This window comes from Lissotriton vulgaris, chromosome 2_1 (assembly GCF_964263255.1).
Source record: "Lissotriton vulgaris chromosome 2_1, aLisVul1.2, whole genome shotgun sequence".
Classification (NCBI taxonomy): domain Eukaryota; kingdom Metazoa; phylum Chordata; class Amphibia; order Caudata; family Salamandridae; genus Lissotriton; species Lissotriton vulgaris.
The window spans coordinates 1,645,048,160-1,645,120,248 of record NC_141687.1 but is presented as its reverse complement, the minus strand read 5'-3'; positions in this window follow the sequence as shown (position 1 = coordinate 1,645,120,248).

Sequence of the window (72,089 nt, the reverse complement as noted above, 5' to 3'; positions counted from 1 at the left end):
GGAGCCCACGAGAGTTCTTGTAGCGCCTCCTGGCGCTACCGCAATGATGTGGTGTTCGGTGTCAGCTGGGTGCCGCTGGGAGTTGTGGTCCCCCTGCTGATGGCTGGCGTCCCACGGAAGTTATGAAGTTTGTTGCCGCCACTCCTCCGGGCTGTTTTACAGGCAGATAAACTGGGTATGACCAGTAGCAACAGGCAGAAGGTTTCACGGGCTTCGATATAATTAAGGGCATGGCTTAAAAACACCTACGCTAAAAATCTGTGCTTAGCATAGTGTGCCGCCCCACTGTCAGTCAGTCAGTCAAAGAAACTTTATTCGGTTATTTAAAACCATAAAAGCAGAACATCGTACATGATACCAAGTTAAAAAACAATTAACATGTATGAAAAAAGATTGCAACTCCTTCATAAGAACACAGAAAAGATTCTTAGTTAAAAATTTACCAAGTTTAAAAATGAAAGATAGGAGTGGTAAGTGTCCATTTCAGCAAATATCAATTTAGGTGATTCATAGTAGCAGCAGATCTTAATTTATTTTGTCTGGCAGCTGCTACCAGAAAACAGGCAACCCCATATGTGACCTGTACCGAGCTCAGCATCTGTAAGTATAGTAAAGCTGGCCGAACCTGGACAAAGTTCAGATCTTTCAGGATAGGGACCAGGAATTTTTTCCGAGCCACCAGGTAATGTTCGCAGAGCATAACTAAGTGAAGGGTGTCCTGTGTAGAAAAGCAATCACAGGAACAGGGGGGTAAGTTTTCTGGTGAGCCCCACTTTGACTGCGAGCCAAGCACAAGGTGTATTAGGTTGAACCTGAACCTTACAAGTAAAAAGCGATGATAAGGCTTGGTGACATATTTCAGATAAGGTTCCATGGCTGTAGTTGAAGAAAGTTGGAAGAGTGAACGTACCATCGGTTTGTCAAGTTCAACCATTTCCCTTTCACCCTCCAACAAATTTTGGAAATGCAGTTTGACCCATTTTATATCCTCTTTTTTTAAATTATGTGGCAGAGAGTACATTTCTGGACGTCCTAGCCTCGCGCATGCCGCTCTAACATACGCCAGCCACGGGATGTTATCGGCTTTGTCCAGAGACATACAGTCTTTCAGAATACAATGATTTAGACTGATTTCCTCATTTGTCCAGGTTTTAACCCAGCATAACACTGGGGACATTTTTAGGAGGTCAGAGACGTGACCCAGGCCTATTTCATTGTGAATTGTATGTATAGGGGATGATTTTGGGAGACATAGCAAGGCTCGTATGAAGTTGTTTTCTGCGATTTGAATACCTGGGCTTGCAATATAGCCCCATATGGCGGCTCCGTAGGAAACAATTGCCAGACATTTAGCTTTGTAGATACGCGTCATGGCTTCCATAGGTCTTGAGCCCAATCTTTTGGCGAAATGCAGAAGGGCTGTGGTGGATCTGATAACTCCGTTCTGTTTTAGCCTCATTTGTGCGCCCCACGTGCCTTTCTCGTCAAAGGTGACGCCCAAGTAGCAAAAGAAAGGGACCCTGGAGATTGGTGAGCTGTTACGGCTAAAGGGCCTGATCTTCGTGTGTTTCTTTCGCGAACCAGTAACCATGGCATGGGATTTGGCAGTGTTGATCTTAAGGTCCAGTGCTTCCATAAAGAGGCCAAAATGATCAAGTAGTTTTTGGAGGCCTGTGCCAGTCCGAGCTAAGAGGACAGCGTCGTCCGCGTAGAGGAGGACCGGGATAGGTACCCCCCCCCATACGTGGAATATCCGGGGTGACTGAGTTCAATGATTTCCCCAGGGAGTTGATGTACAGTGTGAAAAGGAGAGGTGCCAGGATACAACCTTGTCTGACACCTCTCCCGGACTTAAACTTTGCTGTGCACCTCCCATCCCTGTTCACCCTAAAAGAAGCGTACAAATTTAAATGAAGATCGTGTAAAAAATTGACCAGAGTTGTGTCCAAACCCATATTACGCAAAATAATCCACAGTTTTGAGCAGTTGACCAAATCAAAGGCGGATGATAGATCCATAAAACCTAAGTAAAGAAGCCCCCCCTTCACCACAGTGTACTTGCTAATAATAAGGTGAAGGTTAAGACACTGGTCCATAGTCCCTCTGTGTGCCCTGAAGCCATATTGTAGGTCCGACAGGATCCCGCTCTCCTCAAGCCAACCACCGAGCCTTTGCAAGATGACTCTGCCCAAGATCTTGACGGCAGAGTCCAGCAAGGAGATTGGCCTGTAGCAAGCCGGATCCCCCCTGTTCCCCTTCTTGAATATAGGCACGATGATGGAGGTGAACCAAGAGGAAGGGAAGCCACCTGTGGGTATAGCGTTAAAAACGTTCGTTAATATCTTTGACCAAAATTGAGGGTATTGGATATATAGATCTGCAGGGACCCCGTCAGGGCCCGGGGCTTTGTGTTTACTTGTGTCTTTAATCGCCCTTTCGACCTCCAAAGTGCTGAATTCCATTACCAAGTTGGGAGAGTCATGGGCACTATCAGGTGAACCAGATGCTGTGGATTCATAAATATATTCGAAGTGGCCTAACCATCTGCCATCTTCTATCACACAATCCAAGTCAGTTTTTCCATCTTCGGAGAAGAAAGGCTGGTTAACAGTGGCCCAGAACTTTTTGCTATCTCGCAAAACATCCAAAGATAATAGGTTTTCCCACGCTTCCTCCTTAATTAGAGATTTACGATTGAGGACTGCGATTTTATAGTCCTTCCTTAGGTTAGCCACTAAAAGCCTGTCCCTCGGTTTTTGTTTTAGGGCTTTCAGCAGGGCAGTGTGTTTCTGCGAACATTCTTTGTTAAACCATTTATAAGTTTTCTTGTTCCTTTGCCCAACAGACCTTAACTCCAGATTCTTGGAGATCCTTGCACAAATCTCCTCATAGGCAGCCACGACCTCAGATCCCCGGGCAGTTGGATCCAGACACACTGCCATGATGGCTTCGGACTCTTGGGCGAGTAACTGAAAGAATTGTTCGGGAACTACTTACTCCCATTTTAGTCGCCTTCCCTGGTCTTTAGTCTTCAAATCCTTTGGGGCTACCACGTCTGTCGATATACGGGTCCGAAAGCAATCTAGATCCAGCAACAAGAGAACAGGATTGTGATCACTGAAACTAGCGGTGACCACCATGTACTCGCGTGCCTTTGCCAAAACCCCAGAAGATACAAAAATAAAATCTATGATGGTGTTGGCATCTTTGCCCACAAAAGTTGGGGCTCTGGGATCCTTCTTATTTTGATCAAGTTCAAATAAGTTAAGATTCGCTAGGAGAGACTCGAGGCACTCACCCTCCATTGTGTGCTCGAAATGGGGAATGGCTTCTGTTGGTAGGCCCCCATATCTATCATTAAGACAATCTCCCTCACAGGGGTGGATGTTAAAATCACCCAGGATTATCATCTCTGGGGCAGAGGTGCAATCATATCTATAGGCTGACAAGAAATTTAATAACAAAGTCAAATGTTCATTCACACAGGGGGACTCCTTTGAGTTGTAAAAGTTAACCAATAAAAAAGTTTGGGAATCAGGTAGAGTCCACTCCACGACTAGTGTGTTTGCGGATGCGGTTTCTATTTGTCTAAATACTCCTACCAGATCCAAGGAACACAGTGTTAATAGACCGCCTTTTGCTCTTCCTCTTGCACCAGAAACTGCGGGAATGAAAAAACTGCAAAAGCCATCCAGTGCAAAGTTTGTTGTGGTATCCCATGTTTCTTGAAATCCCATAATGTCGTATTGTTTTACAAACCCTTGCCATATAGGGTCTAGGGCCTTTGAACTTAAACCTGCCACATTCCAGGTGAGAATTTTACAAGGCGCCATAGGATCGGTGGGGGGAATAGGTATACTCTGGCTCTCAAACTCCGCCAGACTCTTATCAGGGGTAAAAGGAAGATTACCTATGGGCGGATCTATTGTTGTCACTACCTCACAGGGAGAAGTTAAGATGGTCTGTGGTCCCCTTCCCTTTGGGGAGCCCTGTATATGTCAGTCAACCCAGTCTGTGTTTGAGAGACATTCAAAGCGATTCGCCATAGGGAAGTACAGGGGATTAACAGGACCATTCAGCTGTTGGGGGTAATGATAGGGTTGAATGAAATGCGGGCCAAAAAAAGGTCCACCATGCGGTGGTCTGCCTCTTCTGTTCCTAACCAAATTCCATCCCCCGTCCCAACCCTCCTCTCTACCAGGGGTTTGTGACTCCCAGGGAAAGTTGGATTTCTGTCTGGGTTTACGGCCGTTAGGTCCCTTAAACCAGCTCCATCGATTGTCGACTTGATTTTGTGGGAGATAGATATATGAAAGTGGTCTAGCAGTCACCGTGCTCGCCTGATATCTCGGAGCCCTACTACTACAAATAAAGTATACGACCTCGGTGTTCTCGAAGGTAACCACTACACAATCCCCTGGGAGATTTTTCCTATTATCTCCTACCCATGGAGCTCTCTCTATCATCAGGATGTTACAAGGAATGTTTGGCGGAAGGGGATAGTTGTTGGCTAACCAATGGCATACTTTATTTTTTAAAGCCTGATACGACTCTTGTTCTGTTGCAGGGATTTCAGTGACCCCAGTGAGAATCACCACATAGGGAGAAGCATCAGGAGGAAGGTGAATATTTTTCCGAGCCCTACATTTCACTTTATCAGGTGCTTCAGGGTTAACAGGCTGGGATAGGCCATCCCTGGGTGCAACCTGGGGAGTTGAGTTATTATTGGAGGGTGTTTGGGCGGGATCGGTTTTCTTAGTTCTCTCTGCTACAGGAGGCTTAGTATTAGGGACAGTCTGATTTGAAGAATTACAGCGATTCTTCGCCACTTTATTGGATTCCAAGGTTTTATTAACGGTCGCCTGGGGTTTAGATGATTTAATCTGATTAGTGGCCTGGGCGGTTTTGTGATTTAAAGTGAAACTGGGTGCACTTATATCCTTGTGTATGTTTTTTAGGACAGTTTCCAGGCAACGTAGTCTAGCCTCTATGGGTTCTAACATTATTTTAAGCATGTTAAAAATCGCAGAGTTACTAGTGATTGCACCAACCTCCTCCTGTGGAGGCGCTGTAGGTGGATTTCCAACATCAACACTAAGCTCTAAAATTTCCTCCAGACTTTGATCAATTAAAGTGTCATCAAGATTCAAGGGTAGACTGATCTTATTTGAAAGTAACCCTCCTGTTGAGCAGGATGGAGCGTCTGGGAGCTTATCACCGTTAGGGGGGTTGGGGGGAGTCTGGGCCTTCTTTCGTTTGGAAGTAGTATGGTTGTTGCCCTTATGATTTTGCTTAGGGACAGCCCCTTCGATCCTGCCCCTCTCTTTAATAGCGGCAGTCATATCACAAGTATTTGACGCTAGAGGTTGTGTTCCACTCTCTATTAGGAGGTTTAGATTGGGTGAAGCCTCCAGGTCCAGGATAGTATTTGTGGCATCCATGTCCCCGTTTTCCCCATGACTATGTACCAGGGCCTGAATTTGTGGCCGAGAGTCAGTGCTGGGTGTCTGAGCCTGTGCTATCAGGCCCAGTGATGAGCGCTTGGCCATGGCCAGGTTTTGTGAAACTCTCCTGTCCATTAGTATGATTCCTTCATCGATTAAGGCATGAGTGCGGGTAATAAAGTCGTCCAGGGTCCCGGTCAGTTTTTTGGCGCCGGCAACAGCCACAGCCATACTTCTAGTTTTACGAGTGGACATAGCCCGTGTACCCAGGGAATCTAAGCAGAGATAGGATAGTAGTACTCGACCAGAGTCTGTGGCCCTGCCCGGCCTCTTCTGGCCTCTGAGGGCCACAGAGGGCCCGCCCTTTGCCCGGGCTTAGCCCCGGGCACTCCCGCGCATTCCCGCGCAGCGGTGTACGTCGCTTTTTATAGGCGTCAATGTAGAGGATGGTATTGCAGGGCGGGGCGGTCAGGGAGAGCGGGCCAGGTGACTTGGCCTCTGGGTTGCCGGGACTCCTGGGAGAGTGAGTCCCGGTCCCACGCTCGCAGCCCTGTCGCTCGCGCACTCACCCTGCAGGGGCCAAGCTTTGGATGGGCAGAGCACCGCGAAGCGGGACCCGCGAAGCGGGTTCCGCGAGGTGCAGGTTGAGAATCCTTGCCTTAAGCAGCAGCAGCCGTTCCCTCCTTCTGGTAGCACAGTGAAGTCTGTAAATGGCGTCCCAAACAACAGCAGAGGCGGAGTCCTTTTCTGGAGAAATGCAGGGCGGGGCGGTCAGGGAGAGCGGGCCAGGTGACTTGGCCTCTGGGTTGCCGGGACTCCTGGGAGAGTGAGTCCCGGTCCCACGCTCGCAGCCCTGTCGCTCGCGCACTCACCCTGCAGGGGCCAAGCTTTGGATGGGCAGAGGACAGCGAAGCGGGACCCGCGAAGCGGGTTCTGCGAGGTGCAGGTTGAGAATCCTTGCCTTAAGCAGCAGCAGCCGTTCCCTCCTTCTGGTAGCACAGTGAAGTCTGTAAATGGCGTCCCAAACAACAGCAGAGGCGGAGTCCTTTTCTGGAGAAATGCAGGGCGGGGCGGTCAGGGAGAGCGGGCCAGGTGACTTGGCCTCTGGGTTGCCGGGACTCCTGGAAGAGTGAGTCCCGGTCCCACGCTCGCAGACCTGTCGCTCGCGCACTCACCCTGCAGGGGCCAAGCTTTGGATGGGCAGAGGACAGCGAAGCGGGTTCCGCGAGGTGCAGGTTGAGAATCCTTGCCTTAAGCAGCAGCAGCCGTTCCCTCCTTCTGGTAGCACAGTGAAGTCTGTAAATGGCGTCCCAAACAGCAGAGGCGGAGTCCTTTTCTGGAGAAATGCAGGGCGGGGCGGTCAGGGAGAGCGGGCCAGGTGACTTGGCCTCTGGGTTGCCGGGACTCCTGGGAGAGTGAGTCCCGGTCCCACGCTCGCAGCCCTGTCGCTCGCGCACTCACCCTGCAGGGGCCAAGCTTTGGATGGGGAGAGGACAGCGAAGCGGGACCCGCGAAGCGGGTTCCGCGAGGTGCAGGTTGAGAATCCTTGCCTTAAGCAGCAGCAGCCGTTCCCTCCTTCTGGTAGCACAGTGAAGTCTGTAAATGGCGTCCCAAACAACAGCAGAGGCGGAGTCCTTTTCTGGAGAAATGCAGGGCGGGGCGGTCAGGGAGAGCGGGCCAGGTGACTTGGCCTCTGGGTTGCCGGGACTCCTGGAAGAGTGAGTCCCGGTCCCACGCTCGCAGCCCTGTCGCTCGCGCACTCACCCTGCAGGGGCCAAGCTTTGGATGGGCAGAGGACAGCGAAGCGGGACCCGCGAAGCGGGTTCCGCGAGGTGCAGGTTGAGAATCCTTGCCTTAAGCAGCAGCAGCCGTTCCCTCCTTCTGGTAGCACAGTGAAGTACGTTGGCTCCAGGAGTAGTGCGGGTGAAGAGCCAATTCTAACACGCTATGCTGTTTCTCTCTCTTCCTGGAGAAAGGTGGATTCCCGCCCCACTGGTATTTTGCTGCTTCTGTAATTGCATCTAGATATATAATACAAGTAACATTACACCTACAACAAGCCAGGGCTATTGGCTTTGTCAATGGGTATAAGTTGCATAAGATAAATAAGCAACAACTTTGGCTACATTGTATATAATTTTGAAAATGCTTCTGTTCTGAAGTGATGAGACTGTGAAAGAGCAAGAACGATTCTCGTTGAAGTTACATCAAAGGCAGCTAAGGTGGGTACTGCCTCAGAGTTAAAATGTTTTTTTCACCCTGCGGGTGAGGGCAAAAATGGAGAGCCTGATATAAGGACTCATCTGAGCACCTGCTTTTTAGAACTGTCGGTGCCGAGCACCGGCAGGACACGGACCACTTAAAACCCTGCTTGTTGACAATGTCCGTGACAATTCCAAGCCTGAAGTGTGACAGTTTATCAAGAGTGGAAGCCTGACACTGACACTGCCCCAGTCAGTGGCGGCTGGTGACATTTAAATGTAGTGAGGCGTAACATGATTGTCGCACTGCACTGTGTTAAATAAAGCAATTATTTGGGTGTCACACCTTAAACACCCGCGCCCACCCGAAACTACACCTCTGTACACAGCAGACACCAAATATTGCATGTAATTTGCAACCTGACACACTCTACAGACTGTCCATGTGGCATCCTTCCAATCAGAGATGCTGATGCATGGGCAAAGTGGGCAAGCTTAGAGCTCCCTTCTTCCAGGGGCCCCTCTTAAAATGACTGGAACTGACAGGCGTTGTGCTATAATAAAGCTTTTGACCTCGGTCTACCTCACCTTCTCCTCTCTCGACCTAACCTCTTTCTTCATACCACAGCTTTCTAACACATGTGCACACCTATCCTCACAAGTGTGCATAATGGAGCACGCCTCGTCTAACACGTGGGCACACTGGAAGGTTGCCTGTCCTCATGTTTGTGCACACCTAAGCTTGCAACGCACAAAGCGAGAGAAAACATGCTCACGCTCAAACACAAACTTCCCGAGGTGGCGTATCCTGACCTCCACAGCACAGGACAAGCATACATTTCACAACAAGACAGAGCTTGTATTAAAGCAGGCGTCAAGGGAGCGGCGCTATATGCGTTCCCAGACAGGCGAGCCTGATGTTTTGGGAAACCACAAACGCCAAAGTCAAATGGTTTTTAGTTGCAAAATGTTCTTACTGTGCCCTCGTGAGCCATAGGCGCCTAACCTATCAGGAAGCCCGCAGAATGATGAGCATGGCACAAATGCAGTGCATGAGATGGCGGCCCCTGTTCCTTTCTCGTGTTTGCGATTGAAGATGGATTAGCGAAGACTCTTAGCAAATTAACAGAAGGAATGTTACTGAACAACCAGGAGATTGTAAACGGGATATCCCGTATTACATTCATAATGCCACTGTTCACCGTCTCCCCACCCCATGTGCCAGAAACGAAGGACATACATTTTAGAACAAACAAGTCAAGTCAAGTCAATTTGGTATTTATATAGCGCGCTACATACCCAGAGGGTCTCAAGGCGCTTGAGGAAGGGTGGGGAATTACTTGTCGAATATCCAAGTTTTAAGTAGCTTTCTGAATGCTAGGTGGTTCTGGGTGAGGCGAAGGTGAATGGGAAGTGAGTTCCAGGTTTTAGCCGCCAGGTATGAGAAGGATCTTCCTCCCATAGTGGATTTGTTAATGCGAGGGACAGCAGCAAAGGCTTGGTTGGAAGAGCGTAGCTGGCGGGAGGGGGTGTAGAATGAAAGTCGTGTGTTGAGGCATTCGGGTCCAAGTTCGTAAAGAGCTTTTATATCAAATAAATAAAAACAAATAAACTTACCGTCCAGAGACTCGTCCCGCCTTCCTCGTTTACAACTTCTTCAACGTCCTGCAGCACGTCATCAAGAAGGCGGCGCGGCAGGCAGCCTCCCTCCCCTCCACTCCACTGCAGTGCTTTTCATTGGTGCGGCCGGCTACCCCAGGCTACGTAATTTTTTTCTCTGGCAGCATACAGAGAACAGGGAGAGTGAGTGGGTGGGTGCACTACTCGAGGGCAGGGGGGAGTGGCTTGGGGGAGTGGCTTTGCCACTGTTGTTAATACTGTCTGTTTCGGCGGCCTCAGGCTGTCCAAACAGTCAGTAATAACAACAGTGGCAAAGCCACTCCCCCAAGCCACTCCCCCTTGCCCTCGAGTAACACACCCACTCACTCTAAACCAGGAAGTGTTCTGCTTTCTCGCCGTGCGAGAAGGCAGAAACAAATCACAAATGGTAGTTATATAACTACCATTTGTTTCTGCCTTCACGCACGGCGAGAAAGCAGGGGGGGCGGCGCCCAAATGCCCCCATGGAGGAACCGCCACTGGCCCCAGTGCTATTTCTGTCATTTAGGAATTCCACTGGGGGGATTCTCCTGAAGCCTTAGCCCTCCCTGGGAGTCAGAATCCCTTGCCATAAATCCGTCCCTGAAGGCCATCTGCCGCCACCATCACCGACCCAGTGACCTTTTGTGATTGGTCCATCACTTTGGTATCAGTAGCTAACACGAGAGAAATTAAAGTAACAAATGCAGCTGAATACTCCCACGCTGGGAGCTATCAATATGAAAACACAAACGTACCTAGTGGAAATAATGAATTTTTGCTCTGTCTAGACAAAACATATACATCTAGTTTTGTTTAATTTCTGGTGCAAGTAGTTGATCCTGTGCAAAGTTATCCATCACACTTTGATACTTGGAGTTTTGCATATATATTAGGAAAAGCAAAACCACACGTACCAGAATGCAACGGTTTCGCTTTTGTAAAAGTTATAGCTTTTATTATTGTTTTTGACAAATTCTTTTATATATCTGATAGAAATGTATTGAGTAAATGGCACAGCCTTTTCCGGACATATATTATTCTCTGACGGAGAAAGGAGTATCCAGGCCCCGCCCTTTACGAACTCGCCCATATCTCCGCGGTGTGTTCAATGTAAGGAGGAAACTGGCGTCACCTAATGTAAGATCACTCGAGTCACTCTGAATCTGCACTCTGCACTCACAATCTGCACTCTGAATCTGCACTCTGCACTCACAATCTGCACTCTGAATCTGCACTCTGCACTCTGAATCTGCACTCTGCACTCACAATCTGCACTCTGAATCTGCACGCTGCACTCACAATCTGCACGCTGCACTCACAATCTGCACCCTGCACTCACAATCTGCACTCTGCACTCACCAAGCACCAGAATGGTTCCATAACACAAGAGAGAATCATGCCCCACCAATTTGGAAATCACTGTAGGGTGAACACAGTTTAGCTGTCTGTCACAGTTCTTTAGGCAGTGTGATTAACTTCGAAGTAGCCCTTTTTCATCAATAAGGATCGTCGCAATCCCAAACATGTCTTCTTGGGCTGTGGGATAAAGCACATCGCCTTATACGGATCTCAAAATAGACCATACCTTCTTAGGGACTTAAACTTCCATTGAATTGCTATTCTCAGTAAAACTGGATTTCAGAATCAAATAGTCTCGAAGTTTATCATACGCCTCAAGCATACTCAAGTTTGAAGGTTCGTGGGGAGAGATGACATTGCTTCATTCCGAAGCATAAATAGGGGGCCTTTTATACAGGTAAAGTGCACACTCAAGTATCAACAAGATTTAACCCTCAACCATATGTGGCTTTCATGCCCAGCACCACACTGGAGTTGCACCACTCTTCAGCATCGGTGCACTTTCACCATAGAACATTAGCAATTGCAAAATAATTGTTCCTGTGTATGCAGAAATAGGCAAGACATGCCATGATTTCGACATCTGTGTTGAAGTAAACTCATTCCAAGCTTTTTTAAGCAGCAAGCACACCATTTACCATAATCTGTTGAGAGTCAAAAAAACATGAAGTATGCGGGCACAACAATTCCAATGTTCTCACATTTTTTCTCTCTCAGTTAAGATTTTCTTTCCAAAGTCATTGTGTTAAAAGTGATTAGAAGCACATGAACACATGATTTCATACACAGTATTCTTAGATTGAGCATATTACAATAATTATTATAGGAGACAGTGCACGCCTGGGGTTTTGTACAGATGAATAAGTAGCTTATCGCGTCAGTATGAGGACTGCACCTTAGTATTTCATTCCAGTGCCACAGTAAATACCCCTCCTACGTCACACTGCCCGCACTTCCAGTGGGTACCACTGGGACATCATGCCAGGCCTCTGCCAGCACCAACAATGCAAGATGGCTCCCATGACATCACCGCACTCCTCCGCTTCCAACGGGGTGACCCCACTTCCCCAAGACCCCTTCCTGACATTGTTCCAGGGTGTCGCCGCCTGGCAGAGCGCTTTCTTTTCTGCTTTTAAACACGTGTTGTTAAGAGAGGTGTGGAGGAACATTGGGTGATTAGACGAGGATCCTCTGAAAGGCCGGTAGGGCTGGGGCAGATGGGCGTGGGGATAAAGATGGCAGTAACCAGGTTGTCCGGATTATGCCGGTGGATATAACTAGGGAGGTTTTATCACCCAGATCGAGACTGTCAAACAACCTTTTCAGGACTGACTGAGGGAGATCTCTCCGCCCTGTGAACAGTCTTGGGTCAGAGGCTTTCTAAGAGATTGAGGAAGCTCCATACACCCTGCAAATCAGAGGGTCTCTACAGCATCGGGAAGGTATAATCACCCGGTAAGCACAAGCCTATCAGAGACCTTCTAATGGGCCAGGGGCCCTTCTGTTCTCACATCACTCACCTCTCTCTCCACACCTTGCTCGTCTCCCCCGCCTCTGGGTCCCTTCACCCCAGCTCTCCCTCACCTATTCCACGCGGTCTCCCAGGGCAGGAAACGTGGTTCTACCTCGCACTAAATTTATCCAAAGATAAATACATCTGTTCCTTTCGCACCCCGCAGCGGCAAGCCTCCGTCTGTGCCCCCGACACCCCCTCGCGCCCACAGGCAGCCCATGGCCACATGAAAGGACAGACGTCCGGCTGCAGGCCAGCGGGGCGGCCTTTCATCTCAGGCGAGCCAGAGACGCCCTGTGCGGACAGGTCTGTGGAGCACACCGGGGACAGCCCGAGGTCACCCCTCCGGCCAGCGCTCCTCTGCCGCCCCATCAGCCCTCCAGCCTCTCTGTCCCTCGTCACCATGTCCCCTGACCAGCCTCTAGTGTTCACACTTCGTCTTCCCTCTCCCTCCAGCCCGTCCACCATCCCCGTCTACAGCTTCTCTCCCCTCCAACCTTTGGCGTCTCTGGCCCTCCAGTCGCTCCACCATCCCCGCCTACAGCTTCTCCCCCCTCCAGCCCATCAGACACGAAGACTACAGCCCTCCCCATTCCCTGAAGAAGCTCGCTCAGCCCGTTCCGATGGCGGTGGGGAAGGCGCGTCAACCGCAGAGACACACAAATACGTAAAACAAACAGGGAGACGACATGGGACACGGGGTACACGTACAAAGGGAAAACATACTGTGGAAAGCGAAACATGTAGAACACGGGGCATGTAGAGAACAGCAACGAGACACGCAAAGACGTAAAACAAACAGGGAGACGACATGAGACAGGGTACACATACAAAAGGAAAAAAAATTAAAAACAAAATGCTGCTTACCGGATCGCAAATAGAAACAACATCCTGGCAATTTAAATCTCGCAAACCACTCCGGCTAAAGGCACTTTGAAAAAGATGAAAACATCACGGGGAAAAAAAAAACACCTGCCCACCGCCGCATGACGTTCTACAAGGGGCGGAGAGGGAAAAAATCGCCGGAACGCCCACAAATCGCCTCACACAATGACGGACGCCTCTCTCTTCCAATGGCTAGCCTCCATTTATGGACCTAGCCAATGGAAGACAGAGGCGGGACAAAGCCCACATACTATTCTCATAAGATTTTGCCTGCGCGAAATGCTGCTGCGCAGCTTTTGACTGGCGAAACCTAAAAATCAGCATTTAAAGCCAATTTAAGTCTGAACATCCGATGTTCAGCCGAGGCCGGGATTCAAACCAGATGGTACACGGGTGACAAGTGTAGCACCAGGGAACATCACCTCCCTGAAAGCTTGGCTTGTTTTTGGCGCCACGCCCCCAGAAGCCCACGAGCTGAGCCACAGCCACGAGTCTTGCTCCAGCCTGGGGAGAGAGAGAGGGAGAGAGAGAGAGAGGGAGGGAGGGGAGCAGGGGTGGCGGCAAAGGGAGCGAAAGTCACTGTATGAAAAGTGCCTTGAACCGAGATTATGCGAGAGAGTAGTGAAGAGACTGGAAGAGACAATGAGAACTTCAGAGAGAAAGACAGACTTTGAGAGAAAAGTGAGAGAAAGAGACACTGTTAGAGATAGTTGAACCTGAGAAAGACAGTCTCGAAGTGAAGGAACAGAGAGAGAAATGATGACAGCGACTGGGAGAAGGGCTGACGGCTGGGAGTGACGGCCCTGTGACAGTGTGAATGTGATGCGGGTTGACAGGCGCCGCGCGTGCTAAGGCCTGGGATGATATTCCTGCCATTTGCTGCTATGATGGTGCAGGGGAGGGAGTGCAGAGCAGCCATTGTGCGTCCACCAGCCACATGGACCCGCATCGCGGCCGCCGGCCGCAATCCTATCTACATAAATTACTGTGACAGACTCACTGTACATGACAAAACATAATACCAGCGGCAGCCGCCGGGAATTGTGCAGGGGGGGGGTGGCCTGCTGCAGCTTGAGTGACAGACAGTCCACACACTCAGGCTGCAGCAGACCGTAGTGCGCAAGTGCAAGTTGGTTTTCAACTTGCACAAGCATGCGCACTCACCATACTGTAAGGTCCCCGGCGGGACCTTGTTCGCCTGACACATCCCGGGTTTACAAGGGGCGACAGGGCGAGCAGCAAATGTGCCCCCCTAGCCAATCCAGGATTGGCTGGTCCACCGGCGCAGCATCCCGTTGGCATCTTTCGTGTCGTGTGCTCCAGATTTCGGCCTTAAGATGCTGGGGAACTCAGGCTCGCACCGAGTGGAAGGAGACGAAGAGCTGCTTGAAGAGCCCCCCCCCCCCCCAGGCCCTGACCTCCCGCGCGAATCTGGCAGTGATTACTGCGAGCCTGGCCGAACTCGGCGCCTGGCAGCTCCATGCTGAGAGCCGCTCAGGACATGTGCACTTCTCGTAAGCAGGCCTGCAAATGTCACCGGCTCCTGCTTTTAGTTGTCTGCTTTTTTTCTTTTTTAACTTAAAAAAAAAGTTCAAACAGACCACCGATAAATTCCTAGCTGTGGCCTGAGGAAGCACATTTTTGGGAAGCAAATGTAAAAATGAAAGTCAGGAACAAGACTCGTGAATGCGGATTGTTTTCCTCTCCACTCCCCGCCCCCCCCGCCCCCATCCCAAATTTGCCAGTAAGCCTTGAACCGCTTTCCTGTAATAGAAAACTGCATAATGCACGTATTGTTCTGCTGTGGTGAGTGACGTATGACTGTCATTTCAGTGGGTCATTTTCCCATTTAATAGCTAGACCTCGGATCACGTATTCCTGCGCTGTTAAACCGTTAGCATTGTTAATCTGATTTGGGCATTTAAGGATGCAGGCGTCTCAAGTTCTCCCTTATCAGGCCTGTGTAGCTCCTTCAGATCGGTGTTGGTTTTTCTTTACATTCCTGCAGGTGTCAGAATGCAAAGAAAACAAAATTGCTGTTTCCAATCGTGACAACGTGAGGTCTCGGTGAGTAGTGCCCATGGTGCTGATTAAAGAACTTCCAGACCCCAGTTTATTTTTATTTATTTTTTTGTATAGTGCCGAAGGTAGCCCAAAGGCTGTCTGAGAGCTTTGCATTTGAAAAGTGCGAAGAGAAAAAACATTTGAAAATCAAAACCACAATTTGCTTCAGTTATATAAAATAATGTCACAGAACTGAAATAAAGACGAATTATTGTCAATCAAGAATGAGTTGTTACAGTTAAATTTATGAAATATATCCAGCGAGTTGTCGATTTATAGTTAGAAAAAATAGGAAGGTGGCAATGGAATATAAATGTAGAGCATGTAGTTCTGGCTTACCTGCCTGATCATATGTGAAGTTATGCAAATTCTCGTTGTATTACAATAGAATTAGATTAACATGCTGCTTGACAAGAACCACAATGTTTCTAAATCGGATCCCAGCTTTGGTATTTGGTATTTGGTATTTTGGTATGAACTGGATAAATGCAACACAATAGATTTGCGAGCACATTAAAAACCAAGGAAAGGCTGTTTACTTCACTTTGCATTTTGAAACACTTGAATGTAATTTTAGTTATCTTACATTTGTAAGTGCAAGGTTACAACTACTAAAACTCAAATCAAGGCAAGGCCTACTCACTGACATGGGGCAAGCAGATATCTCTAAATGTAGGCTGTGATCTCTGTTTGCCAGAATCTGGAATTGTGAATTTAGAGAATGGGATAATGGGAAATGTATTTTTAAAAATTAACTTTCACTGACATGAAGAAAGTTTTAAGACAGTAAAATCTAGACTATCATCATTTTTTGCCAAACAAAACCACGGGTCTCCAATTAATGTTGACATGTTGCCTGTACATCTTGATATTTAGCACGTCCACAACAGTCCTTTGCAATTTCACTGTACTGAATGATCACATCATATTAGTAACTTGTATAAATTCCTTTGAGGTGGCCCTGGAGAGAATATCCATACATTTAATAATTACTCTTTCATGTCATTGACAGTTGTATCTGTTTTCTAACATAGTTCCAGAATTAATCAGTTTGTGAGAAAAATGCTAAGACTGAAATTGGAAGTGAGCCTAGTTTTTGAAAGTCTGACTACTTCAGTGTGTAAAATGTTAGCTGTTGTGATAAAAGTCAGTGTAAGGCAATAACTGTGCAGGATGCCGCTTGCAATCACTCAACTCTACGTTTCATAGGCCTGAGATCTGAGTGGAGAGCCAGACTGCCTCTTGGACTTGTTAGAGTCCCATAAGGGCATAGGAAGTAAAGCAGGTGACTCAGTAATAAAACATCAACCAGCAGGTTTAAGAATATTTCTGAAGCCCACAGCTGGAAGTGATATTTTAGAACCACTGCAGTCTAGGAGAGTATTTCAGGACTTTGATCTTGCTTTTGAAAGTTGTTGGCTATTTTTGAGAGTAAGACGATCCAAAGGAGGCAAAACACAATCATGTGTATATTGAAAATTACAGGTCTCTTGAAATTATCCCAGTCACATTCTTTAAGAAAGTACACCTCCCATGTCTTTCTGGTAATGTGAGTTATGAAAAAACAGGACATACAACTAAAGGTAGTTTGTGCAACACAGGTTCCTTGTGAACATTAAATTGTGAGTGTTTTGTATTTAAAAAATGCTTCCCTTCATTTATGAAGAAAACCCAAAGGTGGTGATGGACGGAGCGTTGACAATATAAACACTCACCCCCAGTCAACTGATCTGGGTTTAATCCATCACCGTTTTTTAGCTCACTCCGCCACCCCAGTTCAGACATGGCCATATGCAAATCAGTCTGACCCTGTGCCTCATGGGAACAGTGCAGCCTGAACTGCCAAGCCATGTCTTCCCTGGACTGGAATCAAGCTTCCCAGTACCGGTTTCTGGCATTACAACCGTCTTCAGCCGGGCTTGCTTGACTCCAGTGGCAAAGTGAGCAAGGGACTCACGTCTGAGCATACCCTGCCAACTTTACCTCAAGTTTGCCTCTTGAGTATTGAACGACCACTGATCTCTCACTGGCTGAAAGGACTTGTGTGACAAGCATCAGTTCCCAAAGTGGATGTGTTTTTAATGGGATGGATGTACGCTTTTAATGGGATATGCTAAAGTATTACCAAAGTATTCCTAAGTGCCCCCGGCTCCTGGTTGTGCAAGCACACCCGCACACAGCAACCTCGAAATGGAAATAAAAACAAAAAAAAACTCAGAGCTAGTGCAGGAGGCACTGAAAGGTTTGAAAAAAATGGAAGAGGAGGTTGGGAAAGGGTTAGAAGGCATGGGAAGGTGTGCCAGGCAACAAATGGCTAGGGGCTAATGGGGAAAAGGTGAAATATTTTATAATAAGTTGAGCGGGATGGGGACGAGGGGAGGAAGCTATGGACGAGTAGAGGGAAGCAACAATGAAAGTGACGAGGTGGGGAAACTAAAGGGGAAGCAGCACACAGAGGAGAGAGCAAGAGAACACACACATTCCTGAGCAAGAGACGGCAGCAACAAAATCTCTCGAAAGCCAGTGCTCTCTCAGACCCAGAGCATTTCTGCTGCAGATACATGGCAGTGAATGCATTAAAACCACATAATCTTAGGGCCTCCCCCAGAATTGTGCACAGGTTCTTCCGGAGAGCCGTCCAACTGTGTTCATGGCTCTGTAGCCAGCCCCTGTAGTTCTTCTACCCTCTCTAGGAGGGAGAGCAGCCTACTGCTGGGTTGCTATTACATGCATATCTGATATTTTATTAATTTTACAGGTTTCTTTATCACGCTGTAAATTTTGCTCTGTTATTTCGCTTTTTTGCCCATGTATGTTTCCTATTCCTCCCCTGTTTTTTGTTATTTGACTAGTTCATTCATCCTCTTTTGTATGGTTTAAGGGAGGGGTAGTTCCACTTGTTTTGTTCTGCTTTAGAATATGCTGTAGAACCGTGCATGGTCATTCTGTGGGTATACTGAATAAGCAGCTAACTATGTTATGCCATCTATTAATGTAATAACTGCACTTTCACAATTGCTTTATTAACCTTCTTGCTTTCTCAAATTGCTTGAAAATGCACGATTTTTCTTCTTTTTTTCCAAACATTTTTTGGGCGGGGAACCCACCCAAAACCCCCGTTTGGGGTTCGGGCTCGCTCGCTGCGCTCGCTCGCTATGGTGCTGTATGCTAATCACTTTGCGGCCCACGACTTTGAAATGTCACCCACCGCCACTGGTGCAGAGTCAGTGCGATTGCTGCAAAGCAGTCCGTGCAAGGAGGGCCACAGAGGCACAGCAAAAAGTGATGGCAGAAGATAACGGGAGGCAATGAGACTGGATACATGCTCTACTCAAGAGCTTTGTGATGCAATGCACCAAAATGCAAACCTACTTCCACTGTAAGATAAATGTATTAAATACAAAATAAAGGAAGTAGCACCTATTTTAGAACGGAAGTAATGAGTACATGGATAAACTAAAGAGAAGAAAGACAGTACATGGCATTCAAGGCAGAATGGTGTGCTTATTTAGAACATTTTTAAAGCACTAAGTATTAGCTTACAATTGCTCCAGTCGTAATGGGTTTAGCACATGGACAAAATGATGCCAGTGACCAGGGTAATGAGTTCAGTCAGGCAGGGTCTGATATTCACAGATTGAGACATCCAAGCTGTACAAATTGCAAATAAAAATCCAGCCTAAACAGTTTGGATTTGCTATGATTTGTGGTAGAGCCCGCCTACACATTCCACAGGCCTAGTATTTGTGAAGAGCTTGGGGTTTCATGTCGAAGCAATCAATAACGGTCAAGGAGTTTTAAGTCTACGTGGCATTTTGTAAGTAATGTTAATCTGTTACAAAATAACATACAGGCTTGGTAGAGCACAGATCTTTTTTGCAGGTTTCAGTGGGTATAGTTGAGTTTCTGTAACTGGATTGCATGCAGTGGTTGGCTGATGGCACAATTGAGTGATTTGAGAATGAGCTTTTGCATTCTTGCTTTATGGAATGGTCAGAGTGGTGTGTTATTTAAAAGATCTAGAGACATAAAATGTCTGGTACTTGTGGTAATCCTCATTTCCTTTAGACTCTGCTTATGTGTTACATTCAAGCTAGTGGCAAATGGTGTCTACATTTTCAGCAAACATGTGAAGTTTTTTCCTGTTCTGAGGTGGAAGCCACCAGTTGAGGAAAAAATGGAACAAGAAAGGGTGAAACTAACCGGTATGAAAAGATAACCAGTTAGTACATGGCGAAAGATCCAGTGCTTGAAAGCCATGCACTGTTTATTTCCTACCGTAGGAAGTCCAGCCCCCTACATGTTGGAGGTTCTGCCTGTGGTGAGTAGCAGTGTGCGGTTGCTGAGAAGCCGAGGTTTAACCACTGCCACTCATGAACCAGAGTGAAAGTGGTATCTGACTACCATCCAGGGCTAAGGAATGCGATCCCTTCTCTACCTGTTCTTAAAACCTGATCTGACCAGCGTCTGTAGCTCACAAACCTGGGAATTAATTTTTTTAATACGCAAAGCTGCAAGACACACTTTTGCAGTTTTGGACACTTTGGTCTAAAAGTGCAATCCAACTCTTCTTGTGCTACAATTATAAAGGATGCACAAAAGCGGGTTTGATAAATTGCTGTGGATTTCCCGACATTAGGAAGCTGAGCTGAGCGACCTTGCATGTATCTGAGCCTGTTCGCGCTGCCTTTTCCTTGTCCCATCTTTGTAGTTTGAGCTGTGCTCATAAGTGTGTTTATATGTTGGTTTAAGGTGCATGGCCGGCACATTTATAAACTAAGCTGTGAATTAGGAAAAGGTATTTGTAATTGAGCAAGGCCCAATATTTCTGCGGCAAAGCAAAACATACTACAAAACGAAACACTGCAACAAGTTTAAAAGTGGCAAAAACACCTGGTACAAAAAGGCTTAACAGTTGACTGATATGTGGACGTCGCCCACAATAAGTTATTAGTTTTTATAAAGTACCCATAACGGAGTGATATTAGACAGAACAAGCGTGCGTGCCTCGTGCTAAAAGTTAATAAAAAAAAGAATGCTGAGGTTGTACGGAAAATCGAACGGCTAAAAATGAATCTCTGTGTGAGCATGAAGCACCCGGGACTTGGGGGGGAAAAATATAAAACCGATGTGGCCATGAAACTCAGCGCATGGCATAGGTGCTCACATGATGTTATATGGAAATGTGCTTGGTTTGTAAAGTTTACGAACTGCTTACTCAGTTACGTACCAAGGCTCCAACATCAAAACGCGGTGCACTCGAAGACTGCATCTAAATACACATGCAGTTAACTGTGTGCTAATGTGCTCAGTATCAAAAGAAGCGTTACCATATCGATCAGTATCAAAAGAGAGTGTACCGGGCTCAACGGTCATGCTGAATGCTTACCAGCAATCCGGCCATAACCTCTAAATCGCGGTGCCGATGTTACCAAAGCAAGTGACTTGAACGTGTTTCACATCCTCTTAGGTTGCGAGGATTTAAAGAGAAAAATCGTGCTGTGATTACACGAGTGACTAATAAAGTTGTGATTGCGAAACATTGGCCACGCTCTGAAAGGTAAACAAACGGCGGAGGCAGCGGGATCGCTCATGGGGGGGGTATCTGCTGCACTCAGTGCACAGAGGGTTTATTGAAACAGCAGGCGGCAGTACTAAGAACTAGAAACAAGCATTTACAATGCCGAAGACACGGACAGCGTGAGGGGGGGGTGGGAACGGGCCCACGGACAGCGGGAGGGGGGGCGGGAACAGGCACACATGGACAGCGGGAGGGGGGCGGTAGCGGGCACACGGACTGTGGGAGGGGGGGCGGGGGAAGACAGGACAGCAAGCACTCACCAAGGACGACTTCTTCCGGCGGCGGTCGGCGGAATGACAAACCCCCCGCCCAAAATAAACACGCCCACAGCCGCATGACGTAGCGAAAAGCCTAAAAATCGCCGGAACGCCCACGAGTCTGCTCGCAGAATGACGAGCAGATCTCTCTTCCAATGGCTAGCCTCCATTTATGGAGCTTGCCACTGGAAAGAGAGGGCGGAACAAAGCCACACAGTGTAAGTCATTAGATTTTGCCTGAGCGAAAGGCTGCTTGCGCAGCTTTCGACAGGCGAAACTTAAAAATAGGGGCTACATCTGACATGCAGCTACTTGAGATCTGTGCTTTACAGTCCTCAGGCTTGCATATACAATTCACGGAATCTTTTCTCGTGAAGCTGGCTCAATTTAGTTTGTTGACTTTCTTTTTTTGGGAAAAGAATCACTGTGCTTGCAAACATTTGTGATGTTTAGGCTTTTACGTGCAAAACACATAGCAGATATTTTTCACCCAGCAGTGTTACGTTGTTATAACTTTTCTCATTAAGAGTTATCAAAGAATGCAGTGAGACGTTAAAAAAATTGCTCACTCCAGATCATTATTTAAAAACTGAAAAGCTTATTGAAATTGACAGCATTTAGCAATTAAAGAATATTCTGTTGCCTCCTTTTATTGTTGATTGGTAATTGACAACAAGACAGGTTAGCAAGCTATCTCTGACAAGTTGCTATTTATTGTGTGACACCTACCAGCTCCAGCTTCTTAACAATCATCACATTGCATTCTGGAACTTGTAGTTTCACTTTTATAATTAGGAGTTTGAGTTGAAACATTCCAGTACATACAGCGATATTTGCCAAAATAATGTATGCTGCTGACAGATAGATGGTGTCAAATAGGACAATGGTACTGGACAGCTCTGACAATCCAAGTTAGAGACTACCAGCATTGTTGGAAAGGTCAGCTGAGCTCCTTATTCCCTTTCGACTGGAAGTGCTACGTTCTTTGGCATGCTCCACACCAATTGCAGTCTTGGATGAGAGGCAGATTCTTTCCCCTCTTTGTTCCTCCTTTTTTGGACTCCTTAGGAACAAACACAGAGTTACATTAGGATACATGTATGAAGAAATATATCTGCAAACTGGAAATTTTTTGAACTATCACTTCAAGATTTAAGCCTTTGATGGATCCCTTATTGAGGAAATTTTACCATATCCCCAATGATCTAAGATGAATGGATCCCATTAATTCTTCCTCTTACACGAGGATGGACTTTCCTTATTTTCACCTTGCCCTGAAGAAGTCCACATGTAAGTGGGCGAAAGGTGTTGGCGTAACCCTTTTGTTCTATATATTGATGCATCAACGGCACAAGAATATTGTGGATATATTTGGGAATTAGATTCATACTTGTAGAAGTTGTGCACTGCTGTTTGCTTTATTTTTGTTCTCGCCTAACCTACATTGGCATCCTTTGGGCAGAGGGTGTTAGCAGTGTATCCACACATTGGTGTCTTTTTCAAATTATTAGATCCAACAAATTTTGTTGTGGGAGATATCAGTGGTATGTGCGGCACCAGTATGGTCCACTGCTTGTTGCTTTGTCTTACATGAGTTTATTTATTTATTTGCAATTTTATATCACGCAGAGTTAACCCAAAAGCATTAGAACACTTTACAAGAGAGCAGAAAGTCCGTTCTTGTTAACAAATATCATAAAACGACTTATTAGCATCAGCAAAGCAAGAAATGGATAATTAACAATCATAATGAAACAGTTGCAGAGTGCCAAGTGAGCCGACAAAATACACATTTCTTAACAGATTAGATCAAGTCAGCAAAGGGTGCAAAGTGAGCAGCAATCCCCACTTCAACCAAAGTATCTCTCAAGAAGATTTGAGTTCCCTTTTGGATGTGAACAGACAAGATATTGTGCGAATGGTTGGTGGGTCGATTTCCAGAGCCTTGTTGCTACCAGAGAATGCCTGTCTCATGCAGCGTTCTTACCTGAATGTCGGAGGTTCAAGCAGGAGGGATTTGGTGTTTATCAATCCACGGTGAGCCCCAGAGACTTTCAGTTTACCATGCAGGTTGGTGGAAGTGGTGTTGTGGAGGACTTTATGGGTAATGGATGCAGTCTTAAAGTGGGCTCTGGTATCGATGGGAAGCTGGTGCAGGTTACAGAGAATAAGAGAGCTGTTGTTGAATTTTTTGTGTCTTGTCACAAGGCAGGCAGCTGGTTGGAGTACTGTTCTCAGAGGAGCTAAATGTTTTTTAAGGAAACCAGAGAGGATAGTTTCCATAATCCAGTATGTAAAACAAAAATACCTGCACCACAGCTTTCAAGTCTTGCTCAGAAACAAACAGGCATTTGTTTGGGTGTAGTACTAGCTGGAGGTGTGCACTTTTGCCCATGGTCATTTGCTTCTGGAGCCCTAGACTGTTGTCCAAGATAAAGCATAGCAATTCGACATTCTCCACTACGACCGCCTTGCAGTTCAGGGGAGAGGAGGTATTGGACAGGGAGGATGGATTTATTTTGGAGAGATTAGTAAAATGTAAGTTTTTGTTGGATTGAGTTTTATAATAGTGGTTAGCTATCTATTTTTTAATCCTGTCAGCTGCGGAGGAAACTAGGCTGTTATCCTCAGGGGATGGTATCTCAGATAGATCTGAGCATCATGTGCATTGTGATAAAGAATTCTGTATTTTCTCAAATTATCCCCAAGTGATTCAACGTACAGATTAAACTGGATTAGGGAGAGGATACAGCCCGGTGTAACCTATTGTTTTAGGTTGGTTGTGCACGAGGCAGAGATCCCTATTTTCATTCATTGTGAACAGGTACACAAATAAAAATCATACCAGTTTAGGGCTGTCCATTCAATGCCCATCTGTTGCTTCAGGATGCTAATTGCAGCTTGTCGGATGACTATCAAAAGCAGCTAAAAGGTCCAGAAGCACAAGCAGGCATGAGTCTTCTGAGTCAAGGATTCGAAGAGTCGTCCACAAATTGGAGACATGTCTTTTTTGTGCTACAACCCTGTCTGCATCCACATTGGAGAATGTTGAGGAGGTTACTAACCTGGATGTGGAGCGATCGTTGTGAAGCCACAAAGCTTTTTAACAACGTTCCTAAATAAAAAGGTAGGTGTTGAAATCGGGTGAAAGTTGTTCAGGTTATTGGCCTCGACATTGATAATTAGCCAGGTCTCTCCCACCCCAAAAAAGCACAAACTGTTGTCGAAAACATCTTGTTGAAGGAAGGAGTTAACCAAGGAGGTCCAGTATGCTAGCAGCATCTTAGCCATTTCTCTGTTCAGAGCCAGGAAACACGTTCGAGTGTTGATTGCAAGGGTTGACCTCAGTTATAGGTTCAAGTAACTCTGGCTCAGAGTCTGTGATATAAGTCGACATGGTCAAATGGGCTTTGCAGATCGGAGTGCAATCGTCAGGAACAGTGTATCTGGGTGGAAGTGACTTCTAAATGGACTTTACTTTCTCTGCAAGGAAGCTCACTTATTCTTCACATTTTGACACTGGTTTGGAGATTTAAGCTTGTGGAGGACTGAGAGTTCAATTGTTTGATGATATCAAAAGACACTTTAGACAATTCTTTGTGGCATCAAGCATGGATTTAATGCAGCTAGATTTAGCTTTCAAAAGGTTTGCTTTTTAGATTTTTTTGGCAGCCCTGAGAATAGTTAAGACTCAAAGGTGCTTCCAGTTATTACAATACAGGAATCCAACCAACCGGTTGAATACATTGAGTCAGAATCTCAGCAGGAGAAAGTTCTGGTAGTGTTGTACGTTGAGTAACAAAGATGGCTGTAGGCCATCAGATGGGGCTAGCGAGATAGAAGATAAGACCGAGGACAAAGAACCTTACATGAAATGCTTGTTTGTAGTTTCTATGCCTTGCCAAGATCACATACTATTAAAGTACCTTCCTTTAAGACATTGCATGGAGGCACTGCATTTTCAACGTTTAGCTTCTGCTGATATCATGGCAACAGTTTACTCTTCTTAGAGCAGGAATAAAAATCAGGTGGAATTTGGGGACAACAAGGGAAGTCACCTCCAGACTCTACTTTGACCAATGACTTTGGACAATGCGATGACGTAGCTCAGTGTTGGCCCAGTGTGTGCCCCTCGCCCCCCTTTCCCTTGCGTACACCATTGCAAAAGTGGGCAGGGCTATTTGTCCAGGGAGGTTTGATTATGTGATTTTCACTCTCACATTCTTATTAAGCCTGGCAGATCTATGTCCCATCATTCGATGACCTCAAATATGTCTTTATACATTTTCATGTATTTGTTTTTTTAGCACTGCAGTTAGCCACCCCTTTTGTAACTTTTTTTATAATTCTTTTTATTAAACACATTGAATCGGTAAATCAGCTTACAGCAAAGAGGAGGTAAGTCACAAATACATTGATAATCACAAGTGTTACAGATATAAAAGTACCACACATCAGGAAATACATCATTTATGGTGTTGGTGGATCGTCAAAAAGAGGGGCCCTGCGGGGTTGTTGCCGATATTGCCTTGGTAATCGTTGCAGTTGTTCCAAATCAAGGACCATTATTTGGGGCATATCCGTGCCACATATACCGTTTTTTCCCCAAACATGCACCAGTCCATCTCCGCCTTGTAACTTTTAATATTCCTCCCACTTCCTCTATGTTTGAGGTGTGAGTTTGTGGCTCTGGAGTTGGCACAACGGCTCTTTGACCAATCCTGCTAGAAGGTTTCCATCGTTAATATACCTAGCCCTTTTTTCTGCTTGACTTTACATTGGTGTATAGCTGGATCACTGGCGCCCCTTTAGTACAATTTAGATATTGAGTATTGTTAGTCATTTAGTCATGTTGAAAGAAGTGCAAAGCAGACCCTTTTCTTTTTTCCTGAGGTTTTTGATCCCTCAGCCTACTTGCCCCTGGAGTAGTAGTAATCACACAGCGCCAAGAAACCGCCTGGTGTACGAGCGCTCTACAAATTCTTTAAAACTCAAACTCAAACTATGAATCAAAGGTGAAGTTGCTGATGTCCAAGTTTTCTCAAGGAGTCTCAGATGTTTTCTTTCGGCATATAATTAACTGCATTTCAGTGGAACATATTCATTGATTAGGTTGTCCTTCCATGTGTTGTATTTATCTGCTGTGGAATTAAGGTCCCACTCGAGATCAAAAGTGGAAATAACACCCTGACACTTGTTAGCCAAGTTACCTATGTTTTTCTTGTCCTAGAACAATGAGTTTTAGGTCGAGCCTGGGCAGCGCATGCGCTGCTCTACGAGGCACGCTATAGTCAGGTAGGGACGAGAAGCTCCGCCCGTGTCCTGCCCATCTTTTCAATTGGCACCTGCTGCTGTCTTTTCTAAATCATTGCTTTTCACTCATGAATAGACTTAGTAGTCCTTTCTTGGTACCGCCTTGTCTGCTTTTGTGACCTCCCTTGGGGTCTGGACGTTTTACTTGTGTTGTTACACGGTCTGCTGTATCTTGGCTGTGCAAACAGAAGAACAATTCATGGACAGAATGCAAAACAATGTCATACATTCACCACATGTAATGTGACCGAGAAGCAGACCAGGACCAGTTAGTATAGTGTTCACCAAACTGAGATTTATTCGTGGGGAAAACAAAGGAAAAACGTCTATGTAGAACAGGGAAGCACTCTTCCTATAGGGGCTTTAGGGAGTTATGAATTGGTCCTTCTTGCAAAGGGTTTGTAGGAGATGTAGTCCGCTCTTCTTTTTTCGGGTTTGCTGGTGGGTACTTGAGTGAGGTGTTGCAGTCCCTCTCTCTTCCTCCTCGGTTAGGGCTTCGCGGTTTGTTGGACAGGACTGTGGGGAAAGAAGAAACAAAACAAGAGTGGTCAGGAAGGGATTCTCCTTCCTTCGGGTGTCGCGGGTATGCCGAGGGAGTGTAGGGGAAAGCCACCACTACCGTCACCAGTGTTGCTAGCGCTCTGCAGCAGTAAATCCGGTCTAGGCTTGCTCTCCCTTTCCACCCCCACCCTTCGCTTCACTCCGGTCTCCTTCCAGAGCCAGCCCAAGGCGTCCCCGTACCTTGGTTAGTCATGACCCTCCTCCTGGGCCGTGGCGGGCGTCTTCGCGTTGCCAGTTAGGGTCTGGCTGCCCTTCTCTTCGGTCGTCCGCTTTCTCCTCCTGCTGGGAAGCTTCCTTGGTGACAGCTGATTCTTCGTCCTCTGCGGTGATGTGGCGTCGCTCCAGGGCAGCACTTCGAAGGTTTTCACGAGCGTCTCCACCTCCTCGTGAGCCGGTGCCAAAGAACAAACTCCGACATCTTCCGTCTTCAAGCTCCGTGAAGCATGTGACTCTGTCACATGACCAGGCCAGGCGTAAGATTTAAAGAGACAGTGGTCCCCGGGGATGCCCTGCAAATACATAAGTGAAGAGGGAGAACAGTGAGGGAAAAAGTGCTCCGACAGGGCTTCCAGAGATTCCCTGTCCTCACACACCCCTACCCCAGTTTGTTCACGTTCGGGGAACAAAGGAAGGCGTGAAAGAAAATCAGCATTTCCATTGTCTTTTACCTGCCGATGGACCACCTCAAAGGAAAAGTGTTGGAGGGAAATGAATCATCGTAGTATTCTTGGATTGTTTCCCTTGTTGCGGCTCATCCAAAGTAAGGGAGCGTGATGTGTGTATAGGAGGAAATGGGCCCCTTCCATATAGTATCTTAATTTCTCTATCGCCCACTTAATAGCTAGGCACTCTTTCTCTATGATAGGGTACCTCTGCTCACGGGGAAAGAGTTTCCTGCTAATGAAAAGGATTGGATGTTCTACACCTTCAGGTGAAACCTGGGACAATACCGCCCCTAACACGTGTTCGGAAGCATCTGTGTGTAACAGAAAGGGTTTCGAAAAGTCAGGAGACCGCAAAACCGGGGCAGTGGTTATGGCAGTTTTCAGATTCATAAAGGCTGTTTTGGCGCTTACGCTGGGGTGTTGTAGGTCCTTGGTTTTAACGTTCTTCTGTAGCAGGTCGTTCAGGGGGTCAGCCAGTTCAGAATACTGTGGAATGAACCTTCTGTAATAACCAAGGAGCCCCAGGAATGCCCTAACCTCCTTCTTGGTAGATGGAAAAGGGGCCTCTACTATAGCCTTCACTTTTTCAGATTGGGGTTCAATAACTCCGTTTCCAAAAAGGCACCCTAGATATTTTACTTTCCTGTATCCCGCCCTGGATTTTTTTGCATTGATATGCAGGCCTGCTTCTTAAAGGGACTTAAGAACCTGGGTACAATGCTGAAGATGGGTTTCCCAATCAGGGCTGAATATAACTATGTCATCAAGGTACGCAGAGGAATAATCCTGATGTTATCGCAATACCTTGTTCATGAGCCGTTGGAATGTGGCAGGTGCCCCATGCAACCCAAAGGGTAAGACAGTAAATTCGTACAAGCCCGTGGGTGTAACAAAGGCGGTCTTTTCCTGATCTTCTGGTTTGAGGGGCACCTGCCAATAGCCCTTTGTTAGATCAAGGGTTTTAATGTACTGAGCCTCTCCTAGCTTCTCTATTAACTCATCGACTCTAGGTATGGGATAAGAGTCGCACTTTGAAATAGAGTTCACTGCGCGAAAGTCGATGCAAAAGCGGACTGAGCCGTCCGGCTTTGGCACAAGCACTATGGGGGATGACCAGTCGCTTTTGGATGGTTTAATGACGCCTAGGTCTAGCATATTTTTAACTTCTTCTTCTATGGCTTGTCTTCTAGCGGCTGGTATGTAGTAGGGTTTCTGCTTTACTATTTTCCCTACTTGTATTTCTATGGCATGTTCTGCCTGGTATGTTGGAAAAGAGATGGGAAAAGGGACTCAAAGTATCCTGAAGGGTTCTACTTGGTCCTTAGTTAAATCGGCACTGACAACCAGCTCTTCCAGGGTGGTTTCGTTCTGGGGTGGTCTGTCTATGTTATGCACATCTTGAGGGGGGGACCTAACCACTTTTTAAGCAGGTTTATATGGTATAGCTGTGTCTTCTTTGGTTTGATCTGAATTTTGTAAGAAGTTAAACCTACTTTTTCTGTGACCTTATATGGCCCCTGCCAGCCTGACCTTGTTTTCCCTATGTTGGAAGGTAGAATAACCAACACCCAGTCTCCTACACTGAGGTGGCGCCACTTCTTCCCCTTGTTATACACCATTTGTTGTTGTATGTGGGCTTTCTCAAGGTTGGAATCAGCAAATTCCCTTAGTTTATGGAGTCGAGAGTGGAGGTTCTGTGTATACTCAAGAAAAGTCTTTGAACCTTCCTCTTTTTCCTGCTCCCATACCACCTTAGTAATTTCCAAAAGGCTCTGTGGTTCTCTCGCATATAGGAGTTGGAACGGGGAGCACCCTAAGCTGGCTTGAACCTGGCTCCTGACTACATACAAGACTAGAGGAAGCAACAGGTCCCACTCTTTACCTTCGATGGTTAGAAGCTTCAATGTCTACTTCAGAGTGGCGTTGTAACGCTCACAGAGTCCATCCGTCTGGGGATGAAATACAGACGTTTTAATATAGGAAATATCTAAAGACTTATAAATTTGCCCCATTAACTTAGAAACAAAGGGAGTCCCCTGATCAATAAGTATTTCCTGAGGGAAACCGACCCGTGAGAATAGCTCCAGGAGTTTCTCAGAAATGTTTCGGGTTGTGGGGGTCCTTAAAGGGAAGGCTTCTGGATATCTTGTTGCATAGTCAACCACGACCAAAGCATAGATGTGACCCTTCTTGGTACGAGGAAGAGGACCAATGAGGTCCATACCGACCCTTTCGAATGGGTTACCCACAATCGGTAAAGGTTGTAATGGCACTGCTGGTGGCTTGTAGGGTTTTTTTTTTGACAGACCTCGCATTCTTTACAGAACCGAGTGACCTGCGAAAAAATACCAGGCCAGTAGAAATGTCGCAATAGCATCTGTATGGTTTTTTGGGCCCCCCTGTGTCCAGCCAACAGATACAAATGAGCAAAAAAAAGAACTTGTTCACGAAATGCTTGGGGTACTAACAATTGGGGGCCTTCCTCTTGTTTCCCTACGTGATATAACAGGTCATTCTTTTTTTTAAAATTTTTTTATTTTTGGTGCAAAACAGAGATAGTAATTACATCATGATCAGTCACATATTCGTACAATTTTGCAGGGCGTTTCAAGTCTCATAAGATACATAGTACGATAAAAGGAGAACCACCCTCTTTAGTTCTGGCGAGCATTTGACATTCTGGGTGACATGACTAAAAGGAATATACATGTGTCGTTAAAATACAGTTTGCAATTTTGTTTTTTGTTGACTACTATATGTTCAGTTTTGCCTTTGTTTTTATGCAGTAAACCTTAAACAAGAAAAATAGCACACTTAGTTCGGCACGCATTTAAAGTAGTGTCCTCCGCAACTCGCGGCACAGTCCATCCTGAAAGGAAACAATCAGTTGTATCAAGGCTCCCTGTCCTTATCATCCCCCTCATACCACCTTCTCAAGTTAGGTCCCACCCGCAGCATCACTTCACTCCCATCATTCATTCACACGCCCAATCATGGTTCTTCGTCACTCTCAAATTCCTCGAGGTCATCCTCCTCTAACGGTTCACATATATCCCCCCTGTAGGAGTTCCAGTGCGTCCACACCCCATTCCATTTACGTGGATTGTCCCTCATGTTGGAACACCGCCCGTTCAGTCAACATAAGCATGTCCATGTTGCGGATCCATTGGGCTAATGTAGGGAGGTCAGCCGATCCCCACCTCTGGGCTATGTCCCGCTTCGCTGTCACCATCCCCACTGTAACCCAGGTCCGTGCATAAAAAGTGAGGTCGGTCGGTTCCCAGATGTTTAGCAGGCACAATCGTGGGTCTAGAGTGAGGGAAGTGTGTAGTGCCTGGGCCATTGTGCGTACTACCCGTTGCCAGTAGCTTACAATCAGCGGACATTCCCATATTGTGTGTATGGAAGATCCTTCTGCTCCGCAGCCTCTAAGGCAGTATGGATGAGCCGCCCTGTGCAGTTTGTGCAGCATTGTACGGGTGTAGTAAATCCTGTGTAGGATTTTCAATTGCACTAAGCGAAATTTGGACGATATGCCTGCTTCACGTGGGGACGCCATGGCTGCGTTCCATTCTGTTTCGTCTAGATCTCCCACCTCCAGCATCCATTTGTCTTTCAATTTCCCCAGTGGATCAGGCATATTGTTAACCAACTTGCGGTATGTTAGGGATGTCGCCCCCTCCTGCATGTAATCAGTAAGTAGACGGTCCTCCAGAGGGGAGGATTCGGGTGGGGATGTGTCGGGCGGGATCGCTGCCTGTAGCGCGTGTCTGACCTGAATGTATCTGTATAGCTCTGTGTCCCTTAACTCATATTGTTCTTGCAGAGTTGTAAAGGAGATTACTCCATCCCTCGTCCACATGTCCCCCACCGTAGAAATACCTATGCTGTCCCACTGAGTGAAGCCTTTGGAGCGCCTCAGGTGACCCAACGCCTTCGCATCCCACAGAGGTGTTAGTTTCGTGACGATTCCATCCCATTTCAACTTTGCCTGTGCCTTGTACCATAGTCTAACTGTGTGTTTTGTAGGCCCAGTGAGTCTTGCCGCCACTCCACAGTGGTACAGTGGGGCCAGTAAACTGTTAGTACCCAGTTGCGCCCTATCTGCCTTGAACGCTGGGTCGTCTTGTGGGGCGTGTAGCCATTGATTAAGGATTTTGAGCTGAGCCGCCCAATAGTACAGCTGTATGTTGGGGAGTGCAATGCCCCCGTCGTACCACCCCCTGTTTAATTTGCCGTGGGAGATCCGGGCAGGTTGGCTACCCCATAACAGGCCTGAGACCTGTGTCGTTATTTTCTGGAGGAAGCTGTCCGGCACCAAGTATGGAGCGTTCTCCAGCACATACAAGAAACGTGGCAAAGCCATCATTTTAAAGAGTGCTGCCCGTCCTAGTAGCGTTAGGGGGAGTTCCTTCCAGTGGCGTACATCCCCACGGAATCGGACCAGGGGGGGCTGTAAGTTCAGTCGTGCGAACTCTGCCTCATCCCGGGTGATATGAATCCCCAGATATTTGAAGGACGTACGTGCCAATTCTAACGGGCAGGAGTCCGGGAGCGGCGGAAGAGGTCCCCGTAATTCAAAAATGATGGATTTGGCCCAATTAATGGTGTAACCCGAGATTCGCCCATGTGCCGTACAAAGAGCCAGGAGGTTAGGGAGACTCTCTCCCAGGTCCGTAAGATAAATCAGCATGTCGTCCGCGTACAGGGATACTCTGTCCTCCCACAGCGGGGTCCATTGTATTCCTTTGAGGAGTTGGGTGGTGCGTATCGTAACCGCCAGTGGTTCCAGCACTAAAGCGAAGAGAAGGGGTGAGAGCGGGCATCCCTGCCGCGTACCTCGGCCCAAAGAAATGGTTCTTGAGATGTGGCCATTGGCCGTCACTCTGGCCACGGGGTCTCTGTATAGCATGCGTATCCATGAAATGAACACCGGCCCAAAACCCATACGCGCGAGCACTGCAAAAAGATAGTTCCATTCCACCATGTCGAACGCCATCTTAGCGTCCAAAGACAGGATAGCAGCCGGTTCCCGCAGCAGCGGAATTCGCGCCACCACTCCATGCACCCTGCGTAGATTTAGAGCAGTACTGCGGTGTGGCATGAAACCGGATTGGTCCGGGTGTATCAAGTGGGGCAAGCACGGTAGGAGCCTGCTCGCCAACACCTTGGCAATAATTTTGGCCTCCGGGTTCAAAAGGGAAATTGGCCTATAGGACGAGCAGTCGCTTGGGGGCTTGCCAGGCTTCGGTATTGCCACGATAGTTGCCATCCGTTGATCCGGCGGCAGCGTACCCTTCACTCTAGATTCCTCATACATATTAAGTAGGGGTGGGCTCAGGGATTCCGTCATGATTCTCAGCCATTCAATGGGGATCCCGTTGGGGCCCATTGCTTTACCTGGATGGAGGGCGCCAATAGCCAGCTGGATCTCCTCCACCGTAAGGGGCGCATCTATGTCTTTCGACACCTCTGCTGTCAGCTCCGGTATGGGAACGTGTGCGAGAGCAGTCTGGACCTCTCCTTCTCCCACCACCGTCACTGGGTTATATACTTCGGTGAAATAATCGGCGAGGACTTCCACTATCTCGTCGGGGCGGGTGTGAATGTTGCCATGTGAGTCTGTGAGTTGTAGGATATTCTTCCCTCCCCCTTGTCGCTTGTCCAACCATGCCAGCAATTTACTGGCCTTGTCCCCAATGTCGTATACCCTATGTTGCGTTGCCGCAATGTCCGATACCGTGACCCTGCGCATGTGATCAGTAAGGCGGCGTTGATAGACTTGGAGATCATGGAGAGTATCATCCGAGGGATTGGCCATATGTGCTGTGTTGGCCCTCTCTAGGTCTAGTTCTATGTCTAAGGCCTCTTGCCTGTGCGCCTTTTTATGATTCGCGATCACAGCTATGGCCTGACCCCTGAACACTGTCTTGTACGCTTCCCATAGCGTAGAGGGGGAGTCCACCGAGGATCGGTTTTCTTCGAAGTAGAGCCGCATTGCCCTCTTCAGGTCTTTATTGATCTGCGGCACTTTAAGATAGCCAGGGAAGATCGGAAATAACCTGTGTCGTTTCGTGGTTGTGGTAGTAAGTGTCAAAGTGAGTGGTGAGTGATCTGAAACCCCTCTTGGCTGTATACTCGTCTCTGCTACAGTAAGATGACCATTTATCAATGCGAAAAAGTAATCTATTCTAGAGAGGCTGTTGTGTGTGGCTGAGTAGTACGTGTACTGCCTTTGGTTAGTGTGCAGAGTACGCCATATGTCCACCAACCCCTGTGCTGTCAGAAACGTCTGGAGCCTGTTGGGCCCTTCTATGTTTGTGCGTGGGGGGAAACGGTCTACAGTGGTATCGAGTGTCATGTTAAAGTCCCCACCCATGAGCAGGTCTCCATCAGGGAGGGCCAGCAGGAATTTGCCCAGATCCGGCAGGGCCTCGGAGTGTAGGGCTGGTGGTATGTAAACAGAAACAACGTTTAACAGTCTCCCCTCCCACTGGCCATGAACTGCCGCAAATCTACCATGGGCATCAGTTGCAGTGGATTTGACAATAAATTTGGATGATTTCTTCTGTAAGATGCCCGTGCCACGGGACCCCGAAGTGAATTCAGCATGCACTATCATCTGATAGCCCCTCCTGTCTAGGGCCTTCGTGGCCGCTCCCGTCAAATGTGTCTCCTGTAGGAGAATGAGAGACGGTCCCTGTCGCCTTATCCCTTGTAGCACCAGCCCTCGCTTAATTTTGTCCCCTAGACCCCTGACATTCCAGGACATGATAAGCAGTGGGTGCGATGTGGTCTGGCTATCCGTTGCAGCCATGTAGAAACCAGTGATTCGCCATGAGGCCCCCTCGCCGCAAGCGATGTGGCGCACAATGGCTGGCGATGGACAAGTGTGGTCGTGTCTCACAGTCCGAACCCCCTATGCCTTGAGTTAACCGGAAGTTCTCAGGTATGTAAGACATGCCTAGATACATAAGTGTGCTTAGAACATGAACCTGTAGGACCAACGAGTCCCATAATGCAAACTTACCCAACTCTCCCCCCCTCCCTGCCCCCCTGCTGCACGGACTCAAAACTGCCCCCCCCCCAACTGAGCAGAGTGCATACCCCATTCCCAAAACAGTGTACTTGCGCGTTGGGGTGAGGGACTCTCCGCAGCCGGCAGCCTCTCATTCACACCCTCGGAGGCCCCTCACCCAGTGTCCAATGGCGGAAAGCGCTTCGCAGCCACGATGCCTCAGCATAAAAAGTAGATACGAATATTGTCCAAATGGTCATTGTTCCTCGAGCTCTTCCCTGCCGCCTTCTGCTCCCAAAGAGTCACTGTTGTCCGGTCCCCCTCCTGAAGCCTGGGAATCCCGGCGTTTGCCTCCAGTCCGATCTTTCTTGGAGCGGTATGTCCGTCTGTGGTTCTGGCCTGGTCTCCACCCCTCAAGCCACTCCTGTACGTTTTCCGGGTTGTCAAAGAACCAGGTTTTGTTCTCCGCCACCACCCGTAATCTCGCTGGGAATAGCATTGAATATGGCAGTTCTCTGGATCTCAGTTCCTTTTTTACTTCAAAAAATGTTCGTCGCCTACGGGCGACTTCAGCCGTGTAATCGGGGAAAATGGCAACGGTGGCGTTCTGGATCTTGAGAGGAGGGGAGGATCTGGCCGCCTGTAAGATCGCGTCCCGGTCTCGGAAGTTGAACAAGCGTGCCACGATAGGCCGCGGGGCAGCCCCCGGTTTCGGTTGGCCACCCGGGACTCGATGGGCCCTTTCCACCGAAAAGAAGTTAGACAGTTCCTTTGGCTTTAGTTCCGTCGTTATCAGGCTTTCTACAAAGAGATCCATGGCCTTCACGCCTTCTGATTCCGGCACCCCTATGATGCGGATGTTGTTGCGCCTAGAACGCCCCTCTTGCTCATCTAGCTTCTCTCTGAGCATTCTATTGTCCAGCGCCATCTTTCCCATTTCGCGTTGGAGTTCCGAAACGTCTTCTACCAGAGATTTCGTGACCACCTCCATGTTTTTCACCTTCTCCGACATTTTGTGGAGGTCCGCTCTAAGTAGGGTGACATCTGTGGAGATTCCGCCAACGGTCGTTTGCAGTTGGGCCAGTGCGAGCATGACGTCGTCTAGTGTGGCCTTTTTTCCCCCGGGGGAGTCGGCCGATTTGCCACCCTGCTCCCTCCCTGCCGGGGACACTGTAGGTTTGTCGGAGGTGAATCGGTCTATACGGGTCTGTGTGACACCGCCCTTAGGGCCTTTCCCCGCCATACCGCCGAGTGTCGCGCTCCTCGTGCCTCTACGCTCCAGGATTTGGGGATAGGTGTGGACTCCCTGTCCAGTCCGGTTCGGCAAAGGTTTCCCAGCTATTTTCTTCCGGAGGCACGATGCGTCGAGCTTCGCCAAGTGCGTAGCGACTGTTCTGAGCAAGAAAAGATGGCGGGCTCCCGCTTCGAGTTCGTCACCCGGGCACTCGGTGCTGTTGGTGATGGCCTCAGACACGGTCTGGGTTCCGGATACTGCTCCTCCACTCTCTGCTCCTTCGTTCCAGACGGACCGCCGCCTCCGATTCTCCAAGACGTACTCGGTCTGGCGACTCCACCGCCACACGGGCACTTCCGGTCCGAGGTCTCCGATCAGATGGCACTTCCTGCTGGGTTAACAGCCAGGGGAGGTCCCGGCTTATGAGGATGGAACAGGCCAGTTCGAAGCTTCGACGTATCTCTGTCAGCGTACGTCGGATTTTGCCGCTGCTTGTCGCCGCTTACTCCGCCCGGTCCTGGGATCCGGTACCTGCCTGTGGGGCTTGTAAATGTGACGGATTTTGGATCGGATAGACGAAGAGGCCGCTTCAGCCGCGGAGCTCGTCCCTTATCCTGCCGCCATGATCGGCTGCTAGCCACCTAACAGGTCATTCTTTAATTGAAAAGAAGGGTAACTAAGTGGTGTTTGTTGAACTTGAGCCCATGCCGACTGGCGGGTCGGATCATTTTTTGAGCATATCTGAAGCTTCTGTCTATTATCCAGGGAGCTTGGGGTATAAGAGTAGGCTGTGTTTCAGATGTGGAATGGTCTCTCTGCAGTTTGTTTTTAGCATATGTAGGAATGAGGGGTTGTCTTGACCTATTATCATTTGCTCAGGTAGGTTAGGGACAACCCCAAGTCTGATATCTAAGATCTGCCCCTGGGGAAGAGTTACAGGGACCTGTATGATAGGATAAACCTTAACATCCCCGTGTACACACCTAATCGGTACGGAGTCCTTCACCCTATTGGGGAGAGGGGATACAATAGACTGGAGAATAACTGACTGTTTGCATCCTGAGTCTAGTAACGCCCTTACTTGTATACCCTTTATCTGGATACTTACGTGGAAGCTGGGTCTTAGTTCCGCAGAATATAAAATGGAATGGGGAATGCATCCAATGTCCATCGGCTCTTCGGGCGCTTTCTTCCGGAAGCAATTCCGTGCTATATGACCCCACTCGCCACATTCAAAGCACTGTGGATTACGCAGTGGAGCCTTTAGGTTTTTTTCTTCAGGTTTTGATACCCTATTTGTCAGAATCCCAAGGTAAGGCTCTAGGTTGCGCCCTATAAAAAGTAGTGGCCATTTCTACCACCTGTTCAGCACTTAAATGTTTGTGTTGTTTAAGCCTCCTTCAAATGGGGTATGGGAGGACCTCCAGAAATTGTTCTAAATAGATCATATCCATGATTTTGTCCTTTGTCTATGAATGGGGCTTTAACCACTTATCTGCGGCCGCTTTTAATTTGAAATATAGAGTTTTGGGGTTGTCCGATGTGGTGCCGCGTTCTTTCCTAAACCGTACCCTATATGCCTCTGCATCCATACCCATATGGTCCAATATCAAATCTTTTAATTCGGCATATGGAGTATTGCCATTAGGATTAGCCACCTGGTAGCCGGCTTGTGCTTCCCCGGTAAGAAGGGGGCTAAGAAAAAAGGCCCTTTAGCTTCGGGGCACCCAGAGGCCCTTACCACCCTTTCGAAATTAAGAAGAAAGGTGTCTGGGTCTTTTCCTGTCACATATTTTTGGAGAAATACATTTGGCCCATTTCCCGCCCTTATTTGGAGTTGTGTTGTTAACTCCCGCCGATCATCCGCCACTTTCTGCATTTGGTCTGCATGATTAGCTAGACTGTCTCTCATAAGGTCTCGGTCTGCTTGGGTGGAGGTCATTTGTTTTTCTACCGCCCATTACAGCTTTTCTTGGCCACGGATTAATTGCTGAATTACATTTTCCATAGTGAGGCGAACCAAGATCCCACTTCTAACACCACGTGTAATGTGACAGAGAAGCAGACCAGGACCAGTTAGTATAGTGTTCACCAAACTGAGATTTATTTGTGGGGAAAACAAAGGAAAAACGTCTATGTAGAACAGGGAAGTACTATTCCTATAGGGGCTTTAGGGAGTTATGAATGGGTCCTTCTTGCAAAGGGTTTGTGTGAGATGTAGTCCGCTCTTCTTTTCTTGAGTTTGCTGGTGGGTACTTGAGTGAGGTGTTGCAGTCCCTCTTTCTTCCTCCTTGGTTCGGGCTTCGCGGTTTGTTGGACAGGACCGTGGGGAAAGAAGAAACAAAACAAGAGTGTTCAGGAAGGGATTCTCCTTCCTTCGGGTGTCGCGGGTATGCCGAGGGAGTGCAGGGGAAAGCCACCACTACCGTCATGTGGCGTCGCTCCAGGGCAGCACTTCGAAGGTTTTCACGAACATCTCCACCTCCTCGTGAGCCGGTCCCAAAGAACAAACTCCAACTCCGGCGTCTTCCGTCTTCAAGCCCCGTGAACCATGTGACTCTGTCACATGACCGTCCAGGCGTAAGATTTAAAGAGATAGTAATACCCGGAGACGTTCTGCAAATACATAAGGGAAGAGGGAGAACAGTGAGGGGAAAAGTGCCACGACTGGGCTTCCAGAGATTCCATGTCCTCACACCACAGTAAAGAGATCTGGGGCAAGGTCCACCATTTTTTTGCTCCCCATGCCATTCCAGTTTGAACCCAGCCATATGCAAATCAATCTTGACCCTGTGCCCAATGGGAACAGTCCAGCCCGAACTGCCAGGCCAGGTCCTCGCTGGACTGGAAACAAGCATCCTAGGACCGGTTTCGGGTCCAGGAAGGACCTGGCTTGGCGGTTCGTTCTGGACTGTTCCCATGAGGCACAGGGTCAAGCCTGATTTGCATATGGCTAGGTCTAAACTGGGGTGGCAAGGTGAGTAAAAGAACAATGGATTTTACCCAGATCTCTTGACTGGGGGTGAATGTATGATGTATTCAGCATTCCGTCTATCATTTGTTTGCGTAGCACTAATCTTGGCTGTGAACACTATTTTCTTGAATGATTTGCCCCTATTCCACCCATTATGTGCTTTCCTACAAGCAGCACACCACCCGGTTTTATTTTAAATACTAATGGCGGCCGTGATTCGTTATTTAGTTACTTTAGCAGCGCGGTCCGCTTTAAGTATGGCAGCCGTGCTATGGAAGAAAACATTTTTTTTTCTTTTAGTGAAAGCCCCCATACCATGCTTTTACTTGCATAGTGGCTGCGTCCCTTTCTTTAGACGCTGCTGCTGTATTCAGGTTACAGCGAGCCGCATCTGAAGAAAGGGGTGTGCACGCCATTAAAGTGAAAGCACGTCATGAGGTGCTTTACCAACAAAAACATTTTCATTGTGAGCAAATGTTTTTTCAAGAGGTAAAAGCTCCCCATGACGTGCTTTCACTTTAATGGTTGCCACCCCCCTTTCTTTAGATGCGGCTCGCTGTAACCTGAATACGGCAGCAGGGTCTAAAGAAAGGGGTGCAGCCACTATGAAACCGTCCTCGCATTTGCGAGAGTTTGTGCTATTGGCCTTTGAAATAACTATGCCTTTTATATATGTGTGTTGGTTTTAAAAACACATAAATAAAAGGCATTGTCATTTACAATGCCAGCAGCTTAAACTCTCGCAAATGCGAGACCGATTGCATTGCAAATGCTTGTTCTCTCTTGAATTCATCCTAAGAAGTTAAGCTCCAATCGTAGCGAACAACCCTCTTAAGAGGAAGTTTAGAGTTGTTTGCTGCCCTCCTGATTACCAACATATGGCAGAGAGGCAGGGACAGTCTCTGAGTCACAGAGAAATAAAAAAATAAAAAACACTATCAGGTGGTCACGAGAGCTCAGCCGACATGCATGATTAATCTGGACCTTGTGGTGATGCAGAGATTTTTAAATAATTTGTTGCCATAACACGAGATGTGTGGTACTTGGCGGGGCTGCAAAAAAGTTTAGGAGTGATTTTCGCTCGCCTGCTCTACACTGTTCACCATCAAAGTCAGTTGATGATGTCTCCAATTTTGGTAACTGGCAGCAATCGTGTATATTGTGTGGGGTTTTCCGTCACTCGCTTATAAGGCGTTAAAAAAAGGACTTTAAATGTTGCTCTGAAATTGTCAGGTTCCCATTTCACTGTACATCACAAAATAAGGGCCAATAATGAGCACAGAACAGATATCGCTGGATTTAGCAGTCATGTCCAATGAATCCAGTTCCACCAGTTATAGTTGCAGCTCAGATTCCAATTACGGCACATTTAAATCAGGCAATGTTTGCGTTTCCTGGCATCTCAGCTGGTTTTGTGGATAAGGTGGCATCCAGCATCTTACTGGAACAACACATGGCATTTAACAAGCATTTACAATGCAATGGTTTCGCCTTTGGAAAAGTAAGAGCTATTGGCATTGTAAATGACAAAATTTGTATTTATGTGTTGGTTTTGAAAACAGATAAATAAATGGCATTGTCATTTACATTGCCATTAGCTTAATCTCTCGCAAATGTGAGATCTATTGTACCCTATGGACGAGCTCAGCAGACAGCAATTACTACCACACACACACACCCAGAGCCAGCCACACACACACACCCAGAGCCAGCCACACACACACACCCAGATCCAGCCACACACAAACACCCAGATCCAGCCACACACACACACACCCAGAGCCACACACACACACACAGAGCCACACACACACACACACACACAGACACACACACACAGCCACACACACACACAGAGCCAGACACACACACACACAGAGCCAGACACACACACAGACAGAGCCACACACACACACAGACAGAGCCACAGACAGAGCCACAGACAGAGCCACACACACACACACACACACACACACACACACACACTGAGCCACACACAGGGAGCCACACACACACACAGAGAGCCACACACACAAAGCCACACACACACAGAGCGCCACACACAGAGCCACAGCTCTTTGATAAACTGTGTAATTAGTATATTAGTATGCACATGCCATCTGTGTTGATGATCCCCAACCCATCACAGAGGAATATTGATATCAAATTGTAAATCTATAAAATATGGCAAAGCTAGAGAGAACTAGATTGCAGTAAGTATGCTAATTTTAATCGCTTAACACTTACTGTCTATTCCTCCTTCAGTGCCTGCCCTTTACATATGCATCTTCAAATTATTCCCGTGGAGGGCAGTTATCGTACTCCGATTTCATCCTGGGTGATGACCGCACATTGCCTGGGAGCATAAGTCAGCAAGTAATGTCTCTGCGTCTCTTGGCTAACCTCTATCCTGTCATGGGCTGCCCTTTTGGGGGCAGAGGTCCTGCCTGCTAGTTCACTGAATGATTAGCCATCTGCAGGCTCCGAGGTGCAGGTCTCCGCTTGACACACTAAACAAAGAAACTCTCTTTTCTTTCGCTCTGCTGAACAGCCTCGGGCACAGCGCGTACTGTTCTGTAACCGAACCACAACAAAGAAATTGATGGTTTGAGAGGCGGAGGAATCACGTTTTCCAGGTTTCTCTGCTCCTAGCACTTCATGCTTCGATTTGTGCCCTCCAGTGCCGTCTCCGAGCTGCCACAGGTGATTTAATTCCCTCGAATAACCATCCAGGTGAGGTTTTGGACAACCACGGATTTCCGTCTGTGCTGTCCAAACAGACCGCTCTCTCGCAGGCAGACACACCAGAATGGCAACTCCTAACATGCAAGAGTTCAAGTAACTTAAGCCCGGTCACTGCCGCCACTTAAAGCGAGCACTTTTACTTTAACTCAGTGTTACCTCATCCGGCCAAGTCATGAGTGCAGTCCCCTTTCACTTCAAAATGTCGACATACTTTGACTTATCGATTTGTCGATTTAAAAAAAAAAAAAAAATTACATTTAGAAACATTCCTCTGCGGCATTTTCAATAATGCTTCAACATTTTTGCTGTGGTTACAATAGCTGCACCAGTAGCGTTGCTGGCCATAGAGCCGTTGCATTCTGCTGATTATAATCAAGATGTTAACTTGTTTTTTATATAGCGCTTCGTACCGCACTTTAGTGTCGAAGTGTTGTAATTACTAGATGTTATTATCCACTCGTGAAATTAAATTTACTTGCCATTGGGACGATGGAAGGCTGAGTCGGCCCTGCCAGGATTCAAACGTGATCGATCTGCCGATCACCACTTTGGACCGGCTGCAAACTCTCCGACCCCTGTGCTGTTCCTCTGGCCACCAGTTTTCGTTTCAGAGTAAGCGTGGGATCTTACTCAACTAAAGAGGTGAGAGGTGCTCGCTTTCAGGTGCTGCATCGCATGATGATAATGTTGCATCCGCTGCCTCTCAAGGTAAGTAGAATAGGTGAGTACAATAGATAAAGCTAGGTAGGCGGTGTAAATAATAATATATTTACCATGATTATTATGAATATATCATTTATAAAGCGCAAAAATGCCTACGCAGGTTTCCTGGCTTTAAAAACTTACGGTACAGCCTCCCTCCCTCCCTACAGCATCACAGCAGCGACGTCATAAGGAGCCTTTTTAAACAAGCCATAGTGGCAGCTTATTTGTCTTATGCAACTAATAACCATTGACAAAGCCAATAGTCCTTACTTGTTGTAGGTATGATGTTACTTGCTGTATCACATATCTGGATGCAATGAAAGAAAAATAAAAATACAAGTCGGGCGGCACACTATGCTAAACACAGATTTTTAGCGTTAAGTGTTTAAAGCCACGCTCCTAATTACACTGGCCACACCCCTTTGAGAGAACCCCCAGTTTATTCCTCCCACTTAAAGCCCTGAGTACTTTGTTACTAAATACAGAAAGAACATTTGATTGAATAAAGATGTTCTGAGGCCATAACTCACTCCGCGCTGGCCAACACATGTGAATTGTGCTGTGGTCTAAAAACATGTCCCATGCTCTAAATAAAGGAAGGGAAACCCTCTGGGTGGGATCATGGGGCACATAACCTCTCAGGGGCAAATTCCCTTCCACTTTCTAGTTAGCCTTAAGTACTTCCTGGCTGGGAGGCCAGAGAGCTCGCGAGGGCGGGCAGCGGTGCCTGCGGAATGCACCGCACGTGCATGGCGCAGAGCCATTTGTTGTAGGCCTGTCTTGGACCCCCACCCCTCCTCCCCAACCCCGCCATCCTCCTGTGCTCATTATGCATCGGGGAAACGCAGCCCTCCGCCAGGAAGGACTTGGCCTCGGTCCCGCAGGCCTTCTTCTTTCGACGTCGGAGGCCAGGGAGGGGGTGGTACCTAGGATGCCACAGACGCAGCGGGCGGTCCTTTTTCTATTTTTAAATGGCTGGTGGAAGGGAGGCTGGAACGTGCAGGGGGTGGGAGCGGTGGTGGAGAGAGGGCTCATTTCTATTCCACCCCATCTGGCCGCGGTTGCTTATTACGGGCTCTGCGGGAGCGGAGCGGAGCTGGGGCCGCAGGGAGGCGGAAACAATGGCCCCATTGAGGCTTAAGGGCAGCATCCCCTCCACACCACTCTCTGACCACACCACACAGAGGCTGGCTGGCCGACTACGATGGTGGCAAGCCCGGAGCTCGCGGGCACCGAGGCCACTTGGGTATTCTGAATTTGTCTTGGGCCACGAAGACTTCCTCTTTTTTTGTTTGTTTACCAGCGTGCACCAAAAAAAGGTCAGATAACTGTGTCAACCTAAGAAGTCTTTTCATGGAGTCCCAACAACTGGGTTTAAAATTCACAGCGAGTGCTGCTCAGCTGCTCTTCGCCTGTGAGGCTGAAAACCCGCTGCCTTCCAGCACAAGACACGTCTCCCCCGTCTTTTCTTGCATATGGGGGTGATGCAACGGAGCGGACGGAGGAGAGCTGAGCAGAGGGGGGGGCGAGAGCGCGACGGAGAAGGGCAGAGGGAAGGGGGGGAGGCGAGCGGAGTCAAGCAGCTCCTGAAAGACACAGACAGCGGGAGGGGGGCGGCAAGAAAGACACAAACAGCGGGAGGGAGGACGGACAGCAGAATACAACAACGCCGGATGGGGACGAAGTTGGAAATGATGAAAAACATCAGTGAAAAAATAAAATAAAATAAACGCCCACAATTGCCCACCGCCGCATGACGTACGAAAAGAGGCGGAGAGCGAAAAAATCGCCCGAACGCCCACGAATCTGCTCCGGCAATGACGGACAGATCTCTCTTCCAATGGAACAGCAGGCGGGACAAAGCCCCCGTACTGTTGGCCTGCGCGAACGCTGCTGTGCAGCGGACGCCAGGCGAAACCTAAAAAGGGTGCTTATAGCTGTGTGTTGGGTCTATCAGCTGCTTAACAAGCATGTTTTTCGCTCAAGACCTAAAGCAGAGACAAACCTCTGCAGGATTGGACGTTAGGTTGTGGCAGTCAGAGCTCTCTTCTTCCCACTTGTTTTGCCAGTCAATTAATTGAGTTGCTTTCACTGATGTGTTCATCTCTCTCTCTTACTTTCTCTCTATTTCTTATTTTCTCTCTCTCTATCTCTTACTTTCTCTGACTCTCTCTCCTGCTTGTTAGAGAAGGGAAAGGCACTAAGATTAATATAAACATGGTCTCTGGCCTTCCTTTTGAACATTCAGGCAAAAAAAACAATGCCCAAAGTGGTTGTTCTTCACTTTGGCCACAGTCATCAATTAGGTCGCAGACTACCTATAAAGTATCCCATCATAGAAATCAGGACACAATGTTGAGCTTTGTTTTCTTTTGGATGCTTGCCTGGGTGGGCAGGTTATCAAAGCAGGCTGGGTGATTATCAAGGGGTTAAATCCCTGTTCACCCTATTTTACTCCCGCCCTAGAGGAATGTTCTATTTAACTCAAATTTCATACTTGAGTTGCACACCATCTGCACAAAGTGGCTTTTTTTTAAAGAAAAATAAAAAAAAAACTCTTGCACTATGCTAGTGAGTGAGGTTATGGGTTCTTGATTACTAGGCAGTGCTGAAAATTTGCACTCATTTGCTATGGCTTTTGAGGGCAGATGTATGCAGACACTATGGCACTGCCATTGAATCAGCCTTCTTTTAAGAACAGGAACACATACCAAATGCACACAGGATTCCAGGTTTGTTTATGCTGTTTTGTTTATGCAAATTCTAACATGACCTTTAATTCTACTGTGCAGCATTATGCATGCTGCTCACAAAACACAGTTGCTGACACTGGAGCATAACTATTACAGGAGGACGGCGATGACGTCTGTAATGCAAGCTGGGTCCTACTACAAGGGTATGCCAACAAATAACCTGGTTAATGTAGTACTGCACTAATGGCACACACATGTGATCTGATTATCTCTATTATATGCATCGTCCTGAAGTAAATTATTTGTGAATATACTTAGTATCCCACATTCACGAATAGTACAAGACGTTACATTTCATCCTAGTGCTGAATTCCTGGGCCATGCATGCTTTGGTTTACAACGTCTTTATGTGTTTTGTCATTGGTAACACTAGTCAGTGCCTGGCAATCTGTCACCACAATAGTTGGGTGTATTCTCGCACTATGTCTTCTAGTTTTAGACCTTCCTGACAAATAAGCCTGTCAAAAATGACAGGCCAGCGGTGGCTCCTCCGTTTTGGCGGAGGAGGGTGGAGTCGACCACCCCACCCATGCAAGCAGCCTCAACACTTGAAAAATAAATTGAAATAAAACGGGTTTATAGTTTATTTTTCTTCTAAGGACCAATTCTTCTGGGCAGGGCCATCGCGATGACAGTCACAGAGGGGGATTGGTGGGCACTGTTGTCAGTGTGCATATCGTTTTGGCAGTCTGTCTTAGGACGGCTAAACCCACCCTAATGCGCACTGAGATGTCTCCAACCCGAGCTGCGTTGCCGGGTTGGAGACAGCAGGCACAGGCTCCCAATCTCTGTGGGAGCACAAATCTAGGCCGCGTAGGCCAATCCTGGTGCTTCTCTCATGCTGCCAAATGCAAAAACAACAGTTGATGGACAGAATGCAGAACAATGTCATACATTCACCCCAGTACTGAGATATGGGCCTAAATCCATCGTTTTTTGCTCACCATGCTATTCCAGTTTGAACCCAGCCATATGCAAATCAGTCTTGACCCTGTGCCCCATGGGAACAGTCCAGCCTGAACTGCCAAGCAAGGTCCTCCCTGGACTGGAAACAAGCATCCTAGGACCAATTTCGGGCTTTCAGCCCTCATCAGCCAGGATAGCTTGATTCCAGTGGCATGGAGAGCACTGGACTCACATCTGAGCATACCCTTCACACTTGGGGTGACATGTAAAAAGAACAGTTGATGGACAGAATGCAGAACAATGTCACAAATTCACCCGAGTACAGAGATCTGGGCCTAAATCCATCGTTAGGTCTCGCCTGTCGATGCGCATGCGCATCGAGCAAGCGAGAGTATTGGGACTTATCCACTCTTTATCCAACTTGCAAGGAATCGTGGCGATTCCTTGCAGTGCCCGTGACTTTTAAGCTCAATGCGCATGCGCATTGAGCTTAAAAGCGCGTGCACATGGCCCCAGCCGCCTGCCTTGCCTACTCTCCCGCCCCCTCACTTCTTGATTGCACGGCCGCTAGGCCGTGCCTCCCCTACTCCTCCTCCTACTCTCCTCCCGTCTGTTCCCGCACTCCTCCCACACCCCCGCTCCGCCCCCTCACTCTCTCTGCCCGCCCGTCTCCACTCTATCAGGCAGCCAGCCGCACTCCTCCCACACCCCCGCTCCGCCCCCTCACTCTCTCTGCCCGCCCGCTCTCCACTCCATCAGGCAGCCAGCTTCAGGAGAGCAATCTGGAGAGCAATCTGCGGGGTGCCGCCATTTTTGGGATTCCTAACTTTCACCAAGTTTTCCTGCCTCCCACGCTAGACGCGGAATTGCAGGAGTTAAGTTTTTTTTGGGCTGGTCTTACTTTTTCCCCCTGCTGTGGTTTCCTTAGTGACGCAGCGATGACCAATGGAATCGCTGCTCCCCCCTCCGCCCCCTCGTCTATACAGTACCGGGCAATGCATGGGAGCGACGAGAGGTAAGCCCGCTGCGACCCGAAACTTAAAGGCTTGTTTGAAAGAAGTGATGTGGGATGGGGTTCAACAGCTGGAGCAGCGTCTCTCAGATAACGTTGCTGAAATGCGTGCAATTCTTTCCTGGTAGTTCCCCGTCCCTGTGCCTGTCCCGCCAGGAACGGGGGTTGGACAGTAAAGCGGAGCTTGCATTCTGTGCTTGTTCCGCTGTACGGTTTATTCCGTGGAATGCGCAGATGTGTTGTTCTGTCCTCCCTGATGTAGCGGTAGGAACATAGGCACGCGTTGACATGGGGCTTGGAGCATGAACGGACCGTCTCCCCGGCCCCCATAACAACCAGTGCTAGAGGTCGGAATCCACCCCCAATAAAAACAGCTGGAGTTGGAGGAGACTTGCCCCCGCGCGAACTGCATAGTGTAATAATGTGCGAGGGGCGTGTGTGTGTGTGTGTGTGTGTGTGTTGGGGTAGGTCGTGGTGGTGCCGTGCTTGTGATGGCTGCTCACGTGTATTACCTAATATCGTTTAATTCCCCTGCTATGTTGTATCGTTTTTGTATAGCGCTGTGATGCTTGCGGGCGGTGCAAGCGCTATATAACAACTCTCAATCAGATTTTTTTTTTAAAAAGTGGGGATTATGATCATCCCTGCACCCTTCTCCTTCGATAACATACATGCCTCCACCGTCTTTGACCTCACCGGGGTCGGGTCGCCCTACAAAGTCTTCTGACGTCGCCCGCTTGGGGGCTCCAGAGTTTGGAGGGGGTGGAGACTGGAGTGTGGCTGTGCGACCAGGCACAGCTGCTTCCTTCCTTCACCTGTACTAGTGTGCCCTCATGGAAACTATCAGCACAGCAGCCTGGCCACCCCTCACGTCTTCTCGCCTCTACATGCACGCGCTGTCACACGGCAGTACAGGGTCGCACACGTGCCCCGTCACCACGGCCCCCTCACACTCACTCACCCTCACCCTCACTCACCCTCAACTCCTCACCCTCACTCACCCTCACTCACCCTCACCCTCACTCACCCTCACCCACACTCACCCTCCCTCAACCCCTCACCCTCACTCACCCTCAACCCCTCACCCTCACCCTCAAACCTTCACCCTCAACCCCTCACTCACCCTCACTCTCACTCACCCTCACTCAGCCTCAACTACTCCCCCTCACCCTCACTCACCCTCAACCCCTCACCCTCACTCACCCTCAACACCTCACTCACCCTCACCCTCACCCTCACTCACCCTCAACACCTCACCCTCAACCTCAACCCCTCACCCTCACTCACCCTCACTCTCACTCACCCTCAACCCCTCACCCTCACTCACCCTCACCCACCCTCACTCACCCTCAACCCCTCACCCTCACACAGTGCAATAGGTCTCAGACCATTTCAGTTAGAGCTTTTAGAAATGTTTATGGCTTTTTTTATTTGTAATACTTTAGCATTGGCTACAGGAAACAAAAATGCTAAACATTTACAAAAAAAAACCATAAACAATTCTAAAAGCACTAACTCTAATGGTGCGAGACCTATTGCATTTCCAATGCTTGTTTTTTTGCTTACCATGTCATTCCAGTTTGAAACCAGCTATATGCAAATCAGTCTTGATCCTGTGCCCCTTCGGAACAGTCCAACCCAAACTGCCAAGCCAGGTGCTCCCTGGAATGGAAACAGCATCCTAGGACCGCTTTCGGGCTTTCAGCCCTCATCAGCCAGGATAGCTTGATTCCAGTGGCAGGGAGAGCACGGGACTCACGTCTGAGCATACCCGTCCCACTCGGTGTGACAAATGCAAAAACAACAGTTGATAGACACATACATTCACCCCAGTACAGAGATCTGGGCCTAAATCCATCGAGGGAAGACATGGCTTGGCAGTTTGCGTTGGACTGTTCCCATGAGGCACAGGGTCAAGACTGATTTGCATATGGCCATGTCTGAACTGGGGGGGGGGGGGGGGGTGAGCAAAATAACGATGGATAAACCCAGATCTGTGACTGGGGGTGAATGTTTTGCCAATGTGCAACATTCTGTCAATCATCTTGTATGTTTTGCTGTTCGGCCTATGTGGGAAGGTGTAATGACTGATTTTTTCTGCTTCTTCAGGTGTTTCAGCTAGTTATACAGGCAGTCATTACTTATCCCAGCCCCTTCCCAGATTGCCTAAGAACACCTCACTTCAGAATACTTAACTGAGAAAAAAATAAAACTAACTACTAGAGATGAAATAAATCATAGCTCCGAGGGTATGTATAGCAAAGTCTTCCGACGAATCAGCAACGTCTCCCGACGAACAACGCGTACCTACGCAAGCAACGCACCCTGGTGCGAAATCAGCAACGTCTCCCGACGAACAATGCGCATCTGCACGAGCAACACCTTCTGGTGAAAAATCAGTACATACCTCATACGCTATGTTGGGTTGATCTACTAATACTTTTGGTATTCCTGCTTAGGAACCGATTTCCCTTCTGTATCTACAATTACTCATTAGAGGGGAAATAGCCCATCCCTCTGTAAGCACTTGGTAAAAAAGGGGCCCGACCTTCCTTTACAAAGAATAAGAACCAAATTCACATTCCAAGGGTCTTTATTACATGATAATGGTGGCGGCAAGAAATAAACATTAATACATACATACATATAGAACCGGAAAATGATAGGTAAAGTTAGATAAAATTAGATATACATGGAACATCTCACCATAGTGGTTGTCATATGTGTCTTGAAGAAGGGTCCAACTCTCTCTCTCTGTCCCTCTCTGGTTAGGCCAAGACTCTCTGCTCCACAAACATGACTGCACGTCTGCACCGTGAAGTTTCATCAGACCATCAAAGCCGCCAGACTGTCGTCTCACAGGCCATCAATTCATCTTCCTCTCACTTGGACCCACTTTCACTAATATAGAATGGGTCTCTTTCTCGAAGCTTCTAGAAGAACCCGCCTACCGTTCTCACAGGATTCCTGTACCGCCTCGTACCAGGCACACAACAGCAGCTAGCCGAGTGTTTGTTGCGTCTCCGGCGAGAAGAGAGCACATTCCACCGATAAGAACCGGTCCGTGCTGGTTCTCTGCTAGCGAATAATACCTCAAACATAAAACATTACCCTTCACCTAGAGAGGCTCAGCAAGATGGTGTCAGAAAAAGAACATGACTTCGTTCGAGCACAGGCCCTTAGACCCGAAAAGGAGCAAAAACAGTGTATAAGACAGATTAGGTTGTCAAAGTCTATCGGTAAGCTCTGCAAATAGGTGGAATGAAAGTCAAAACTACATCATATACTGAGATGGTGGTGGGCAATGGTCATAACCACGCCAATCAGAACTGGTACCTCAGTCATTACAGAATGGTATGCCCAGACGCGGGTCCGGTGCTCACTTCGCCACTGGAGTCAAGCTATCCTGGCTGATGAAGGCTGATAGCCAGAAACCGGTCCTAGGATGCTTGATTCCGGTCCAGGGAAGACATGGCTAGGCAGTTCGGGCTGGACTATTCCCATGAGGCACAGGGTCAAGACTGATTTGCATATGGCCATGTCTGAACTAGGGTGGCGTGGTGAGCAAAATAGCGATGGATTTCACGCAGATCTGTGACTGGGGGTGAATGTTTTGCCAATGTGCAACATTCCGTCAATCGTCTTGTGGGTTTTGCTGATCGCCCTATGTGGGAAGGATATGCCCAGACGCGGATCCCCTCCTCACTACGCCACTGGAGTCAAGCTATCCGGGCTGATGATGGCTGATCGCCAGAAACTGATCCTAGGATGCATGATTCCGGTCCAGGGAAGATATGGCTAGGCAGTTCGGGCTGGACTGTTCCCATGAGGCACCGGGTCAAGACTGATTTGCATATGGCCATGTCTGAGCTGGGGTGGCGTGGTGAGCCAAATAACGATGGATTAAACCCAGATCTGTGATTGGGGGTGAATGTTTTGCCAATGTGCAACATTCCGTCAATCATCTTGTGGGTTTTGCTGTTCGCCCTATGTGGGAAGGGTATGCCCAGACGGGGGTCCCGTGCTCACTACGCCACTGGAGTCAAGCTATCATGGCTGAAGACGGCTGATAGCCAGAAACCAGTCCTAGGATGCTGGATTCCGGTCCAGGGAAGACATGGCTTGGCAGTTCGGGCTGGACTGTTCCCATGAGGCACAGGGTCGATACTGATTTGCATATGGCCATGTCTGAACTGGGGTGGCGTGGTGAGCAAAATAACGATGGATTAAACCCAGATCTGTGACTGGGGGTGAATGTTTTGCCAATGTCCAACATTTCGTCCATCATCTTGTGTGTTTTGCTGTTCTCTCATGCTAGTAGCGTCTGGATTGGCCAATCTGGGAGCCTATGCTGCAGTGAAGCCAGAGAGGAGCAGAAGAATGGCGATGCATCGGGCTGCAGATAAGTTCTTTCTTTTTTTCCTGTTTTTTCCTGATTATTGTCCACTGCCTGCTCCACTACTTTTTTTCCTGTTTGTTGTCCACTGCCCTGCTCTACTACTTTGCCCTGACACCAGCTGCTACTGTGACAGCCACACGTCGGTGGCGATCGAAACAAGAGGCAGATTGAGTTAAGGCATGAGTATCAAGGTACACTGCCAACATCTTACAAGGTAGGGTCACATAGTTTCCTAAAAAGGGTGGCACTGGTGGCTAAGCACAGCCATAAAGGTTTCAGAGAACAAAAGCCACATGTTTACTGCTATGATAGGGCTGAAGGGTTGTCCCTCTTGTTAACATGGAACTTGTGCACAATGAAATATGTCTCCCGTAAAAAGGTGATCATGGAATCACAGCCACCGGAAGGGAAAGGTCACCCGTGTGCCTGACTGATTGACGGGGATACCGGTGCATGCTCACTGGGGTAGGGAATAATGAAAACTGCTGCTTCAAATGTAAAGCACAACGTGCAATGATGACGGATCGCTGGTAGGTGAAAGTAGTCCATAAACGGCAGCCTCTACTATTGGGATTTGGGGTTGGCAACTGGGACGTGGTACTGCCGCTAAGCATTGTGTCCTTGGTCAAACTGAGCCATCTGATAAACATAAAATCAGAGAGAGATGGGAAAGGAGAATTTGGGGAAAGGAGAATCCGGTGAGGCGGGAGTGGCAGCCGAAGAAACGCAGAGGAATAAATACCATAAAACCGGGAGCCCTAATTTTGATATACCTTATGTGTTTAACTGCCTACCTGACGTTTTTGCCAAACATACTTTGTATTCTGGATCTTTTCGTTTCTCAAACCTTTTCGTGTTACTAAGTGTGCACAGGAGCCCACCAGCTCCATGTCATGAAGTTTGCCTACGCCATGCCTGTTTTTGCAGCACGCAGTACTAAGCATGTTGGGTGAGCCATAACGCGAACTGTGAAACTGTAACTTCCAGAATCCCTAATGTGACTGACTGAAGAAAAAATAAAACTGGTCTGGTTCGAAGTGTCTTTCGTGAGGCACCCTCCGCATGGAAAATGCTGTTGCCTCAAAGCCTGGGCACATGACTTGCGGTTGTTATGATTCGGCGAGGTGCAGAGTTAAAAATACTCTGGGTCAGGGCCGCAGCCGTGTGACCCAATAGTTCCTTGTGTGAAACCGGTTCAGAGGTCAGTACTGGGGCGAAATCCCTGGGAGTTGAGACACCTTCTAAACTGAATCCCGAGACACCGATTTTCACAAACAAGGGCGCGAGAAAGATTGTTTATTTAAAAATCGGTTCTACAATCAGATTATAGCAAGTAGGGCATACACGAACAACATATTCTCACTGCACGTTGATGCCACAAAGTAATGCCTGAAAGTGGGAGCCTAGAGGCTGCTTGTCGTGTGACAATGTGATAGCATTCGATGTCCGCTGGTGCAAGCCCGCCAACCTGCAGCCTGCTCTTGGGACACTGAGCCCTGTCATGGCGTGAATGTGACGGAACCACTCCCGAGTCCCAACAGCACGAAGCACGGGGAGACTGGTAGTTTCACTTTTTAGGTCGCAGTCTATCAGACAGCGCAGCTGTCTGGTTTGCCAAAGACTTCTTGGGGACATTCAGAAAACTGACCTAGGAATGCATTCCGCCCATTGCTTACCATTGGCTTTGTGGTTTGTGACTCAAATTTTCTGGCTTTTTTATTTGATGGCTTTATTTGTTTTAGGCAGTCAAGCTTGAGTTCGTCCCTTCCGTGCCTTATACCTTATTTACCGTAACCTCCCAAGTGCTCTGTTTCTGTAAACTGGCTTTTAAATCTTTTTCTTATTTTGTCAAATTGTGTGTGCATTCAAAAACAGAAGTCAAATGTCTGACTTTGTCTTTGAGGGAGCTTGGTGTTTACATTTCTAAATCTTAAGAGTGAGAGGATTTATGTGACAATCGTGCTGGCTACTGAGGTAATTCTGAAGTATGGTGGAAACAAACATTTTAATACAATCAAAGCAGATCACTACAGCAGGTGATGACTTGCATCAGTAAAAACTGTATGTCTGTGCAAATGTAACAATGCTAGGCCTCATTCTGTAATCTCCTTTAACTACCTCAGAACTGCATTGACAAGCCTCTTCTTCCCGCACTGCATATTTTGCCCCCCTTATAAATTGCATTTTACTGTATGCTTCCTATCCGTATCATAACTCCTGTATGCAACCATATCCTTTTATACCCATTGTAATCGCTGTTTATGCATCCCTTGTAAGGCGCTCTGCTGCTCTTGAGGCAAGTTTGCGCTCTATAAAACTCGAAATAAATAAAGGTAATTTCAATTGAAGATATATTGTCTACAATATGGCAGTGTGCTACAACACCTTGCATATGCCACTCCACTCTGCTCATTCTACAACACGCCACTTATTTCTACATCACTCTACTCCAGTCGACTCTACACCACTCTACTCCGCAACATTGCAGTCTATGCCACTGCACTCTATATCAGTGCACTCTATGCCAATCCACTCTACGCCACTGCACTCAACCAAACACCACTCCACACCACTTCACCCTCCTCTGAGACAGTATACTCTGGACCACTGCACTCTGTTTTATACCACTGCAATCTAAGTTGCACCACACCACACCAGTCTTACTATTCTCACTACAGCTCTACTCTACAGCAGTGCACTCTAGGCTAACCACTGCACTCTATGCCAATGAACTCAACAACACTTTACTCAAAACCAATGCACTCTACGCCACTGCACTCTACACCAATCTTCTTTTTTTTTTTTTTTTTTTTTGAAAACCTTTATTATACCTTCACAGTTTTACACAGCTTGTCGCCTACAACCCGAATGGGCCGGCCGCTAATCAAGGTGTCAAAGAAGAACATTCTTTACAATACATTTGTGCAGGTAATTGCCAAAGTCATGAAGGTAAAGATCGGTAAACGAGTGGTGAAGGTTAAATACAAATGGTCCATGCGTGGTGAACTAGGTTTTCATTTTCTGTTTTTTACCTAAAGAAAGGAACAATCAAAACTTCGGGAAGTCACAGTACGATCAATGAGTATGCTTATTGCCAGTTAGGCATGAGTTTATTCCAGAGTTGAAACCAACCACATGCACGCCCACAAGGCAAGTTAGGGTGTGAGCGAACCATCTCTACCCTCCCATCCCCCCCAGAAGTACCCCCCACACTAATCAGCCCTCCTCATTCCAACCCGTCGTCCTCGTCTGAGTCCAATGGGTCAACCTCAGGTAGTGGATCGCAGATGTCGCCCTGGTAGGCGTTCCATGGGGACCACACCTTGTTCCATTTGGCCGGACAAGCCCTGTTCAAGTAAACCGCCCTTTCTGTAATCATAGCCCTGTCCATATTTATGCACCATTGTGAGGCCGTCGGGGGGTCCGCCACCCCCCAGCGCTGCGCGATGTCTCGCTTGGCCACCATCATCCCCAATGTTACCCAGAGGCGGCCGTGCCGGGACAAGTCAGTTGGCTCCCACACGTTGAGGAGGCATCGCCGCGGCTCCGGCAGCACCGAGACCTCCAGCACCTGTGACACAGTGCGCATGACCTGCCGCCAATAGGTGTGTATAACTGAACAATCCCAGAATGTGTGAAAGAGTGTGCCCTCCTCCCCGCAGCCTCGCAAGCAGAAGGGGTCAGGGGACCGTTGTATGCGGTGAAGCAGAGTCCTGGTGTAATATGTTCTGTGTAGAACTTTAAGTTGGATGAGCCTCATTCTGGCCGATATGCCCGCTTCCTTAGGGGACGCCAGTGCCTCGTTCCATTCATGTTCATCTAGCTCGCCCACCTCCTTCTCCCATTTCTCCCTAAGAGGCACCAGCGGGTCTGGGGAATTGTTAAGGAGTTTTCGGTAAGTGAGGGAGGTGGCCTTTTCCATCATGTAATCCGTCAGAAGGCGATCTTCTAGCGGGGAGGACTCGGGGAGAGTCGATCCCGCCGGGATAGCTGCCAGTAATGCATGACGGATTTGGACATACCGGTAGGTTTCATGTGGCCCTAGGTCATAGATCTCCTTCAAACGGGCAAAGGTAATAACTCCCCCACGCTCCCACATGTCCCCAACCGTAGAGATGCCGATATCGTCCCAACGTGAGAACCCCTTACTGATCCGAAGATTGCCTAGGGCTCGTGTGTCCCAGAGTGGAGTGAGCTTAGTGAGTGTATCTTTCCACCCTAGCGCAGCGGTGGCTGCGTGCCAGGTGGCCACTGTGAGCCTAGTGGGGCCCCTCAGCGGTCTGAGTTTCCGTCTGTCATAAAGCGGTGCCAGCAGGTTATTGGTGCCCAGTTGGGCCCTGTCCGCCTGGAACGCTGGATCCGATTGCGATGCATGCAGCCACTGGTTGATAGGACTGAGCTGCGCCGCCCAGTAGTAGAGATAAAGGTTGGGGAGTGCGATGCCGCCCTCGTACCAGCTCCTACAGAGCTTGGCGTATGCTATACGAGCCGGGCGGTTGCCCCACAGCAGACCAGAGACCACTGCCGCCACTCTCTTGAAGTATTTTTTGGGTACAGCAAATGGGGTATTGTCCAGGATATATAGGAAACGGGGCAGGGATTTCATCTTAAACAGGGCTGCTTTCCCTAACATCGTCAACGGCAATCCCGCCCAGAAGCTTGCATTGTGTTTGAGGCGGTCCAGCGGTGGCAAGAGGTTCAGCTTTTCGTGTTCTGCCGGGTCACCCGTGACGTGGATACCGAGGTACTTGAATGAGGAGCCGGCCAACCGCAGAGGGCAGTCCGGACCAAGCGTTGGGTGACCACCCGTCAGGGCGTACAACTCTGATTTACCCCAGTTAATAGTGTAGCCTGACATCTCGCCGTGGTCATTACAGAGGCGCAAGAGGGCCGGTATGCCCTGATCGGGGTCCGTCAGGTACACCAGCATATCGTCCGCATAAAGCGATATGCGGTCCTCCCAACCCTCCCTCCATTTAATCCCTTTAAGTAAAGGGGTAGTCCTGATGCGGATAGCCAGAGGCTCCAGTGAGAGTGCAAAAAGGAGGGGGGAGAGAGGGCATCCTTGTCGGGTGCCACGCCTGAGTGGGAAGGAGCGCGAAATGTGGCCGTTTGCCACCACGTGTGCTACCGGTGCAGTGTACAGCAATTTGATCCAGGAGATGAAAACGGGTCCGAATCCCATATATTGAAGAACCTCAAAGAGATAGGCCCACTCCACCATGTCGAAGGCCATTTTCGCATCAAGCGCCAATATAGCCGCGGGTTCGCCTATGTCATCCGCTTTCGCTAGCACCCCGTGCACCCGTCTGAGATTGAGCGAGGTGTTCCTGTGGGGCATGAACCCTGACTGGTCCGGGTGGATAAGATCGGACAGATGAGGCATGAGACGATTTGCTAGAAGCTTTGGTAGAATTTTACTTTCTGCGTTAAGCAAAGATATAGGGCGGTATGAGGAGCAGTCCTCGGGGGGCTTACCGGGCTTAGGAATAGCCACAATCGTGGCCGTCCGTTGGTCCAATGGGAGCATCCCCTTACCACGACATTCCTCATACATTTTGAGCAGGTACGGGCTAAGAACGTCTGTACGTGCTTGGAACCATTCGACTGGGATGCCGTTTGGCCCCAGCGCTTTGCCCGTACGGAGGGCCCCAATGGCTATCCGCAGTTCATCAGCGGTGAATGGTGCCTCCAGCTCCGCTGCGGCCTCCGGTAGCAGTGTTGGGATGTTTATGTCATATAATGCGCTTTGGGCTGCAATCGCGGTGATGTCCCGTTCCGGAGTGTATACTTTTTCAAAATGGGTAGCCAGTGCCTCTACCACGCGATCCGGGTCCGTCTGAGTTCTTCCCTCCTCGTCTTTCACCTGCTGGATCCCCCTGGAGCTACCCCCTCTCCTATCGAGCCAGGCCAGCATCTTTCCCGCTTTGTCTCCAACATCATATACTCGATTCTGTGTGTCTGAGATGTGGCCTTGTGTGATGAGCCGAGCGTGGTCCGTATATAGGTGCTGAGCTAGCGCAAGTGCATGTGTTGTGTCATCCGTGGGGTCGGCTTCGTGGGCAGTGGTGGCTTCGCGCAGCCGGAGCTCAAGGGCCGCATGTTCAGCTGCCTGCTCCCTTCTGTGTGACGTTATAGAGCTGATAGCTTGCCCCCTCAAGACTGTCTTGTAGGCCTCCCAGAGGACCTCAGCCGAGGCTGCAGTCGGTTCGTTTTCTATGAAATAATGTGTCGTGGCGGTCTGCAGGGCCTTCCTGACCATAGGGACTTTAAGATAAGAGGCGTGTACGGGGAATACGCGGCAGCGTGTTCGTGTCCGTGAGGTGATGGTGAGAGTCAGTGTTGAGTGGTCTGAGATGCCCCTAGGGTGTATGAGCACCTCCTCTACGCGCTGCAACCCATCCCCTAAGGAAGTAATCAATGCGGGACAGACTATTGTGGACGGTGGAGTGGAATGTATACTGTCGCAGTGTAGGGTGAACATGGCGCCATACGTCCACCAGCCCCAGTGCCTCCGTGTAGCGCTGAAACCTGGAGGGACCCCCCGAGAGGGCAGTTGCTGGGAACTTGTCAAGCTGTGGATCTGCAGTTGCGTTGAAGTCCCCGCCTAGAAGCATGTCACCCTCAGGGAGGGACAGTAAGAAGTCACCCAGGGCTGGTAACATCACCGAGTGTAACGAAGGTGGGATGTAAACTGAGACTATTGTTAAGGGGCGCCCGTCCCATTGTCCTGCCACTGCCGCAAAATAGCCCTGTGTGTCAGTCCTAGTGCTAAGGGTGATGAAGTTGGAAGATTTTCTGATTAGGACGCCTGTACCCCGGGACCCAGTGGAGAATTCAGAGTGGGCTAACATTTTATACCCCCTTCTGTCCAGGGCCTTGGTAGCGCTACCCATTAGGTGGGTCTCCTGGAGGAGTATTAGGTCAGGTTTGTGACGTTTCACCTCAGACAGAACGAGGCCGCGTTTCACTTTATCACCTAGGCCGCGCACGTTCCAGGCAAGGAGTCGGAGGGCGGAGCCGCCCACCCGCGTCTCCTCCACTCTTATTGCGTTAGGCTGTTCATCCACCATCAGTAAAAATCAGAAACATAAACCATCGGAATAGACTCCACCGCCCCAGCAACATTCCAATAAACATCATAGCACATTGTACAGTTTGTGATCGATTCTGTGAATGTCCCGTAAAAACGAACAACCCCCCCCCAAGCCCCCCACCCTGCCTCCCTGCCAAACGGACTCAGAACTGCCCGCCACCCCAACTTAGCAGAGCGCTTATCCCATGCCATAAACAGATTACTTGCGCGTCGGGGGAGAGTGTCCCCCAAAGCAGGCGGTCCCTCTGCTGTCCTCGGGCTGTCCGGGCCAGCGTCCAAGAACGACTTGACGGACAATCGTAGTGGGAGTAGAGTCCAGGTCACACATTCAGTCCCTCACGGTGGTTTCATTCGCCTCCAGCGGCCCCAACGTGGTCCTGCGATGGCGGTCCATTTGCGCTGCCCCTGGTCGACGATTGCGAGCCCGGCCGGCCCTCCTCTTCCGTCCTGTTGCGTCGACGACTGGAAGTGCGGTCCACCGTGCGCCATCCATCCAGCCATTCTCTTGCGGACTCAGCCGAGTCAAAGAACCAGACCTTCTTGTCGGCCACCACTCTCAATCGGGCCGGAAACAGCATGGAGTACGGCAGTTCCTGGTCGCGGAGCGATTTTTTTACCTCGAAGAAGGTCCTCCTTCTGCGGGTGACCTCCGCCGTGTAGTCCGGGAAGAAGGATATCCGTGAATTTTGGATTTGGATGGGCGGTGCCACTCTGGCTGCCTGGAGGACTGCATCGCGGTCTCTAAAGTTAAAGAGTCTTGCCAGGATGGGGCGCGGGGCGGCCCCCGGCGTAGGTGTCCCGCCAGGGACCCGGTGAGCCCGCTCCACTGTGAAGAAATTGGAGAGTCCCTTCGGGCCAATTTTGTCTTTATAAGTTCCTCAACATACAGATCCATGGCTCCCTTTGTTTCCGACTCCGGAACTCCTAAGATACGGACATTGTTGCGTCTGGAGCGCCCTTCATGGTCGTCCAGCTTGCTTTTAAGAAGTTTATTGTCCGCCTGCAGTCTCTCCATTGCCACTTGTAGGTCGGAGACGTCCTCTATCAATGATTTAGTCACCACCTCCACCTGCTTCACCCTTTCGCTCATTTTCTGGAGATCGGCTCTAATAAGGGTAACCTCGGCTGCAGTCGAACCCACCGTGGCCTGAACCTGTTCCAGTGCGCGCAGTACATCGTCCAGCGTGGCCTTTTTTGTCCCGTCGTTGTCCGCGCCCTTTCCCAGTGATTTGCGCTGCTCAGGTTGAGAGGACGTCTGGTTATCATAAGCAAATTTTCCGAGCTTCGCCTGAGCGGCGGTTTGTCGTGGCCCCTTCCCCGCCATTTTCCCTCTGCGGCGAGACACCGTTTATGATGGAGCGAGCCGGACGCCGTAGCCGTCCGCTTGGGGGGGGGGGGGGGGGGGGGGGTTCTATGCAGAAGGTTCAGTCTGGGTACAGGCCAGGGGTCGCTGACGATGGCAAGGTGCTGCCGGCGGCCGCAGAGCTGTTGCGGCCTCGGCAAGGTCAGGCACGATGGCGACCGTTGCTTCGCACGTTCCACAGTGTATGCCGAGTGCAGCAAAGGGAGGAGAATCAAGAAGGGTCTTGACTCATTACTCAGGATGGCTGAGTCCAACTAGTATATTAAACAACACAAGAGCCAACACTGGGGTGTCAAACTTTAGATGACTGATTACTATGTGGCGGCAGCTGCTTCGATTGAAACCAAAAACAACCTGTTTTCATTTAACCACAGACAAATTTATTCTCTTTATAAATCAAACTTTTTGTCTTTTTCTGTTTTTTAAGCACACTATTCGTCGTGCATGGAAAATACGAAATATGCAAAACAATGAATTATATATACAAAATGTACAAACAGATAAATATACAGTTTCAAACACACTTGGCCATACATTCATACAACATGCATTCACAACAACAGACAATATATAGAGAAAATATAGAGAAACACTGCGTCCGAGCATCGGTCAATCAGTTCAATGGAAAGAATTGCATTCTATGTTTGAATGATCTGTTTTAGTTGTAATTGTCACAGTCTGTCTTATAGAACCAAATGAATCGAACAACTGTTCCAACAAAAATTGGTGACCAGATGCGGGACAAGAAGCTGGTCGACGCGTTTCGAACCCCTTTTAGTTAAAAGGGGGTTCTCCTCAGGACCGGGTTGGTTCTGAAACAAAATAGAGAGGGGAGTGGCTTAGGAAAACAATTCAGAATGGAAATAACTAGAAGGGGATCAACTCCCTGTGTTCAACCAGGGCTCCCTACCTTAATCCAAAAGTATTAAGAACTCAAACAATGGCAGGCAGGTGAAAATCCAAAGTGGAATAGTATTTCCCAATAGGCGTGATCAAAGTCGCTGTGGGGGAAGACAATACAAAAAAGACAACATTTAGTGTCTACTCATTCGCAATGGTTCATTCAGCTCTAGAACATTAAGGGGAACCGGTCGGGTTTGATAGAAACTTACCCTTTCGTGGCTTGCTTCGCGCTCGCTGTTCTGACAGCCGGTGTCTGTACGCCCGCTCCTCTGCTGCAAGAGGAAGCGATAAGGGTTGTTAGGACGCTAGCGTGAGAACCGCGTGTGCATGAAAGGGATGCATGGAGACATACCAGTGCGGGAGCAAGGCGTGAGACCTACTTCTTCGGCGGTGTCCGTGGTTCACACTGCTCGAGTCGTCGAGTGGGTGTGGTGCCTCAGTGCTTCCTGGTTTAGATACGGACGACTGGGGTTGCTGGGACTTGTAGTCCAAGCCCACTATTTTGGCTGAAGAGTCATACAAAGACAGGCGTGGACTAGCTCATGGGCCGGGTTTGTAAATTTCTGAGATTTCGTTTAGTCCTCGTACAGCAGTGTTGAATTTCATTATGAGCATAGCTTCACGTTGGGACAGTCTGGCTTCAGTGTCACCACCCCTAGGGTCTTTTTCTATTTTGGACAAAACTGTCCATCGCAAATCCATGTTCTCGTGCTTACATTTGATCCAATGATTGACCAATGGGGCATTTTCCACCCCCCTGCGGACGCGAGATTTATGTTGCGTGATCCTGTTTCTGATTTCCTGTGTTGTTTTCCCGATATAGACTAGAGGGCAAGGGCAAATGATGGCATAGACTACGTTTTTGGATTTACAGTTAGTAAAGGTATCGTGTTTCCAGTGTATATTATCAAATGAAAAAACTGTTTCCTCGATAGTCTCATCGCAACAAGTGCATGTCCCGCACTTGTGATGGCCTTTAGGTGGAGGTAATCCAAAAATGCTTTGTATTGTGGGTGCCCTGGTGATGGGTAATGCTGCCCTAACGACATAGTTGGCCACACTTTTATCCTTTTTGTACGCAAAAAGTGGTGGTGCCGTGAAATCCTCATGCAGGTTTTTTAGTAGGTGCCAATTTGACATGATCAATTTTTTATGTAAGTTTGCAGCTAGACCGAAGGTGGTAACACAGACCATCCTTTTAACATCAGGTTTGACTCTTTTCTCCAACAACGCCTCTCGAGGGGTCCACCACGCTCGTTTGAGGGAATTTTTTATAAGTTTTTTAGGGTATCCTCTCTGAATGAGTCGATTTTTCAGTTGTTCAGCATGGGTGAAATATTCTTTTTTGCTCGAACAATTTCTATGAATTCTAAGAAATTGCCCATAGGGCAAGTTCTGTCTTAGGCTGCGCGGATGGTTGCTCGTAAAATGCAGCGCTTTGTTCCTGTCGGAAGGCTTGCGGAATAGTGTCGTACTTAAACCTCCATCTGAAGGTTCCACTTTTACGTCCAAGAAGTTGATCGATTCATTTGAAGCTGAGACCGAAAACTGGATGTCAGTCGTTCTCGAGTTTAACCAACATACGAATTGGTCTAGGTCATCATGCCCCCCTGTCCAGACCATAAAAATGTCATCGATGTATCGCATGTAGTGTGTTATGTTGCCGCCAAAGGGATTAGATTGGTAAATGAATTTCTCCTCAAACAACCCCATGAACATTACAGCTAGTTCCGGGGCAAAGGGGCAACCCATCGCCACCCCTTTGATTTGATAAAAAAATTCATTGTCAAACGTAAAAAAGTTCTTTTGCAATGCGAATTGTGCGAGGTCTAGAATGAACTTGGTCGGGACTCTGACTGGTCTATCCCTTTTGTCAAGGAACACTGTTAAGGTTTCCATTGCTTGCTCCTGGGGTATCTGGGTGTATAAAGACACCACATCCAGTGTAACTAGGAGTTGCCTGTCCTGGTCAAATTGGATAGTCGATATGCGGTTTAGAAAAGCAGTGGTATCTTGGAGATGGGCCGGGATGGTCTGAATGAAGGGTTTCAAGAAATTATCAATATATTTGGCTATAAGTTCAAACAGAGATTCGCATCCTGAAATGATGGGCCGTCCTGGTGGATTTTGTTCGTCCTTGTGCAATTTGGGTAGCACGTAGAACACAGGCGTTCTAGGGTTTTTATTTTGTAGGAATGCTAACTCCTTTGGTCCTAAAAATCCTTCATCAAAACCTTTTTGGATAATGTCAAATAGTTGATTCTTTAATTCATGTGTGGGGTCCTTCCCAATGCGTCTGTAACAGTTCAGGTCGTTTAGCTGACGATGTACTTCCGATTTATATTTGTTAATGTCCCATAGGACCACGGCTCCGCCCTTATCGGCTTGCTTAACGACTATGGTGTTATCATTTTTCATTGAAATTAGTGCATCTTTCTCTGCTTTGGAAAGGTTAAACTTCACAAATGGTTTCTTTTTTTCTATTGATGAAATACCTGATAGCACGGTGGTTTCGAATGTTGAGACTTCCTTCGGAATTTTGGGTCCTTTAGGACAAAACGTAGACTTTCTCTTAAGGCCTGTAGTTTCCTCATGGGTGTTCTCAATCGCATCTTGAAAAAAGGTTTTTAAACGGATTTTTCGACAGAATTCCAATGTCTCGAGTTTCAATCTTGTGAAATCCGTAGGTCTAGATGGTACAAAGTTAAGTCCCTTAGTTAAGATAGATGTTTCTGCTGGTGAGAGCATCCTATCGGATAGATTGTAAATCGGTGAGGGCTCTAGTTGTTGTAAGATTTCTGGCGCGTCCTCATTTGCCATGGTTGTGTATACCGAGCTCGTCCCCTGGGTTTCGGTTGACCCCGTCCTAAAAAAGGCTGCTGATTTTGTGCTTGTTGTTGGAATTGATTTGGTCGGTTGCCAGCCCTATTTTGATTTGATCTATTGCTGTTGTCTGGTTCACTTCCAGAGGAAGACAACACAGGAAATCAGAAACAGGATCACGCAACATAAATCTCGCGTCCGCAGGGGGGTGGAAAATGCCCCATTGGTCAATCATTGGATCAAATGTAAGCACGAGAACATGGATTTGCGATGGACAGTTTTGTCCAAAATAGAAAAAGACCCTAGGGGTGGTGACACTGAAGCCAGACTGTCCCAACGTGAAGCTATGCTCATAATGAAATTCAACACTGCTGTACGAGGACTAAACGAAATCTCAGAAATTTACAAACCCGGCCCATGAGCTAGTCCACGCCTGTCTTTGTATGACTCTTCAGCCAAAATAGTGGGCTTGGACTACAAGTCCCAGCAACCCCAGTCGTCCGTATCTAAACCAGGAAGCACTGAGGCACCACACCCACTCGACGACTCGAGCAGTGTGAACCACGGACACCGCCGAAGAAGTAGGTCTCACGCCTTGCTCCCGCACCGGTATGTCTCCATGCATCCCTTTCATGCACACGCGGTTCTCACGCTAGCGTCCTAACAACCCTTATCGCTTCCTCTTGCAGCAGAGGAGCGGGCGTACAGACACCGGCTGTCAGAACAGCGAGCGCGAAGCAAGCCACGAAAGGGTAAGTTTCTATCAAACCCGACCGGTTCCCCTTAACGTTCTAGAGCTGAATGAACCATTGCGAATGAGTAGACACTAAATGTTGTCTTTTTTGTATTGTCTTCCCCCACAGCGACTTTGATCACGCCTATTGGGAAATACTATTCCACTTTGGATTTTCACCTGCCTGCCATTGTTTGAGTTCTTAATACTTTTGGATTAAGGTAGGGAGCCCTGGTTGAACACAGGGAGTTGATCCCCTTCTAGTTATTTCCATTCTGAATTGTTTTCCTAAGCCACTCCCCTCTCTATTTTGTTTCAGAACCAACCCGGTCCTGAGGAGAACCCCCTTTTAACTAAAAGGGGTTCGAAACGCGTCGACCAGCTTCTTGTCCCGCATCTGGTCACCAATTTTTGTTGGAACAGTTGTTCGATTCATTTGGTTCTATAAGACAGACTGTGACAATTACAACTAAAACAGATCATTCAAACATAGAATGCAATTCTTTCCATTGAACTGATTGACCGATGCTCGGACGCAGTGTTTCTCTATATTTTCTCTATATATTGTCTGTTGTTGTGAATGCATGTTGTATGAATGTATGGCCAAGTGTGTTTGAAACTGTATATTTATGTTTGTACATTTTGTATATATAATTCATTGTTTTGCATATTTCGTATTTTCCATGCACGACGAATAGTGTGCTTAAAAAACAGAAAAAGACAAAAAGTTTGATTTATAAAGAGAATAAATTTGTCTGTGGTTAAATGAAAACAGGTTGTTTTTGGTTTCAATCGAAGCAGCTGCCGCCACATAGTAATCAGTCATCTAAAGTTTGACACCCCAGTGAGTGCAGCAAAGGGGGCACTACGGCGTAGCGCCACTGGATATGTCGTGTGAAGGGTGAAGTGGTCGGCGGGAAGGATTGCCAGCCGGTGGTGTCGAGTGCTGTCGTCAGCGGCTACTTCCGGTTGATCGTGCCGGGGAGGGTTGACTTCCGCCCGGCCCAAGGTTCCACTCGACACCGATGCTCGCCTCGTGCCACCAGGCCTTTCGTCCGTGAGGGGCGCGAATGAAGATTCGTCCCGTTGCTGAGGTCTGAGCGCTCCCAAATTTTTTTTGTGTGCGCCGTTCGGTCACCGCACCCAGGACACCCCTTCTGGAGTGATCAGTGAACGGATAGGCATGCGGATTGTTGCGGGAAGCCGCCTTGCTACGGGAGCCTCACTAGGTTGCTGCCGCCATCATCGGCTGCTAGCCACGCCCCCCACACCAATCTTCTTTGTAACCTTGCACTCTGTCACCGCACTCACTCTAGGCCACTCTGTTCTACTCGGCACCACTGTACTATACACCACTGCCCTCTATGACAGTCTACTCTGCAACACTGCACTCTTCCACTTAACTCTACACTATGCTACTACTCTCTACACCACTGCACTCTATGCTACTCTGCATCACTCCACTCTAACCCGCACCACTCCACAACATTGCATTCCCCACCAATCAATTTTACGCCACTCTACTCTGCAGTACTGCACTCTACGCCATTGCACTGTATGTCACTACACTCTAAGCAAATCTACTCTGCACCACTGCACTCTACGACACTTCACTCTACTCTGAAACAATCTACTCTACGCCACTCCATACAACTATGCGCTATTCCACTCTACGCCAATCCACGGCACTGCAACCTACCCCGCCTCTCCACGATCCTCTTCACCACTCCACTCCATACCACTACACTCTACACACCAATGCACTCTACACCACTTTACTTAAAACCAATACAATCTACGCCACTGCACTGTACGCCAGTATACTCAACACCTTACATCACTATGTTCTACTCAGCGCCACTGTACTCTGACACTACTCTACAACACTCCACTCACAGCCACTGCACTTTACTCTGCAACACTGCACTCTTCCACTTAACTCTACACTATGCTACTACTCTCTACACCACTGCACTCTATGCTACTCTGCATCACTCCACTCTAACCCGCACCACTCCACAACATTGCATTCCCCACCAATCAATTTTACGCCACTCTACTCTGCAGTACTGCACTCTACGCCATTGCACTGTATGTCACTACACTCTAAGCAAATCTACTCTGCACCACTGCACTCTACGACACTTCACTCTACTCTGAAACAATCTACTCTACGCCACTCCATACAACTATGCGCTATTCCACTCTACGCCAATCCACGGCACTGCAACCTACCCCGCCTCTCCACGATCCTCTTCACCACTCCACTCCATACCACTACACTCTACACACCAATGCACTCTACACCACTTTACTTAAAACCAATACAATCTACGCCACTGCACTGTACGCCAGTATACTCAACACCTTACATCACTATGTTCTACTCAGCGCCACTGTACTCTGACACTACTCTACAACACTCCACTCACAGCCACTGCACTTTACTCTGCACCACTGCACTCAACGTCTCTGCACTCAACGCCACTTCACTCTACTATGAAACAATCTATTCTAGGCCACTGTAATCTACCCAGTGCCACTTCACTCTTCACCACGCCACTGCAGTCAACACCATTGCACTCTACGCCATTCTATTCTACTCTGCACCACTTCACTCTACACCAATGCACTCTACACATTCTACTCTATGCCAATGAACTCTACTCTACCATGCACCACTGCACTCTACACCACTTTAGTCTAGGCCACTCCAGTCTACTCTGCTCCACTCCACTCTACCCTGCACCACTCCACTTTATGCCACTTCACTCTACTCTGAAAAAATGTACGCTATGTCACTGCACTCTACACTACTGCAATATATGCTGCGCCATTCGACACCACTGCACTCTACTCCAACTACTTTACACCATTGCACTCTATGCCACTATACTCTAATCTGCAACACTCTACCACACTACACCATTGTGCTGTATGTGACTGCACTCTATGCCACTCTGCAACTCTAGTCTGCACCAATGCACTCTATGCCACTTCGCTCTACTCAATTTAGCTACTCTATGCCACTGCATGCTAGGCCATTGTAATCTACCCAGCCCCACTCCACTCTTCACCACGCCACTGCAGTCAACACCATTGCATGCTACGCCATTCTATTCTACTCTGCACCACTTCACTCTACACCAATGCACCCTACCCCATTCTACTCTATGCCAATGCACTCAACTCTACTATGCACCACTGCACTCTACACCACTCTAGTCTAGGCCACTCCAGTTTACTCAGCACCACTCCGCTCTACGCCCACTGCACTCTACCATGCACCACTCCACTTTACGCCACTTCACTCTACTCTATGTCACTGCACTCTATGCTACTACAATCTATGCTGCGTCATTCTACACCACTGCACTCTACGCCAGCTACTCTGCACCACTGCACCCTATGTCACTATACTCTAATCTGCAACACTCTCCACCGCACTACACCACTGTACACCTTTGTGCTGTATGTGACTGCACTCTATGCCACTCAATACTACGCTGCACCACTGCCCTCTACAGCACTCTACTCTGCAACACTCTAATCTACGCCACTACACTGAACACCAATGCAGTCTACATCAATGCACTCTACACCACTTTACTCAAACCCAATAAACTCTATGCCATTGCAATCTACGCCACTGTTCTACTCCGTGCCACTGTATTCTACGGAACTACACTCTCCACTACTGGACTCTCCTGCACTCTGAGCACCACTCTACGCCACTGCACTCTGCGCCAACCTACCACAAGCTACTCTGATATACTGTGCACCGCTACACTCTACAACATCGTACTCTATGCCAATCTACTCTACACCACTGCACTTTACGACACTGCACTCTGCCACTTCACTCTCCTCTGAAACAATTTACTATATGCCACTCTATTCCACACCATGTTGTTCCACTGTACGCAACTGCAATCTACTATGCACCACTCCACTCTTCACAACTCTACGCCACTGCAGTCTAATCTACTCTGCACCACTCTATGCCACTACAATCTACCCTGCACCACTCCACTCCACGGCACTTCACTGCCACTCTATTCTACTCTGAACCCCTACACTCAAAACAAATTCACTCTACTCTATGCCACTCTACACCACTACAATGCACTCTACAACACTGCACTCTATGCAGATCCACTCTAATTTACTGTGCATCACTCCACTATATGCCACCTCTCTCATCACCTCTCTACTCTACACCACTCAACTATATGCCAATGTAATCTATTCCACTATACACCATTGCACTCTATTATCACTACAGTCTAGGCCACTCCGCCCTTCACCACTCCACTGTACGCCACTTCACTCTACTCTGAAACAATCTACTCTATGCTACTGCACTCTATGTTACTGAACTCTACATCACTGCACTCTGTACTAATGTACTCTGCACCAATACAAGCCACTATACTCTAATCTGCAACACTCTACGTCATTGCACGCTATACCACTCTACACCATTGCACTCTACGCCACTGCACTCTACGCAACTCTATCCTACTCTGCACCACTGTATACCACTGCTTTCCACATCACTGCAGCCTACGCCATTCCACTCTGCAAGACTGCACTCTCAGCCACTAAACTCGACGCTAATGTTCTCTGCACCACTCAACTGCACTGTACGCCAATGCACTCTAGGCCACTCTATACCATTGCATTCTACACCACTCTATTCTACTCCTCTGTACACTACCCTGCACCACTTCACTCTACTCGGAAAAAATCTATGCTTCTCCACTGCAAACTATGCTACTGTGCTCCACTCCACCCTGCACCACTCCACTCTGTGCTACGCAAACAAATGATGGACGGAATAGAGAATAAATCATACATTCACCCACAGTCAAGAGATCTGGGTTAAATCCATTGTTCTTTTGCTCACCATGCTACCTCAGTTTAGACCCAGCCATATGCAAATCAGTCTTGACCCTGTGCCTCATAGGAACAGTCCAGAACGAACTACATAGCCAGGTTCTCCCTGGGACTGGAAACAAGCCTCCTGGGACCAGTTTCTGGGTATTACCCTTCATCAGCTGGGCTAGCTTGAATCCAGTGGCACAGTGAGCAAGGGACCCAAGTCTGGGCAGACCCATCCCACTGAGGGTGAAAAGTGCTATGCAAACAAATGATGAATAGAATGCTGAATAAATCATACATGAACCCCCAGTCAATAGATCCACTCTGTGCCATTGCACTCTACGCTGTGCCACTCCACTCTACTGTGCACCACTCTAGTCTACATCAATGCACTCTATACCACTTTACTCAAAACCAATACACACTACGCCACTGCACTCTATGCCAATCTACTCTGCGCCACAGGACTTTTTTGCCACTTCACACTAGGCCATTTTACTTCACTCCACAACACTTCACTTCATGAGGGTCCACTCTTGATGCTCTACTCCATTAAACTCTAGTCCACTCTATGACACTCTATGCCACTCTACATTGATCTGCACAACTCCCTCTACGCCACTCCATGCCACTTTACTCCACTTTATTCTACGACACACTACTCCACTCTACGTCACTGCACTCTATGACTCTCTATGTCACTCCACTCTGTCACACTACTCCACTGTATGCCATTCCACTCTACTACACTACTCCATTCTATGCTACTCCACTCTATGACAATTTACTCCACAAACCCTATGCAACACCCTCTACTTCATTTCAATCTAAGACACTTCACTCTAAGACACTCTACTCCACTACATGCCCTTCCACTCTACAACACACTACTCCTTCCACGATACTCCAAAACACTATGTCACTCCATGACACTCCGCGCTACTCAACTCTACATCACTACAGAACTTTCTGCTTCACTCCCTAACTCTCCACTCTACTTTAGGGCACTCATTAATGACATTCCACACCCCTCTCCTTTACCTCACTAACTTTAGCCACACTGAACAGCATCCTGGTGTACAACATGGCTAAACAGATTGGCAAAGCCTATAGCTCTTGCATAGGCGAGACCTACTGGCTTTGCCTTTGCTTGTTCCTTTTTGGAGCTGGATCCGGTTAAAGGCGACACTCATATCTTATAAAATGAAGCAAGTTACCCAAGGTTTCTAGCTTTTACCTTTTCCCCCTTTCAGTGAGCTGAAGCGACCTTCTGGTGACATAAAACCATATACAAATAATCAAGATGATGATGCACTGTGCTCTGCAACATCTCTCCATTTTACACAGAAGATTATGTACGCCTGACGTGACCAGTCGAAAGCCCAGGGATGCGCGGAAATCTCTTAATTTCCTGTTGTGACTAAGTGTCGGGTACTAGCCCAGCCCCCCGTCTTGTAAAGGCCTCACAGTGTGTTAAAATGCCTTTTTCTGATAGACCCTCCCTTTGTCATCCCGATTGGGACGGGTATGCCCAGAGGTGGGTCCCGTGCTCTCCATGCCACTGGAGTCAAGCTGTCCTGGCTGAAGAGGGCTGAAAGCCCGAAACCGGTCCTAGGATGCTTGTTTTCAGTCCAGGGAGGACCTGGCCTGGCATTTCAGGCTGGACTGTTCCCATTGGGCGCAGGGTCAAGACTGATTTGCATATGGCTGGGTCCAAACTGGAATGGCATGGTGAGCAAAAAAACAATGGATTTAGTCTCAGATCTCTGTACTGTGGTGAATGTATGACATTATTCTGCATTCTGTCCATCACTTGTTCTTTTTGCATGACTCTACTCAAACCCCATTAGTCTACAATGAACCCATTACCTTCCAGTTCCAAACTGGCATAATGGTTCCGACTCCTATTAAAGGCCAAACTGGGGAATAACACAACCCATTTTCTTCTCAGATTTATTGGAGTCGGACTCTGCCATAGCCCTGCCAGTCTGAAGAAAACTTCGTAGTCCTGCCAACCTTCTAGCTGCGGAAACGGTTGTGGAGGATTGGACATTTTGTTGCTCGCGCATAAAAATGTTTTCGGCCTACTTCTTGCTTCGTCCACCTCATTCTGAAAGTAAGTAGCTTTGCTCTTTAAGATGTTTTTCCAGTTTTTTAATTTGAGGTTCATTGTTTATTTCATTTTCAGATCTCTCGCCAATGTCCTTCCACCATCCACGTTTTTACAGAACCAAGGTGCGGATTTCTTTGTTGTCTCACTTTTCATTACTAATGGGCTACTTCACCTAAGGCAGGGGTCTTCAAACTGTGGGGCGCGACCCCCAGGGGGGCGTGGAGCGATGCAAAGGGGGTCGCGCCTTCACAGTGTCACAGCTTCAGCCCCCCTCCCCACCCCATCCTGTGTTTCAGCCCGGGCTGCTGCAGTGCAGCTCGCGCACCTGGGGCCTCGGCTGGGCAGTGTCTGGAGTCTTATCTCCGGCCCGAGTTTTTCACAGGTCTTTAAAGACCATTAGCATATTTACATGCCTTTGTTAACTGATTACCCAAGCTTAGTTTTTTTATGGTTCCAGTACCCCCTGGGCTCCCACTCTGCCTATTCCTTACATTTGTATTTTTACACTTACTGCTGTAGTGTGAAAATGCATTTAATGAAAAGAAATATAAAGTTTGGTTGCCAAAAGAAACATGCCTGCTATGTGTTGTTTAAAGATCCTGCAGAGACCTGCTCTTGAGACTAAATTGAGTTTTAAATAAAAAGTATGTATTAATTAGTGATTTGACTTTTCTGTCTTTATTTAATTTAATTATTAGTCATGGATCATTGAGGCAGCCCTAGAACACAATTAAAAGTGCTTCCTATTTATATTTGCTGTTCTAAGTATTCACAGATAAGTGCAAAAAATACAGCTGTAGGTGACTGCTTATTTCTGGGCCATCAAAATAATGAGCTGGTAACCCTAATCATTAGACTGGAAGTTTGTTGCAGGATCAGCACAATATTTATTTCCTTCACCCTCGAACCCTGATTAATGCCATTATAGCAATAGTTTAACTTAT